Genomic DNA, 72,089 nt, shown 5'->3' on the forward strand with positions numbered 1-72,089 from the left:
TCTGCTATCCCCGTTTAAATAAAAACATTCATTTCAGTAGGCCTTTAAACACCAGCATGGCGCCTTTGGTGTTGCTGGCATGTGATGACAGCTCATTTATGACTGTGGTAACTTCACTCAGTCCTTAAGCAGCCAAGATCACCTCTTCTATTTTATCATGAACACACTGAAGACTTGCAGATATCATATCTTTGTGACTACAGCAAAGGGTTAGAAAAAACGAAAACAAATTTGTTATTAAATTTTCACCACTGCTATTCAGATGTTTTTTGTAAGACAGGTGTTATCTAAAACACAACAAAATATATTGATAGGCAGCAACTAAAGTGTTCACCTCAGTTACTTTCCCTTTGTTCCATGCTGGAACTCATGGAAGATCTGCTCTGGGACCTGATTTGAGTCATGCCAAAGTTCAATCCTTTCGCCAATACATGGAAAACAGAGACAATACATAAGATTTCTGCTGGACAAATTATTTACCTATCTATTGTGTGATTCATTATCAGTTGAGTTCCCAGTCTATGAGCATGAACTGACGAAGCCTACTCAGATGAGAGGCGAAACCTCTTCCAAGACAAACCAGACAGTCCAGTTGCGATGGATTGAATGCCCTGAGATGACAATGACGTGGATGAATGAGAACATTCATAGACATGCATTGTCTCTGTTTTCCATGTAACATGAACAACAATCCAGCAGCATGCCAGTTCCAGACCATTTCCGCAATCTGATGGTTCGCTTTGGTGTCTGAGACTGACAGTGTGGTAGACCAAGATAACACAGGTTCCCTCTCTGCTGAAAACTGCAGATAAACACCCATCTCCATTTCCCAACTTTTCGGCCATTGTGTGTAATGACAGTTATCTTCCCCACTCGGGTTGCTGGTCTGGTGGAAAATGCGCTGGTCTACATAGCAGGAGTTGTAGTCTGGCAGATACTACAGAAGCTATCCTGTGATGGGTGCTGTATAGCGTCATCATTTGACGACAGCTACCACTTTCTAGCCTTGAAAAACAACGGCAGCTTAGTGATTCCATCACAAGGCACAGGGAAGGTTTATTCCATAATCATGTTAGTTTTTAAAGGCCTACTGAAACCCACTACTACCGACCACGCAGTCTGATAGTTTATATATCAACGATGAAATCTTAACATTGCAACACATGCCAATACGGTCGGGTTAACTTATAAAGTGCAATTTTAAATTTCCCGCGACACTTCCGGTTGAAAACGTGTAGATATGATGACGTATGCGCGTGACGTAAACAGTTGAATCAGACATCTTGGAATAGGTCCTTCACCAGCTTAAGTCGTCTGTTTTCATCGCTAAATTCCACAGTATTCTGGACATCTGTGTTGGTGAATCTTTTGCAATTTGTTTAATGAACAATGGAGACTGCAAAGAAGAAAGTTGTAGGTGGGATCGGTGTATTAGCGGCGGACTACAGCAACACAACCAGGAGGACTTTGAGGATAGCAGACGCGCTAGCCGAACGACCTCACCTTGACTTCCTCCGTCTCCGGGCCGCCGACCGCATCGGTGATCGGGTGAATTCCTTCGTCGTACCGTTGATCGCTGGAACGCAGATGAGAGCTGGCGTAGGTGCAGAGCTAATGTTTTTAGCATAGCTCTGTCGAGGTTCCGTAGCTAAGTTAGCTTCAATGGCGTCGTTAGCAACAACATTGCTAAGCTTCGCCAAGCTGGAAAGCATTAACCGTGTAGTTACATGTCCAGAGTTTGGTAGTATTGTTGATCTTCTGTCTATCCTTCCAGTCAGGGACTTATTTGTTTTGTTTCTATATGCAGTAAAGCCCGATGCTATCACGTTAGCTCAGTAGCTAAAGTGCGTCACCGATGTATTGTCGTGGAGATAAAAGTCACTGTGAATGCCCATTTCGCGTTTTCGACTCTCATTTTCAAGAGGATATAGTATCCGAGGTGGTTTAAAATACAAATCCGTGATCCACAATAGAAAAAGGAGAGAGTGTGGAATCCAATGAGCCAGCTTGTACCTAAGTTACGGTCAGAGCGAAAAAAGATACATTCTGCACTGCACGCTAGTCCTTCACTTTCACGTTCCTCATCCACGAATCTTTCATCCTCGCTCAAATTAATGGGGTAATCGTCGCTTTCTCTGTCCGAATCGCTCTCGCTGCTGGTGTAAACAATAGGAAAATGTCAGCAGTCCTTCCTCCGGTGTCGTCACGCTACTTCCGGTAGGGGCAGGGCTTTTTTTTATCAGAGACCAAAAGTTGCAAACTTTATCGTCGTTGTTCTATACTAAATCCTTTCAGCAAAAATATGGCAATATCGTGAAATGATCAAGTATGACACATAGAATGGATCTGCTATCCCTGTTTAAGTAAAAAAAATTCATTTCAGTAGGCCTTTAAATCTTTGTATATTAAAGTAGTTATTTTTTTATTTTCTCTGTTTTGTAAAATGTATTTTGAGCATGTTATAAATATAATTTATTATTATAAGATGGTGATGTATTTATATATTATCCATCTATTCATTTTCTATCGCTGGTTTCTCTCGGGGTAACAGGGGTGCTTGGGCCGAAGGCAGGGTACACCCTGGACAAGCCGCCACGTCATCGCAGGGCCAATATTCACGCTCACATTCACACACTCGGGCCAATTTAGTGTTGCCAATCAATTTATCCCCAAAGTGCATGTCTTTGGAGGTGGGAGGAAACCAGGGGGAACCCACGCAGTCACGGGGAGAACATGCAAATTACACACTGAAAGACCCCCGAGCCCGGGGATGGAGCCCAGGACCTTCTTATTGTGAGGCACACGCACTAACCCCTGTGCCACCTGCATATATATCATTGCATGTGTATATACATATGTGTGTGTGTGAGTATATATGTTTTTTGTATATGTGCTGGTATGATGAAAGTCCTTGACAAAATATATATATATATATATATATATATATATATATATATATATATATATATATATATATATATATATATATATATTAAAGTTAAAGTACCCATGATTGTCACACATATATATATGTTCATTTATGTATATATATATATATATATATATATATATATATATATATATATATATATATATATATATATATATATATATATATATATGTATATATATATATATATATATATATATATATATATATATATATATATATATATATATATATATATATATATATATATATATATATATATATATATATATATATATATCCATTTTTATGTTCTCCCCATAACTGTGTGGGGTTACTCTGGGTACTCAGGCTTCCTTCCACCGCCAAAGACATACAGTATATACTGTATGTATATGTATGTATATATATATATATATATATATATATATATATATATATATATATATATATATATATATATATATATATATATATATATATATATTCAGTGGCGTGCGGTCAGGGGAGGCAGGTGAGGCAGTGCCTCACGTGCCATCATGGAAAGAAAAAAAATGTAAAAAGAAAAAAAAATAATTAAATTGTTATATGTATCCAGTGATTATACTATAAAGTTATTTTCCATTTAACTTCACCAGTTTTAGATTATTTTTATTCAAAATCGCTGAATTTTCATATTTGCCGTTCAAATACTGAGAAGAGACTTGCGGTGAGTCAGCAGCCAGTTGAGCCTCACCATGGATTGCGCAATGACTCGGCTAACTGCTGGCCTGCTGTGCAGTGAGACCGTATTGCTATATGAATTATATTATAAATGTCCATACTTTAGTTAACTGATGTATATAATGTACAGTGTATTTTGTCAACAACTGTATGTGTGTAACGTATTTCTTGTGTTGAGCAATCATAAAACGGCTGCAAAGACGCACTGGGAGAGGCACGCAGTTCTCCCGCCTCATGGTGGTAGAGGGCGCTAGTGATCCCAGGGATCATTCTTGCGACTACTCGGCTGCAGAATAAGTGACAACAAGCTAGCAGTACTCTGACTCGCCACACTGGGAGAAGTGCGAGCAGACACATGTCTCTCCAGCGGAAGCCAGCCTTTTTTTCCCTTTTTATCAAAACTGTATTTATAACAAACATGGCATTTTTATTAGAGTAAACCAGCGTTTGTGGGTGTGTTTTGTCAGATGCAAAAATATTGTTTAATTGCTTGCAATAACATTAAATCAAATGAATGTGTCTGCCAATATGGAGGATTATATACTGTATCCAAGATGAAATACTTCTCTAAACTGGACTTTAAGACAAAATGAATGTGATCATACAAAGTAGGTCTTCATGGAGGATAGCTATTGCTACTTCAGATACAAGTACAGAAAGGTACTCGCAATACTTGATTTATTTTGTTAAAACCAAATGGGACCAAAAAGTATTTAATAACAACTTTATCAAATACTTTTTGGACCCATTTATCATATCACAATATCATTATAATAATATTTTTATAAAAGCAAATAAATCCCTTCTTTTTCTTGTTAGTCTAATGTGCAACCTAATGATTAGAGCTACACATATGAATTTAAGTAAAAAAAAGAAGAAAAAAAACCCTCCAAAAGTATCTTTGCCTCACCTGGTGTATAGTTCACCGCACGTCACTGAATATATGTGTGTGTATGTATATATATATATATATATATATATATATATATATATATATATATATATATATATATATATATATATATATATATATATATATATATATATATGAGTTGGGAAATTGTGTTAGATGTACATATAAACGGAATACAATGATTTGCAAATCCTTTTCAACCCATATTCAGTTGAATGCACTACAAAGACAAGATATTTGATGTTCAAACTCAAACTTTTTTTTTATTTTTTTAAATAATAATTAAATTAGAATTTCATGGCTGCAACACGTGCCAAAGTAGTTGGGAAAGGGCATGTTCACCACTGTGTCACATGGCCTTTCCTTTTGACAACACTCAGTAAACGTTTGGGAACTGAGGAGACACGCTTTTTAAGCTTCTCAGGTGGAATTATTTCCCATTCTTGCTTGATTTACAGCTTAAGTTGTTCAACAGTCCGGGGGTCGATATATCGGTATTTTAGGCTTCATAATGCGCCACACATTTTCAATGGGAGACAGGTCTGGACTACAGGCAGGCCAGTCTAGTACCCGCACTCTTTTACTATGAAGCCACGTTGATGTAACACGTGGCTTGGCATTGTCTTGCTGAAATAAACAGGGGCGTCCATGGTAACGTTGCTTCGATGGCAACATATGTTGCTCCAAAACCTGTATGTACCTTTCAGCATTAATGGCGCCTTCACAGATGTTTAAGTTACCCATGTCTTGGGCACTAATACACCCCCATACCATCACAGATGCTGGCTTTTCAACTTTGCGCCTATAACAATCCGGATGGTTCTTTTCCTCTTTGGTCAGGAGGACACCACGTCCACAGTTTCCAAAAATAATTTGAAATGTGGACTCGTCAGACCACAGAACACTTTTCCACTTTGAGCTCAGGCCCAGCGAAGCCGACGGCGTTTCTGGGTGTTGTTGATAAACGGTTTTCGCCTTGCATGGGAGAGTTTTAACTTGCACTTACAGATGTAGCAACCAACTGTAGTTACTGACAGTGGGTTTCTGAAGTGTTCCTGAGCCCATGTGGTGATATCCTTTACACACTGATGTCGCTTGTTGATGCAGTACAGCCTAAGGGATCGAAGGTCACGGGCTTAGCTGCTTACATGCAGTGATTTCTCCAGATTCTCTGAACCCTTTGATGATATTACGGACCGTAGATGGTGAAATCCCTAAATTCCTTGCAATAGCTGCTTGAGAAAGGTTTTTCTCAAACTGTTCAACAATTTGCTCACGCATTTGTTGACAAAGTGGTGACCCTCGCCCCATCCTTGTTTGTGAATGACTGAGCATTTCATGGAATCTACTTTTATACCCAATCATGGCACCTGTTCCCAATTTGCCTGTTCACCTGTGGGATGTTCCAAATAATTGTTTGATAAGCATTCCTCAACTTTATCAGTATTTATTGCCACCTTTCCCAACTTCTTTGTCACGTGTTGCTGACATCACATTCTAAAGTTAATGATTATTTGCAAAAAAAAAAAAGTTTATCAGTTTGAACATCAAATATGTTGTCTTTGTAGCATATTCAACTGAATATGGGTTGAAAATGATTTGCAAATCATTGTATTCCGTTTATATTTACATATAACACAATTTCCCAACTCATATGGAAATGAGGTTTGTATATATATATATATATATATATATATATATATATATATATATATATATATATATTGTTGCGTCTGACCAGATGTTCCTCCAAGGGGAATTTAAAAACGCTGGTCAGTCCCAAGTTCTTTAGATCAGTGGTCCCCAACCACCGGGCCGCGGACCGGTACCGATTGGTACTGGGCCGCACAAGAAATTAAAAAAAAAAAAAAACTTTTTTTTTTTTTTTAAATCAACATAAAAAATACAATATATACATTATATATCAATATAGATCAATACAGTCTGCAGGGATACAGTCCGTAAGCACACATGATTGTATTTCTTTATGTAAAAAATAAAAAAATAAAAAATAACCCCCCCCCCCCACACACACACACACACACACACACACACACACCGGTCCGTGGGACAAATTTTCAAGCGTTGACCGGTCCGCAGCTACAAAAAGGTTGGGGACCACTGCTTTAAATGACATATATAAACTGAACTCAAAAGTACCACCAGGGACAGGATAGGTATTTTGTAATTTATTTTCAAATATTTGAGAATAGAGACCAGCCTCGAACAACACATACAAATGCGTAGCCAAAGTTGATCTGAAAACATCCCGGAAAACACTCTCCTCTTCAATATCACTTGTCTCACCTCAAACACATGCTCATTGTGTCTCTTATCTTGAGTCGGCCTGGGAAGCAAAGCAAGGAGGATTCCTCCTCTCTGCCTTCTACTTCAAGGCCGGCCCCAGTGCGAGCACTTTGTCATTAGATGATTTGAAAGCAAAAGAGTACAATATGGAACATTAGCTATTTGTAATATGACTATGAAAGTAAAGAAGTAACACAAAAATATGGATATATGAGAATATATATATCTCCTTCAATATATATATATATATATATATATATATATATATATATATATATATATATATATATATATATATATATATATATATATATATATATATTAGGGGCGTGGGAAAAAATCGATTCGAATTTGAATCGCGATTCTCACGTTGTTCGATTCAGAATCGATTCTCATTTTTAAAAAATCGATTTTTATTTTTTTAATTTATAATATTTTTTTAATTTTAATTTTAATTTTGTTTTAAATTAATCAATCCAACAAAACAATACACAGCAATACCATAACAATGCAATCCAATACAAAAACCAAACCAGACCCAGCAACACAGAACTGCAATAAACAGAGCAATTGAGAGGAGACACAAACACGACACAGAACAAACCAAAAGTAGTGAAACAAAATTAATATTATCAACAACAGTATTAATATTAGTTACAATTTCAACATAGCAGTGATTAAAAATCCCTCTGACATTATCATTAGACATTTATAAAAAATAAAAATTAATGAACAATAGTGTCATAGTGGCTTACACTTGCATCGCATCTCATAAGCTTGACAAGACACTGTCCAATATTTTCACAAAGATAAAATAAGTCATATTTTTGGTTCATTTAATAGTCAAAACAAATTTACATTATTGCAATCAGTTGATAAAACATTGTCGTTTACAATTATAAAAGCTTTTTACAAAAATCTACTACTCTTCTTGCATGTCAGCAGACTGGGGTAGATCCTGCTGAAATCCTATGTATTGAATGAATAGAGAATCGTTTTGAATCGGGAAAAAAAATCGTTTTTGAATCGAGAATCGTGTTGAATTGAAAAGAAAAAATAGATTTTGAATGGAATCGTGACCCCAAGAATCGATATTGAATCGAATCGTGGGACACCCAAAGATTCACAGCCCTAATATATATATATATATATATATATATATATATATATATATATATATATATATATATATATATATATATATATATATATATATATATATATATATATATATATATATATATATATATATATATATATATATATATATATATATAATTTATTTTTATTTATTATTTTTTTAAGGACTTTTGTCATACCAGCACACATGAGATGGCACAAAATTAGTACCCAATGTACCAGATTTAGCCAAGTGAGTACCACTACAACATAATTTATAAAATATGAGTATGAGTAAATTATAAAAATCATAGGTTATATGGTATAAAGGTATATATTATAATTGAAAAGAGTATATATGTCGTTTAAGTATTTGCAAAATACCTGTCTCCAATTTTTGTATGATTGTTACCCCCACTGAGAATATTAAAATATGACAAATCATTTGCACTGTATCATAGCTCCAAGTTTGCATTAAGAAAAGGGTAACAATCAGTTAAGTATTGAGGAAGTTATGATGGATTAAATGTGCTGACACTTTATTGATCCTGTCATGAGATGTAGATGTAGATGGAGATGTGTTGTGCCGAAATTTAAGTACCTGCCAAAAGTTCATTTCATTCGCGGGAGCGCGCACAGCTCGCTAAACCTGCATTGCTTGGCTTCGTCTGTCCACAGCTGATTACTACGTGTAAGACAAACACTTTATCTTCGTGGTTATGGTAACGCTACGTGTTTTACATTATTTAAGCCTTTACGGTCTCCAAAAAATGACAGTTTGCATTTTCTGCGGTATTAATGAGATTTAAAGGACTGTTGTTAGTCCGATGTTGATGTAATAAATCCTCTTTATTGTTTGGAAGATACATGCAATTGTAACTGTTATTTCTTCGTGCACATAATAAATATCTATAAAGTGTTTGGATGTATTCATTTATTTAAAATTGTCATTAAATGTAATATTGCCTACCAAAAAGTGATTCAACGTAATATTTTGATATTGACACATATCATCTCTGCATAATGTATAATAATACCATTATGAGCATTACATATATCAAATCAAAGTACCAACTGTACTGTTTACTTGTTACAGTACCCTTTACAAAGCTAAAATCTACTAAAACGACTACTTTGCTGCTGCCAAAAATGGATTTCAAGTAATATTTTGATACTGACACATTTCATCTCTGCATATTTTACTAGAATACCCTTATGGGCATTACATATATCAAAATCAAGTATCTATTGTACTTTTTGAAATACCCTTTTTAGAGCTAAAATCTACCCAAACGACCACTTTGTAAAGGGCATTTCAAAAAGTAAACAGTACAGTATAGGTACTTGATTTTGATGTATGTGATGCTCATGAGAGTATTCTAGTAAAATATGCAGAGATGAGATGTGTCAATATCAAAATATTATCTGGAATCAATTTTTGGCTGCAGCAAAGTGGTCGTTTGAGTACATTTGAGCTCTAAAAAGGGTATTTCAACAAGTGGACAGCACAGTAGGTACTCGATTTTGATATATGTTATGCTCATAAGGGTATTCTAGTACATTATGCAGAGATAAGATGTGTCGATATCAAACTATTATCTGGAATACATTTTTGGCAGCAGCGTATAGTTAAAATAGAACACTGTAAAAAGTGGCAGGATAATTGGAATAAGGAAACAAAAGGTAGGGAGTATTACAAAATCCAGAGGAGAGTAGGTGTAATGAGAGGAGGGCAATATAAATAGGAAGGAAGAAGACATAATTACTAGAATGAGGTTAGGACAAACATATGGTAAATGGGTTTTATAGCCCTTTTCTACCTTCAAGACTAGATTTCCTTTTTCAAGGTACTCAAAGTGCTTTGATGCATTTCCACATTCACCCATTCACACACACGTTCACACACTAATGGCGGGAGCTGCCATGCAAGGCCCTAACCACGACCCATTAGGAGCAAGGGTGAAGTGTCTTGCTCAAAGACACAACGGACGTGACTATTGGCGGAAGGTTGCTGGCACTGCCGCTCTACCGACCGAGGCACGCCGTTCCCCTATCTAAATAGTTCATTGAAATTGATAGGGAAACATAATACAGGGCTGTGTGACCATTGTAATCAGATAGAAACTGTTGGGCATTGTAATATTCCCATGTATGGAATAAACTGCAGGACGATTTCTTCAGGCTTTGAGTTGTGTTTTTATTCCAACAGGTCATCTACATCCAACTTCTCTACCGTTAGCTGTGTTGTCTACTGACTTCCTCATTCCAAGCCAGGACCCCTACCGGGCCACCTTGAGTATGTAGTTGCCTAAACAGATGCCTGATTAAAATGCCACTCATCCAACATAGGGTATTCATTGGCTATGAATATTACATCCCCCTTTTTATGGAAACAAACAAAACAAAATAGTAAAGTGCTGCCTGTACCATGTATGCATAAAATAGCATCATATCAGGTAAGTAAACTGGGAACAAATATTAAATGAATAAACATGGCACAATAGACAGATTCTGTGTGAGGTACCTGGTTAGTGCAAAACAGTATTATAAAAGGACTGGAACGTAGTGAGGAACTTACACAAGTATCGGTCTAACGTGTCTCAATACCAGAATGCATCATTCAACATTTTAGCGCGGTAGTGAACCCATATGCAGTATGCATTGCACTGTAATAGAAGATATTGTATGAACATATCAAGCACATTTGTGAAAAGTCTTGACTGTAAATTCCCAACAAATAATCAGAATCACCGATAAATATGACGGTTTCAGCTTACACATATAAGGTTACATTCGTTTTTTTTTTTGTTTGTTTTTTTCAGGGCAGCGTTCGGCGTACACCCTTTACAATTCACAGGTCCAAAATGGCTCGAGGCTTTACCTCTCTGCCTGACCTGGTGCGGTATGAAGCCTCTGCTTCTGAATCAGATGACAGTTCTGGTGCATGCGAAGCAGGCAAGTCAATTTCTTCGCTTGTGTGTGTGACAGGTGCGTGGTTTTCTTCCGGTGTGTTGTTGTCAAGTGAGTATGAGGTCGATTCAGGTGGGTGAGAGTGGTGTACCTTGGTGCTTCGGAGGTGTCTCTGGTTACGGCGATACACCTGTCCCTCTGGAGTGCGGATGATGTATGATCGTTCGGTGTTAGCAGGCTGCACGACCACTGCTGGCTTCCAGTGCCCCTGTTCCTGGAGTCTGATGGGCTCTCCACTATGTAGTGGTGGTAGTGTCCGGCTTGACCTGTCGAAGTATCTCTTTTGATGTTGTTGTCTCTTTACTCGTGTCGCATGTGCCTCTTGGTGACTGACGATCTCTGGTTGCAACTGCTGGTCGGTGATTGGCAGGATGGAGCGTAGCCTGCGGCTCATCAGCAACTGTGCTGGTGATTTGAAATTGTCGACTGGTGTGTTTCGATATTCTAAAAGACTGATATATGGGTCTCTTCCATCAGTTTTGGCCTTGTCCATGAGAGCTTTGGCGGTCTGTACTGATTTCTCTGAGAGGCCATTACTCTGTGGGAAAAATGGGCTCGATGTGACGTGCCTGAACTCCCATGACTTTGTGAAGGACTCAAACTCCTTGGACGTATACTGGGGGCCGTTATCTGAGACCAAGGTCTCTGGGATGCCGTGTCTGGCGAAACTTGCCTTGAGCTTGTGAATGACTGCGGTTGACGTGGTGCTGGTGAGTTTGTCTAGTTCAAAGAAACGACTGTAATAGTCGACAGTTACCAGGTAGTCGTGGTTGTTCCACATGAAGAGATCCGTTCCAACTACTTGCCAGGGCCGGTCCAGGATCCGGTGTGGTATCATGGGTTCCTTGGCATTTGCTGGGCGTCGTTCTTGGCAGACAGAGCATTGCTCCACAATGACCTCTATGTCTTTGCTCATCCCTGGCCAGAACATGATGTCCCTGGCTCTATGTTTGCATTTCTCCATTCCCATATGTCCAGCATGGATTTTTGACAGCATCTCCTCTCTGAGGCTGGCTGGAATGACGATCTTCTCTCCCTTGAAAATAATTCCATTCGTTTTTGACAGCTCGTCCCGGTGGTTCCAGAACGCAGACACACTCTGTGGACATTGTTTTCTTTTCTACGGCCATCCGTCCAGTATCACCTGGCTCAGCTGCCTGAACTGTGTGTCATTCTCTGTAGCTGCTGCAATCTCTTTCAGTTTAGGGTCACTCACCGGCAAGCTGTGGTACACGATGTGCACCTGCCAGTCCATTCCTTCACTAAAGTTGTCGTTGCCGTGGGAGATTAGGGATTTTCTGGAGAGTGTGTCAGCGACCGGGATGTCCTTCCCAGGACGGTGTTCGATTGTGAAGCTATACTTTTGGAGCTGGAGTATCATACATTGTAGCCTTGGAGGGGCTGCAGCAAGGGGTTTCTTCAAAATCGACTCGAGTGGCTTGTGATCCGATTCCACCAGGACGTGGCGTCCGTAGGCGTATTGGTGGAAACGTTTGAAGCCGAAGAGTATTGCGTACATTTCTTTCTCTATTTGCGCATAGTTGATCTCACTGTCTGTAAGGGATTTGGACGCATAGCTGATGGGTCTGCCCTCTTGGAGCAGCACGGCTCCGAGCCCGTACTTCGAAGCATCCACCTGTAGACTGAGAGGTTTCTCCGGCTCGAAATAGGCCACGACTGGGCCCGGTTCTATTGGATGTAATATTCCCATGTATGGAATAAACTGCAGGACGATTTCTTCAGGCTTTGAGTTGTGTTTTTATTCCAACAGGTCATCTACATCCAACTTCTCTACCGTTAGCTGTGTTGTCTACTGACTTCCTCATTCCAAGCCAGGACCCCTACCGGGCCACCTTGAGTATGTAGTTGCCTAAACAGATGCCTGATTAAAATGCCACTCATCCAACATAGGGTATTCATTGGCTATGAATATTACAGGCATGCTTTAATACAGTGTAAGAAATACAATAGAGAAAGTGGAATACTGGAAAATAAGTTATCGAAAGAGAAGGTTATATGGTTAGTAGTGGAAGATATTTTAGGATTGCACTCATAACTTGCATGGTATAAAGCCTTAAATACATTTTAAAAAGACTGGGTTAAATAAACTAATATAGAGTAGTGTTCCATCTCGGTCCACACTCCATATCAGAAGGTGGCGGTAATGCACACCACAAGGTTGCTGCCAACCGCCATTAAACCAGAAAAGAAGGAGGCGCCGCGGTTCTATCAGGAGTATATTTTGGTTTCTGGTGAAAAGGGCTTGGAGCACGAAGCTATTATACGTATTGATGTATATGCCGCATCTTTGCCAACCTGAGCAATTTTGTTCGACGGCTTGGTGAAGAAATATTGGATCCCTTGTTTGCCTAGCAACTGACTGCTGGGTTGGTCGTGAGGAGGCGCAGGACCGGCTGCTGAGATTCGGCGCGTTTCTGGCTCGTCCTTTTGCTTTGATATAGGATAATACATCAGGTCAGTAGTTAGCATTTGCCTTGAATATGTCCTTAAATATTTACCACAATTCCCAGTTTTTTCCAGGTTGACTGGAGAACGTCCCGTATATCAACAGATCTCGCCCACTGGGATTTTACGATGGAAGGTATATCATTAATTTGCTTCTCTTTTGATATGCATAGGGTCATACTGATAATTACAGTAATACCCTTGTCAAAAATAACCATATATAATGGTTTATACATGTGACTTAACTAATTCCTATTATTTAAAAAAAAAAATCATCTTAATTAATGTGAGCCTTTACATTTGCTCTTTTAAATAAGTATGTTTTAATTCACACTGAGAAGTATGGCAAAATGCAGTGTGCTTCCAGCGCATGTATATTCAATCGTGAGTGCACAGTGATGGGCACTACTCACCCACTTTCCACCCCCAATAGTCGCCATCTTGACTACTAGGGAATGGGGAGGGGCTGACTTGAAATAATTGAGAATGAAGCCCCATAGCAGTAGAAAGTAGTAAACGGAAGAAAACACGAGTAATTATTGCGACCGTCATTTCCTGCAGGTTCGCAACGACCATAATTGTTTTGTGACAACACAATACTGGTAAATGTTGCATTCTTAGTGACTAAGCACATTAGGGCTGGGGAGTGGCAATGATTTAATGATGCGATATTATCCTGTGATACAATATTGCAATATTCTGTATAGTTTACTAAAAAATGCAGCGCAAAATATAAGTTGTGTATCAAGTATGTGCACTCAGAGTTGCCAAGCCTCACGCTGTGAGGGCCACGCATTTAACCATTGTCATGCCACACTAGGGTTGTACGGTATCGGTACTAGTATAATACCGCGATACTAATGAATCATATTCGATACTATACCGCCTCAAAAAAATACCGGTCTCCACCCCAGGAGCGTATCTAGTCGATACTACTATGATTACATCGATATTTTTTAGCATCACAATCTTTTTTCGTTTTTTATTTTTATTTATATTTGGTTCATAAACTCAGGAAATATGTCCCTGGACAAATGAGGACTTTGAATATGACCAATGTATGATCCTGTAACGACTTGGCACCGGATTGATACCCAAATTTGTGGTATCATCCAAAACTAATGTAAAACATCTAAACAACAGAAGAATAAGTGATTATTACATTTCAACAGAAGTGTAGCTAGAACATGTTGAAAGAGAAAGTAAGCAGATATTAACAGTAAATGAACAAGTAGATTAATAATTCATTTTCTACACTTGTCCTTAATAATTTTGACAAAATAATAGAATGGAAAATGACTCAATATTTTACTGCATATGTCAGCAGACTAATTAGGAGCATTTGTTTGCTTACTTACTATTAAAAGACAAATTGTCTTGTATGTTCACTATTTTATTTAGGGACAAATTTGCAACAACAAACATATGTTTAATGTACCGTAAGATTTGTTGTTAAAATAAAACCAATAATGCAATTTTTTGTGGTCCCCTTTATTTAGAAAAGTATTGAAATACATTTTGGTACCTGTACCGGTACGAAAATAGTGTTATCTGGACAACACTACGCCACACTCATGCTTATTTCCCCATTCACTTCTCTGTTTATTTTTTAATGAAAACATTTTTTTTTCTGCAGAACATATCGTAGTTCAAGTAAATTATTGACACTCGAGGGAGTACTGGAAAGTGCTGGGGTGATTCCCTTGTCCTATTGGGGGACTTCAACGCTCATGTTGGCAACGACAGTGAAACCTGGAGAGGCTTGATAGGGAAGAATGGCCGCCCGGATCTGAACCCGAGTGGTGTTTTGTTATTGGACTTTTGTGCTCGTCACAGATTGTCCATAACAAACACCATGTTCAAGCAAAAGGGTGTCCATATGTGCACTTGGCACCAGGACACCCTAGGCCGCAGTTCCATGATCGACTTTGTAGTTGTGTCATCGGATTTGTGGCCTCATGTTTTGGACACTCGGGTGAAGAGAGGGGCGGAGCTTTCTACCTATCACCACCTGGTGGTGAGTTGGCTACGATGGTGGGGGAGGATGCCGGACAGACCTGGCAGGCCCAAACGCATTGTGAGGGTCTGCTGGGAACGTCTAGCAGAGTCTCCTGTCAGAGAGAATTTCAATTCCCACCTCCGGAAGAACTTTGAACATGTCACAAAGGAGGTGCTGGACATTGAGTCAGAGTGGACCATGTTCCACACCTCTTTGTCGAGGCGGCTGATTAGAGCTGTGGCCGCAAGGTAGTTTGTGCCTGTCGTGGCAGTAATCCTAGAACCCGTTGGTGGACACCAGCGGTGAGGGATGCCGTAAAGCTGAAGAGTCCTATCAGGTTCTTTTGGCTCATAGGACTCCGGAGGCAGCGGACAGGTACCGACAGGCCAAGCGGTGTGCAGATTCAGCGGTCGTGGAGGTAAAAACTCGGACATGGGAGGGGTTTGGGGAAGCCATGGAAATCGACTCCCACGCGGCTTCAAAGCGATACTGGACCACCATCCGCCGCCTCAGGAAGGGGAAGCAGTGCACTGTCAACACCATGTATGGTGAGGATGGTGTTCTGCTGACCTCGACTGCGGATGTTGTGGATCGGGGGAGGAAATACTTCGAAGACCTCCTCAATCCAACCAACACGTATTCCTATGAGAAAGCAGTGCCTGGGGAATCTGTGGTGGGCTCTCCTATTACTGGGGCTGAGGTTGCTGAGGTAGTTAAAAAGCTCCTCGGTGGCAAGGCCCCAGGGGTGGATGAGATCCGCCCGGAGTTTGTTAAGGCTCTGGATGCTGTGGGGCTTTCTTGGTTGACAAGACTCTGCAGCATCGCGTGGATATCGGGGGCGGTACCTCTGGATTGGCAGACCGGGGTGGTGGTTCCTCTCTTTAAGAAGGGGAACCGGAGGGTGTGTTCCAACTGTCGTGGGATCACACTCCTCAGCCTTCCCGGTAAGGTCTATTCAGGTGTACTGGAGAGGAGGCTACGCCGGATAGTCGAACCTCGGATTCAGGAGGAACAGTGTGGTTTCCGTCCTGGTCGTGGAAATGTGGACCAGCTCTATACTCTCGGCAGGGTCCTTGAGGGTGCATGGGAGTTTGCCCAACCAGTCTACATGTGCTTTGTGGACTTGGAGAAGGCATTCAACCGTGTCCCTCGGGAAGTCCTGTGGGGAGTGCTCAGAGAGTATGGGGTATCAGTAGGGATGATGCTCGAAACCGGTTTTCCCGGTTGTTCGATAAGAAAAGAACCGAGTCCTGGGACTCGAATCCCTTTTTGAGAACCGGTACCCGTTATCGAGACCACTATAGTAAAGAAAAAGAATTGGTTCTTTATTCGAATCACTTGGAACGAATCCTGTCCCGACAAGGAATGCCCCGTGTGACATCACAAGAAATGACGTCACGTAGCTCAGTCATTTGTCACGGTGGGGTGCAGCGTGCTGCGGTTCGTTCCCGGGACGCAAAACTGACGGCTCCGGACGAAAGCGTGCAGGTAGGAGATGATTTATTTCTCATAAATCATACACATTACAACAGACAGGAACAAAACTAAAGGAAAGCGTGCACGAGAATCTAAAGCAAAAACTTACTCAGCACAGGAATACTAGAAGCTAAGGTAACTTAGCACAGGAATCATGAGCTCGAAAACCAGAATGCCAACGTAACCGTTGCAAATGCAAACAATGAAGCCACGACGAGTGACCGGAAAAGGCAGGCTTAAATAGTCTGATGAGCAACAGGTGCGCGTACAAGGCAGGTGAAAATCATAAGTAACCATGGTGACTAAAACAAACCCCAGAAGTGCACAAAACAACTAAGGAAGTCCAAAACTAACAGAACATAACTAAACAAAACATGATCCGACCACATCATAATACATCACAGTTTCATATCATTTCACTTTACAGGAGTAGGGAGAAGTAAAGCTTATTTAATCCTACCCCTTTCCCATTTCATACAAATATATACATCATTTACTGACCTTTTTATAATAAAATATCTGTGCTTTAAATTTTGCCTAGTGAAAAAAAATAAAACATTTATAAGGATTTTTACAAAATTACATTCAATAATCATGAATAATACGGAGCCCCTAAAGGGACATGGGGATTTTTTTTTTAGACATGTATCTCGTGCGCACGAGAAACTTTTTATAAAAAAAAAAATAATAATATTTATTTATTTTATTTTATTTTTTTAATAAAAAGTTTCTCGTGGCCACGAGAAAGCATTGGATGCGTGCGCATGGGTTGAGGTGTGTGTTAAAATGGCAGTTTAGGAGTTAATTTGGCTGTATTTCCAACTAAGACTTTCCCCCATGTGTGTTGTGGCAAAATGTGAATGCCTGATTAGGTGTGAGACAAACACTTTATCTTCCTGGTTATTGTAACGCTAGTATTTAAGACTTTATCATGCCCGGGAAAGGACAGTTTTCCTCTTCTGTGGCTGTGGGGGGTGGGCGTGGCTTGCGGACCTGCTGCGAAGCGGAGTGTGCCAGTTATTAGATGTTGATGTGATAAAACTTCTTTCTTGTTTGGAAGATACACACACAATTGTAACTGTTATTTCTTCCTGCACATAATAAATATGTACAACGTGTTTGGATGTATTCAATTATGTAAAATTGTCATTAAATGTAATATTGCCTGACAAAAAGTGATTCAACGTAATATTTTGATATTTACACATCGCATATTTACACACGCGCATCTGACTAGAATACCCTTATGTGCATTACATATATCAACATCAAGTACCTACTGTACTGTTTACTTGTTGAAATACCCTTTTTAGAGCAAATATCTACCCAAATGGCCACTTTGTTGCTGCCAAAATTGTATTTCTAGTAATATTTTGACACATCTTATCTCTGCATATCCTAATAGAATACTCTTATTAGCATTACATATACTGTATATAAATCAAGTACCTACTGTACCGTTTACTGGTAGAAATACCCTTTTTGAAGCAAATATCTACCCATATAATTTATATATATATATATAGGGTGAGAAGCTCTGTCATCCGGGAGGAGCTCAAAGTAAAGCCACTGCTCCTCCACATGGAGAGGAGCCAGATGAGGTGGTTCGGGCATCTGGTCAGGATGCCACCCGAACGCCTCCCTAGGGAGGTGTTTAGGGCACGTCCGACCGGTAGGAGGCCACGGGGAAGACCCAGGACACGTTGGGAAGACTATGTCTCCCGGCTGGCCTGGGAACGCCTCGGGATCCCCCGGGAAGAGCTAGACGAAGTGGCTGGGGAGAGGGAAGTCTGGGCTTCCCTGCTTAGGCTGCTGCCCCCGCGACCCGACCTCGGATAAGCGGAAGAAGATGGATGGATGGATGGATATATATATATATATATATATATATATATATATATATATATATATATATATATATATATATATATATATATATATATATATTACTGTAACTTGTTCCTAAAAATAGTAGTTATTTTGTATGTCAAATTTAGTGTTTGTGTGTATATATGTATACTGTATATATGTATGTGTGTTTCTTCCTATACAGTATACATGTATATATGTGTGTGTGCGTGTATATACTGTAGGGGCGGCATGGCGTAGTGGGTAGAGTGCCCGTGTCAGAAACCTGAGGGTTGCAGGTTCGCTCCCCCCCTCTTACCATGCCGTTGTGTCCTTGGGCAGGACACTTCACCCTTGCCCCCGGTGCCGCTCACACCGGAATGAATGTTGAATAAATGATAGGTGGTGGTCGGAGGGGCCGGGCCGTAGGCGCAAATTGGCAGACACGCTTCCGTCAGTCTACCCCAGGGCAGCTGTGGCTACGAAAGTAGCTTACCACCACCAGGTGTGAATGAATGATGGGTTTTTAACATGTAAAGCGACTTTGGGTACTTAGAAAAGCGCTATATAAATCCCAGGTATTATTATATATATATATATATACATATATATATATATATATTATATTATATTATATTATGGGCAGCACGGTGGCAGAGGGGTTAGTGCGTCTGCCTCACAATACGAAGGTCCTGAGTAGTCGTGAGTTCAATCCCGGGCTCGGGATCTTTCTGTGTGGAGTTTGCATGTTCTCCCCGTGACTGCGTGGGTTCCCTCCGGGTACTCCGGCTTCCTCCCACCTCCAAAGACATGCACCTGGGGATAGGTTGATTGGCAACACTAAATTGGCCCTAGTGTGTGAATGTGAGTGTGAATGTTGTCTGTCCATCTGTGTTGGCCCTGCGATGAGGTGGCGACTTATCCAGGGTGTACCCCGCCTTCCGCCCGATTGTAGCTGAGATAGGCTCCAGCGCCCCCGCGACCCCGAAGGGAATAAGCGGTAGGAAATGGATGGATGGATGGATATATTATATATATATTTTATATTATATATACACATATAAATTATATGGGTAGATATTTGCTCTAAAAAGGGTATTTCAACAAGTAAACAGTACAGTAGGTACTTGATGTTGATATATGTAATGCACATAAGGGTATTCTAGTCAGATGCGCGTGTGTAAATATGCGATGTGTAAATATCAAAATATTACGTTGAATCACTTTTTGTCAGGCAATATTACATTTAATGACAATTTTACATAATTGAATACATCCAAACACGTTGTACATATTTATTATGTGCAGGAAGAAATAACAGTTACAATTGTGTGTTTATCTTCCAAACAAGAAAGAAGTTTTATCACATCAACATCAGACTAACTGGCACACTCCGCTTCGCAGCAGGTCCACAAGCCACGCCTACCCCCCACAGCCACAGAAGAGGAAAACTGTCCATCTAAAACAGCTGAACTTTAATATATGCTTGCCATCTTGACTTCTGATAAAGTCATGATAAAGTCTTAAATACCGTATTTTCCGCACCATAAGGCGCCCCGTGTTATTAGCCGCACGTTTAATGAACGGAATATTTCAAAACTTTGTTTACCTATTAGCCGCCCCGTGCTATTAGCCGCACCTACGCTACGCTAAAGGGAATGTCAACAAAACAGTCAGATAGGTCAGTCAAACTTTAATAATATATTACAAACCAGCGTTCTAACAACTCTGTTCACTCCCAAAATGTAATGTACAAATGTGCAATCACAAAAATAGTAACACTCAAAATAGTGCAGAGCAATAGCAACATCAATAACTCAACGTTGCTCATACGTTAATGTCACACGACACACAAAACAAACATTTAAAGCTCACTTTCTGAAGTTATTACTCATCCACAAATCCCTCGAATTATTCTTCTTCGGTGTGCTTCACTTGTTTTTTGACACCATCGATGATGTGGACGCGCATGCAGTCGTAGATCAACAGGAACGGCGCTGCGTGAAAAAAGTCACCCGGTGTCTTCGCGTAAACGTCTATCAACCACTCGCTCATCTTTTCTTCATCCATCCATCCCTTCGAGGTAGCTTTTATGATGACGCCGGCTGGAAAGTTCTCTTTTGGCAAGGTCTTCCTTTTGAATATCACCGTGGGTGGAAGTTTCTGGCAGTTAGCATGGCAAGCTAGAACCACAGTAGGACGACTTCTCATTCCCTGTGGTGCGAATATTCACCGTACGTGTTCCCGTTGTATCCACAGTGCGGTTCACATGAATATCAAAAGTCAGTGGAACCTTGTACGCGTGTCTCTTAGTAGGAGACATTTTGTTGTCTTTACAGAAATACACAAATGAAATGAAACGTAATATCCGCGCGCTTCTTCTTCTACGGGGGCGGGTGCTCACCTTGGCGGTTGCTTACAGTAGAAGAAGAAGCGCTTCCTCTTCTATGGGGGCGGGTGCTCACCTTGGCGGTTGCTTACCGTAGAAGAAGAAGCGCTTCCTCTTTTACGGGGAAAAAAGATGGCGGCTGTTTACCGTAGTTGCGAGACCTAAACTTTTATGAAAATAAATATGAATATTAATCCATATATAAGGCGCACCGGGTTATTAGCCGCACTGTCTGCTTTTGAGAAAAATTGTGGTTTTTAGGTGCGGCTTATGGTGCGGAAAATACGGTAATGTCAAACACGTAACGTTACAATAACCAGGAAGATAAAGTGTTTGTCTCACACCTACTAATCAGGCATTCACATTTTGCCACAACACACATGGGGGAAAGTCCTAGTTCAGGGGTCGGCAACCTTTACCACTCAAAGAGCCATTTTGGAAAGTTTCACAAATTAAAGAAAACAATGGGAGCCACAAAAAAATTTTGAAAATTTAAAATGAAAACACCACATACAAAGCTTAATTGCTTTGCGCTATGTTAACCAGGGGTCTCTGACACACGCACCGGCACGCATCTTAATAAGGAAATTTAATGTTAGTGCGGCCCGTGACTTTTAATTGAATGGCGCTTGATAGCGTCTTTCTTGCCAACCCTCTCAATTTTCCGAGAGACTCCCAAATTTCAGGACGTTGCTGGCACTGCTTTTAGCGCCTTCTACAGCCTGCCCAAACAGCGTACCTGCTTGGCCACATGTTGAATGTAGCTTTTGCTTGATCACGTAAGTGCCAGCAAGGCATACTTGTTCAACAGCCACACAGCTCACACTGACGGTAGTCGTACAAAAATGATAAATAATGATAAATGGGTTATACTTGTATAGCGCTTTTCTACCTTCAAGGTACTCAAAGCGCTTTGACAGTATTTCCACATTTACCCATTCACACACACATTCACACACTGATGGCGGGAGCTGCCATGCAAGGCGCTAACCAGCAGCCATCAGAGGCAAAGGGTGAAGTGTCTTGCCCAAGGACACAACGGACGTGACTAGGAAGGTAGAAGGTGGGAATTGAACCCCAGTAACCAGCAACACTCCGATTGCTGGCACAGCCACTCTACCAACTTCGCCACACCGTCCCTAACAACTTTAACACTGTTACGTTACAAATATGCGCCACACTTTGAACCCACACCAAAAAAGAATGACAAACACATTTCTGGAGAACATCTGCACTGTAACACAACATAAACACAACACAACAAATACCCAGAATCCCATGCAGCACTAACTCTTCCGCTCAACCGACACACGGAGAGGGGGTGGGTGGGTTGATGTGTGGGGGGGTTTGGTGGTAGCGGGGTTGTATAATGTAGACCGGAAGAGTTAGGGCTGCATGGGATTCTGGGTATTTGTTGTGTTGTGTTACGGTGCGGATGTTCTCCAGAAATGTTTTTGTCATTCTTTTTTGGTATGGGTTCACAGTGTGGCGCATATTTGTAACGTAACAGTGTTAAAGTTAACTTTTTAACTTTAACTTATACGGCCACCGTCAGTGTAAGCTGTGTGGCTGTTGAACAAGTACGCCTTGCTGTCGCCTACGTGTGCAAGTAAAAGCAACATATAACATGTGGCCGGGCTGGCACGCTGTTTGTAAATGCTATAGAGGACAATTAATGCCGTGCCATTAGGGCACGCCCTTGATTAAGTAATTCGAGTGAAAATAGGATAATATTTACCCTGGGAGATTTCTAGGAGAGGCAGTCTGCTGGGAAAATCGGGGGGGTCGTTGAAAAACCTGGAGGGTCGGCAAGTATGCAGCTGAGCCGCAACAGAGTGGTCAAAGAGCCGCATGCGGCTCCGGAGCCGCGGGTTGCCGACCCCTGTCCTAGTTGGAAATACAGCCAAATTAACTCCTAAACTGCCATTTTAACACACACCTCAAACCATGCGCACGCATCCAATGCTTTCTCGTGGCCACGAGAAAGTTTCTCGTGCGCACGAGAAACTTTTTATTTAAAAAAAATAATAATAATAATATTTTTTTAATTTAAATTTTTTTTTTTTATAAAAAGTTTCTCGTGCGCACGAGAAACTTTCTCGTGGCCACGAGATACTTTCTCGTGCACACGAGATACATGTCTAAAAAAAAATTTAAAAATCCCCCATGTCCCTTTAGGGGCTCCGTATGAATACATTATTTGGGATAAACCCACTTTAGCACAGGTGTAAGATAGTGACATGTTATTTACAACATGTCGAATGGCCCTCAACATCGTCGGGAAACAATGGTCAATAAAGCACTTCGAGGTATTTTAATTTGGACAGTAAAAAACAACATTTAATGCAACTGCAGTTTTACTTAACTCAATATTATTTATTACAAGAAACTACTCAAAGCATTTTTAACACAACCCTATTTAAATACATCTAAAACAGCTGAACTTTAATATATGCTTGCCATCTTGACTTCTGATTCCAAAGCAAGTATTTTTGTCACACTGTTGTCAAACTTTGATCATATTCAAACAAATGGGCAAAATATGATTCCACATGGTTTGAAAGTGGTCCTCTGAGAGCATTTGTAATTGCAGTGTAGTTCATATAAAAAGGTTTTGATGCCCCATCTATCTGCCTTTTAACAATATCACTACCTAGCAATGAAGTTAGCGCCCACATACCTGAAGTATTTTTCACCACAGAAGATTGTGGATTGTTCCCATTGGAATCTTGCTGCTCTTGTACATCATTCGGCATATCTTTGTCTGTGACCAGGCGTCAAGGGTGAATGGAGAATCCCAACTCCTGTGAGAGCTTGTGTCAATATCTCATGTTTCTATTCCAAATTGAATGGATGTAGTTGATGGAGAACCGCCCCAGATCTGCTGGCATAGTTGGAAGTACAGCAAAACAACTCTACCGTAACCACTTCTTTCACCCTGCTTCCTCGACTGCTTGTGTGTACATTCCACAAATCACTTTCAGTTTAGTGTTGATAGTAGGGCTGCAACTAACGATTAATTTGATAATCGATTAATCTGTCGATTATTACTTCGATTAATCGATTAATAATCGGATAAAATAGACAAACTACATTTCTATCCTATCCAGTATTTTATTGGAAAAAAACAACATACTGGCACCATACTTATTTTGATTATTGTTTCTCAGCTGTTTGTACATGTTGCAGTTTATAAATAAAGGTTTATTAAAAATAAAAAAATGTTATTAAAAAAAAACAAAAAAAACTGCGCATGCGCATAGCATAGATCCACCGAATCGATGACTAAATTAATCGGCAACTATTTTAATAATCGATTTTAATCGATTAGTTGTTGCAGCCCTAGTTGATAGTTGTTTTTGTGATGTCCTCATTCCGTTGAGGAAATTCCTCAGATGTCCCTCCAGGTTCATACCGTTCCAAAATAGAGTAAGAATGTCACCATACTTGACTGGCAAGTTTCCCAGTCAACACTTTGTTGAGTTTTGTTAACTTTAAACTCCAAAATGATGCTTAAAAGTAGCTCTACTTCTCGGCCAGTCCACATATATAATTATTTTTTGCAGTGACCTGCTACTTTTGCTATATGCCGCCTCCGGAAATTACGTTTTGGATGTTTCTGATTGGCTAAAATGGTCTTAAGTCCTAGGCTACAGCGCCCCCAGTATTTTGGCGTGCGTACGACACTCAGCTAAGGATAATATTTGAATATTGTTTTTAATATTGTTGTGCAGCACTTTGGAAACATTTTGTTGTTTAAATGTGCTATATAAATGAAGTGGATTGGATTGTCACACCCAGGGGCGCCGCTAGGGATTTTGGGCCCCATGAAAAGAATCTTTACAGGGCCCCCTGTATTATAATTTCATCATCATTAGGGGCCTCTCTGGGCCCCCCTCCATCATGGGCCCCTAGAATCCGTCTCCTTTACCCCCCCTTTTCGGCGCACCTGGTCACACCTGCCATCTTGTCCCATTTCAGTCCTAACATGTCCAAACACGCATTTACCTATGTGAACAAGTCATTACCTGTGGTTGTCTCTTTAATTGACTGCATGGCTGCCAGCTACTCCGTGATTTGAAAGTCTGCAGTTATCCCACGTAAGAAGAAGAGCAGCTGGGCGGTGTCACGTACATCAGTGGTCCCCAACCACCGGGCCGCGGCACGGTACCGGTCCGCGGACCGATTGGTACCGGGCCGCGCAAGAAATGTAAAAAAATAAAAAATAAATAAAAAATATATATATATATTTTTTTTTAAAATTAAATCAACATAAAAAACACAATATGTACATTATATATCAATATAGATCAATACAGTCTGCAGGGATACAGTCCGTAAGCACACATGATTGTATTTCTTTATGGGGGAAAAAAATAAAATAAAATAAAAAATTCCACCCCCTCCCCCCCGGTCAAATTTTCAAGCGTTGACCGGTCCCCAGCTACAAAAAGGTTGGGGACCACTGACGTACATCACATCTCTCATCCAAAGTTAGCGAAAAACAGTCCATGTCTCCGGGCATACAGCGCAACAAAGTCCAATAAGCACTCCTTAATAAACTCTCCGTCAGAAAACGCCTTACTTTTTCTGGCGCTTTTGTGAGAAATGACGAAACTTGTCCTGACGGCTGCATCTCTGGGGGTGTGAAATATGGCAAAAAGTCCTTGTTGGGTTTGCAGTTTTACCATCAACGCATCGGCCTCCCTTGCGCGCACTTCATCAGACACATTCCGGTATTTTCCCTCGTGTTTCATCGTGTAGTGGCGATTAAAATGATATTCTTTAAACACAGCAAGCTGTGTACCACAAATTAAGCACACGGCTTTACCTTTTAATTTATGTAAAGAAATACTTGCCAGTCCATGTCTTGTTGAAAACACGGCATTCGTCATCAACTTTTCTTTTTTTAGCGTCTCATCACTTGTCTCTATGCACCTTCACTCACAGGTTACACACGGACATACGGACATAAATAACACTTTTCAAAATAAAAGCAGCACAGTTGTATTGCGCGCACGACATAGATGTTTTTTAAACTTTATTTTGTAATTTGTGATTGCGCCGTTCAATTCACTCACAATCGCACACGCGCATACGTCCACACGGAAGTAATACAAATAACGCTTTTCAAAACAAAAGCAGCACCGTTGTATTGCACACTCGACATAGATACTTTTTGAAATTTATTTTGTAATTTATGATTGGCCTCACGCGGGCCGGACAGGGATGCGCAAAGGGCCGGATGCGGCCCGCGGGCCGTAAAATGCCCAGGTCTGGTGTACACAGAAGGGGGGAAGCGATCGACTGGCGAATGGTATCGGACAATTTTCATGAAAATGTACGTGATCGGCCATTGCGATTTACAGTACGTCTTTTAATGTCGATCACAAACACCGATCCCGTCTGACTGACTAGGGAAGAAACGATTATAGATTTTGACTGTATGACTGTATGATTGTATTCTGAGTAATAATCACTGTTTCAGGAATATCATGATAATGTATGGATAAATGTTTTTTTTTATAAAATCACAGAGGTTCCGTCTTGACTTTGATGTGTTATGTATTATTGTTGGAAATAACAATCAGTCCGCTGATTTGTTCTGCTGCCAGTTTTAAGCTAATGTAGCATACTACTTTGTCTCTCAATAGGTATACGTGCAGGTTGTGCCAAAAATAACATACCAGTATAATGTCCTTTATAGCAAAATAAGAGGACTAAAACACGATATAGTGGAGCCTTTGCTATTTAAAAAAACGTCAAGTTTTTAATGACATTTAATAGTGAAACCGGTTCGCTATTGCATCCCTGTGACTGACACTATTTTTTGGTACCACTGCTGATAAGTGGCCAACAGCTAATCATGGCTAAAATAAACTGCATTTTCAAATTTTCTTAAGTATCATTATTGCTTGAGGACGGGGCTAAACAACCCCGGATGGGACCACGTTAGAGCAGTAAGTAAGCAGTTATTAACATGAAATTAGGAAGTAGATTACCGTATTTTTCGGACTATAAATCGCAGTTTTTTTCATAGTTTGGCCGGGGGTGCGACTTGTACTCAGGAGCAACTTACAGTATGTGTGAAATTATTAACACATTACTGTAAAGTATCAAATAATATTATTTAGCTCATTCACGTAAGAGACTAGACGTATAAGATCTAATCGGATTTAGCGATTAGGAGTGACAGATTGTTTGGTAAATGTATAGCATGTTCTATATGTTATAGTTATTTGAATGACTCTTACCATAATATGTTACATTAACATACCAGGCACGTTCTCAGTTAGTTATTTATGCGTCATATAACGTACACTTATTCAGCCTGTTGTTCACCATTCTTTATTTATTTTAAATTGCCTTTCAAATGTCTATTCTTGGTGTTGGGTTTTATCAAATAAATTTCCCCAAAAAATGCGAGTTATACTCCAGTGCGACTTATATATGTTTTTTTCCTTCTTTATTATGCATTTTCGGCCGGTGCGACTTATAGTCCGAAAAATACGGTAATATGAGTCTAGAGAGAGGATAAAAAATTTTTTTAAATTCAGTCAGTATTCGACATGTAAGTCAATGGTGCATCAATACATATATTGGTAATGTCAATTCCAGAGATAGTTTCAGGATATAATTGACAGAAGAGTAATAGATAGTTGTATTTTCTCAACATTTTGTTGTTGTTTTTGTTGCTGTTTACAAACTCAGGTAATGATTCCTTGAACACATGTTTGTATGTCATAAAAGAGAATAAGAAACTAGTTAAAATATTGTGTCAATATTGTTACACTCTCAATAGCACTAACCATGGAAAAGTTTACAGTTAATACATGTGATCGGGATTAGTATTGGTATCGGTCGATCTCACTCATGGATGATTGGAATCGACAGCATAAAACCCTAATACACAGTTTAGAGCGTTTTCACATCCATCCATTTTCTACCGCGTGTCACCTTTCGGAGTCGTACGGGGTGCTGGAGCATATTCCTAGGTGCATGTCTTTGGAGGTGGGAGGAAGCCGGGGGGCCCGGAAGGAACCCATGCAGTCACGGGGAGAACATAACGTCCCCAATCTAAGAGTTTGCTAAAACAGTATACCATGAGCATGCCTGTGAATATTCTCATTTATCCAGGTCAAACCCCGCCTTCCACCCGATTGTAGCTGAGATAGGCTCCAGCGCCCCCCACGACCCCGAAGGGAATAAGCGGTAGGAAATGGATGGATGAAATTGTATTCTTGGGGCATTGAATTGATTGCAACTGGGCCGTTCAGATTGTGTCCCAAGTTTTAGAGGATAAGTACTTTATGTACCATTTTATCTGACGCGGGCTGTCCTATCTAACTGTGAATCTTTGGGCACCCTATGATTCGATTAAATTCTTGGGGGTAATGATTCGATTCAGAATTTATTTTCGATTCAAAACGATTCTTGGTTCAAAATCAATCCTTTTTTTGATAACATTGGCTGCCAGTTAACTAAAATCCTCCATAAAATAGATAAACAGCTCTGATAAATTTCTATATCACTTAAAAGAAAACTGGTTTTGATTAATTAAATTCTACCCAAACATTTAATAAAGTAAAATACAAATAAGGCAACAAGAGAAGTATTCCACTCTTTTCTTTTCTAAAGTAAATCTATACAGCAGACATGGCATCTACAACAACACTATTTGTCTGTACATCAACAATATGATTTACCTGAGTGACTGGACAGGACAGATTTATATAAAAAAAAAATTATTATTATTATTTTTTTTAATTGATAAATCGTTACAAATAAGAATCGCGATTCAATCCAAAATCGATTTTTTTTTAACCCCTCTATATCTAACGCTTGATTTCAGCGAAATGCTAAACGACTAAACGAATAGTCAGTCAAGTTACACTGTTAGGTGTAACTTGACTGCCGGAAAAGACAACCGTTTTGCCTTAAAGAAGGACTACTTTATTTTTGTATTTGTAGCAAGCCACAACACCTCTGGTTAGCTATGCGCACACACTTCTCATTCATCTCCTGCTGAAAACTCCCCTGCTTCTCCTGTCCTGTGTCAATTATCTCAGGCCCACAAAAAAGATGTCCAGTCTATGCCTGTAACATGATTCTTTGATTTTGGACATCCTGAAACAGCATCTCCTCATCCATTGATTGATTGATTGAGACTTTTATTAGTAGGTTGCACAGTGAAGTACATATTCCGTACAATTGACCACTAAATGGTAACACCCGAATAAGTTTTTCAACTTGTTAAACAAGGTGAAATTACATCTGAAAACTCTTGAACATTTGACTTCAGGTCCGTCCCTGCCCCTGAGTAGGTTTAAAAATGGAAAAATATGATCCGCCTTGAACACTTGAGTATTTTACTTTGTAAGTACTTGTGTTCCCGCACAAGCTGATTTTCGGCTGTATTGATCTGCCATGCTCTGGCATCCGGCAAAAATAGAAGCTCCGCGTATATTTGGCGAAGGGTTTCGGACTGACCCTGATACGTTGACTAGAATGGAAATGTATCGACTCCACCATGGACGTTGGATATCTCATGGAAATATGGGGCTGAGGGTAAGGGTAGATTGTGCCCATCATCGACGATCAGTCGACTATATGGCATTTTAAAAAAAATAAATTAACAGATGATTTCTAGTAGTGAATACTGACTGGTCACTACTTGTCAGTAACGTCACATGGATGTGCTCCACCACATATACGTGAATATAACAAAGTTGATTAATGGTACTTGAGTACAGTCTTTCATGAAAGTGAACAAAACCGAGATCTCATTTGCGACTTGATGCTATGTGTCACCTGTTCACGTCTGGTTTAATTAAAACAAACACTTGCACAACTGGTCTGCTGGAGCAGGTAATTGCAGTTCACTAGGATGACGACTGATAATGTTCATTTCTTCCCGTTAAGATGAAGAATAATCATAATCCTCAGGAAGGGTTAAAAAAAACAAAAGCTGCCGCAACAAGCATCTTTTTGTCTTTCTCGCCATCTCCGGGTCTAGTTGAATGTATGAATGGATATACCTGTGTGTTTATGTACACTACCGTTCAAAAGTTTGGGGTCACCCAAACAATTTTGTGGAATAGCCTTCATTTCTAAGAACAAGAATAGACTGTCGAGTTTCAGATGAAAGTTATCTTTTTCTGGCCATTTTGAGCGTTTAATTGACCCCACAAATGTGATGCTCCAGAAACTCAATCTGCTCAAAGGAAGGTCAGTTTTGTAGCTTCTGTAACGAGCTAAACTGTTTTCAGATGTGTGAACATGATTGCACAAGGGTTTTCTAATCATCAATTAGCCTTCTGAGCCAATGAGCAAACACATTGTACCATTAGAACACTGGAGTGATAGTTTCTGGAAATGGGCCTCTATACACCTATGTAGATATTGTACCAAAAAACAGACATTTGCAGCTAGAATAGTCATTTACCACATTAGCAATGTATAGAGTGTATTTCTTTAAAGTTAAGACTAGTTTAAAGTTATCTTCATTGAAAAGTACAGTTTCCTTAAAAAATAAGGAAATTTCAATGTGACCCCAAACTTTTGAACGGTAGTGTATATGTATGTATGTGTATATATATTTATATATATAATTTATTAGTAACTTTTACCAACTCAGAGGCGAAGCAACAGCAGGACACTGGCCGGCTGAGTATGTCAATATAGCAGAATAAGCCAGTTCGCTCTCTGTGATCAATGCGCTGCTAAAAATAGACAGTCTGCATTAGCGCTTATAATAACAATAGCACTAATACTTGGTTAATATTCAGGTCACAAGATGTAAACGGAGTATTGTTGGCGGTTTTTGGATCGGTATTTAAAGGGCTGTATGGGCAGAATAGCGATGCCACCGTTGACTGCATTGTTAGCCGACTTTTGTTAATGGTAATTTACAATTTAGAAGGTATTAAAAAAAAGAAGAAAGCCATGTGTTCTTGTCTTATATAGGGATTGTGAATGATAACAGCAGATTTATTTCCCATTTTTGCTTATTTCCAGTGTGACTGATCTGCTGACTATGGGCAGAGTGCAGAGGAGTTTCCCCCCCATGACGTCCTCAGATCCTGAATGTACGGAAATTGCCGAAGTCATTGTGAGTGGCATATTCAAAATGGCAATTTGAAATTGTGCCATTTTGTGGATGTTTAGACGCCATTTTCACATAATTTGCAAAATATAATTGGATATGGTTTAACGCAGTGGTCCCCAACCTTTTTGTAGCTGCGGACCTGTCAACGCTTGAAAATTTGTCCCACGGAGGAAGGGGGGTGGGTATTTTTTTAAATTGTTATTTTATTCTATTTTTTTATAAAGAAATACGGACTGTATCCCTGCAGACTGCATTGATCTATATTGATATATAATGTATATATTGTTTTTTATGTTGATTTAATAAAAAATAAAAAAAATTTAATTTATTTATTTATTTTATTTCTTGTGCGACCCGGTACCAATCGGGTCGTAGGGGACCACTGGTTTAACGGATAAAATTAAACACAATTCAGCAAATAAATAGTATTTATTTTCCTATTATACTGGTACTTTTAAGGATAGTATGTCTTTGGTGATGTAGTGACCCCACTTTCTCTGAGCACACACCATTTTGTGCTCTTTCGTTTGCACTGACCTTGTTTACCAAAGTCCAGGAGATGACACACAAAGTCAGATGCTATTTTTTACTTTGATTGCCGATCTAATGCCAACAACGGGCCCAATTCCAACAAGTATTTCCCCTGTGCACACACGCCTCCGTGTTTCACTCCAAGACACACAACACTTCCTCATTCCCCGCCCTCACGGTGTGTTCACAGACCATGGGGAAAATGAGCATCATACCACACTAACATAAACATTAACACCAGTAGGTAGTTACAGTATGAATCAATTTAGATAATTTATTATTTACGCACAATTGATTAGTGATGCACTGAAAATTTGGCCGGCAAAAAAAAAAGACGTACTTTGATCACCGGAACAGCGTGCTGCTGAAACCAGATGTTGTGATGTCACAAGCCTGGGTTGTCTGGAGCGGAAGCAGCATGTCTGTTATGTGAATGTACTTAAATGTATCCGTGATATACCCGCAGACAGCGATCTAAAATTAAAGAGAACACTGGCGGCTTTTAGGGAGAGAAAGGCTTGCAGCACCATAATGCTGCAAGTGAGACGTAATCTCTGCAGCTCGCTTTTCGTCGCGGACATGGAGCGACAGAAGACCAGAAATATATGCTAACTTTGTTGATCGTCTTTTTTAATAAAGAAAGAGTGACTAAAAACATTGGTAATATCTCTAAGAAAATCTCAACAAAGTACATCTTACAATACGCAGCAGCAATTGAAAAATAGAGCAAAACAATATTATGAAAGAAAGAAAAAATATTTTGATACTATAATAACAGATTTGTTTTAAATGTATGTATACATTTTTTGCCTTTTTTATAGAAAACATCATGGCAAATAATGTTATAACTTCATATTGACCACGCCCTGAGCCACGCTCCTAATCACGCCCTCACCATCACAGGTATTTTGGCAATCTGGGGGAAACCCTGGCGGTAATAGGCTCACCTTGTTCCAAAGGTTTAAAATCAAAATATTCCCAGACTGGTGAGGTGGCATTAGGTTTTCTATAATTTTTTGTCCGTATTTCTACTATCGCTAGCTGTGTTCGTCACAGGCTAAGTTGTTGCACTGTTTGATGTCCCACCGCCTATCCGCACAGAGACACATGAACGACACATGAATGACAAGATGCTTCACCCACTTGCTTACGTTCCACTCTGGTACAAACAAATGAAACTGCTGAAACCATTGAAAAGAGTGAATGCTCTTTTCAATGCACACAAATACTTCGAGCATTAAGTGGAGCACATGTGAGCAACATCAGATGGGCACACTCTGGTCATACCAGCTTCACACCTGTCCTAAACCTGACACATAAGAAGTTAAATGTATTCGTATTTAGGGATCATACTCGAAACCGGTTTTCCCGGTTGTTTGATAAGAAAAGAACCGAGTCCTCTGACTCGAATCCCTTTTTGAGAACCGGTACCCGTTATCGAGACCACTATAGTAAAGGAAAAGAGTTGATTCTTTATTCGAATCCCGTCCCGACCAGAAATGCTTCATATGACATCACAAGAAATTACGTCACGTAGCTCAGTCATTAGGCGCAGATAGGGAAAGCAGGAAAACAATGGACGGGAAAAAGCGCTCCAAGGTGTAATAAAGTTCAAAACAAAAGCTATAATCCATCGAATAACTTTACTGAGAGATTTTAGCAGGGTAAAACACATGACGAACACTTTTACGACCAACCGGAAACATAGCAACCAGGCTAGCAACGCACCTCCTTTACGGCAGCTGTCGCAACGTTCTTAAAACAACCGCAGCACATACATATATATACAACATATATCTCCCTTTTGTAACTTTTGTTTTTCTTTCCTTGTAAACAAAACAAAATCACACTGTAGATGTGTTGTCTGTCTAATTATAAATAATGCAGACGAGGCGTGTTGGCTGAGTTCTTGACGTTTACTTTCACAGCGTGGCAACATGCAACACTTTTCGGGGCTACCGCGCATGCTCGTAACTCCCGTTGCACGCTGGGTAGTGTAGTTGTTATATTCTCTGGCTCAGTGGTTCTCAACCTTTTTTCAGTGATGTACCCCCTCTAAACATTTTTTTAATTCAAGTACCCCCTAATCAGAGCAAAGCATTTTTGGTTGAAGAAAAGAGATACAGAAGTAAAATACAGCACTATGTCATCAGTTTCTGATTTATTAAATTGTATAACAGTGCAAAATATTGCTCATTTGTTGTGGTCTTTCTTGAACTATTTAGAAAAAAAGATATACAAATAACTAAAAACTTGTTGAAAAATAAACAAGTGATTTAATTATAAATAAAGATTTCTACACATAGAAGTAATCATCAACTTAAAGTGCCCTCTTTGGGGATTGTAATAGAGATCCATCTGGATTCATGAACTTAATTCTAAACATTTCTCACAAAAAAAGAAATATTTAACATCAATATTTATGGAACATGTCCACAAAAAATCTAGCTGTCAACACTGAATATTGCATTGTTGCATTTCTTTTCACTGTTCTTTTTGACAGACATTTTAGTGAGGGTCAAAACATAATGGCATTGGGGAAACTCTGGGTTTATGGTAATGAATGGAATAGCCTACTTGATTTGATGTTCAGTTTATGAACTTACATTCATATTTTGTTGAAGTATTATTCAATAAATATATTTATAAAGGATTTTTGAATTGTTGCTATTTTTAGAATATTTTAAAAAAAATATCACGTACCCCTTGGCATACCTTCAAGTACCCCCAGGGGTACGCGTACCCCCATTTGAGAACCACTGCTCTAGCTCATAACATTTTTCCCCCATAAAGAAATAATGTTAACTCAATAAAGTGTATTTCTTTTTTTAGCTTTAACTTTTAATTTTTTAGCATTGTGACCACATTTGCAAAGAACTTTTCTCTTCATAGAATTTTCTTTCAATAAAGAAATAAAGTGCAAAAATGTCAAAGCATTATAACAAACAGTTATGTCAAATAGCAGCAGAAGTGCACTTTTTGGAGAGCTGTATTATTTTCAGTTTTGTGCCCAAGGGACTGATTTTATTTAACACTATATTATTATTTATACACCTATAGTGATCACAGAGACAGGTTGTTTTTGTGTTACTGTATATATTTGTTTCTCTGAAAAATCCCACTTAATATACTTTGGGTAACAACAGTCAATATTTATTTATTTTATTTTATTAGGTGGGTAACAGTCAATATTTATTTATTTATTAGATTTTATTTTTTTATTATATAATAAAAGTGAGCTTTTGTTAAACCAAATATTGTGTGTTTTTTTCCATATACAACAACCTATCTGGACTCGATAAGAGAATCGATAAGGAATCGGTTCGATAAGAGGATTCGATAATAGGCTCGAACTCGATAATTCCTTATCAAACATCATCCCTATTCGTATTATAATCTAATGACAGCAGTCATTTCCATGAGACTATTTTCTAATATAAGTGATTTGGTCCACTTACAATGAAAGTAACAAAACAAATCTTGTTTTTCATTAGTTGTTTTTCATGAGCTTTCGAAAGAAGATCACCTTTAGTTCCCCTTAAAATATTCACATTGTACAATAAGATGTAATCATGAGATGGGCTGAGGCTGCTATTGGTATGACAGATGAGAGTTGGTTTTGTTGGGTTAGTATGGTATACAGTGACCAGTTTTTGTAGGTAAAACATTTTTTACCAATGTTTTTGGTGTGGTTACGGCCGACAAACAATTTTGCTTAAAGACCTACTGAAATTAATTTGTTTTATTTAAACGGGGATAGCAGATCCATTCTATGTGTCATACTAGATCATTTCGTGATATTGCCATATTTTTGCTGAAAGGATTTAGTAGAGAACATCGACGATAAAGTTCGGAACTTTTGGTCGCTGATAAAAAAAAGCCTTGCCTGTACCGGAAGTAGCGTGACGTCGCAGGTTGAAGGGCTCCTCACATTTCCCCATTGTTTACACCAGCAGCGAGAGCGATTCGGACAGAGAAAGCAACGATTACCCCATTAATTTGAGCGAGGATGAAAGATTTGTGGATGAGGAATGTGAGAGTGAAGGACTAGAGTGCAGTGCAGGACGTATCTTTTTTTGCTCTGACCGTAACTTAGGTGAAAGGGCTCATTGGATTCCACACTATCTCCTTTTTCTATTGTGGATCACGGATTTGTATTTTAAACCTCCTCGGATACTATATCCTTTTGAAAATGAGAGTCGAGAACGCGAAATGGACATTCACAGTGACTTTTATCTCCTGGACAATACATCGGTGAAGCACTTTAGCTACGGAGCTAACGTGATAGCATTGTGCTTGAATGCAGATAGAAACAAAAGAAATAAGCCCCTGACTGGAAGGATAGACAGAAAATCAACAATACTACTATCAGGAGACACCGAACCAAACACTGGATCTGTAACCACACGGTTAATGCTGTTCCGCCTGTCGAAGCCTAGCAATGCTGTTGCTAACGACGCCATTGAAGCTCTTAGCTACGGGACCTCGTCAGAGCTATGATAAAAACATTAGCGCTCCACCTACGCCAGCCCTCATCTGCTCATCAACACCCGTGCTCACCTGCGTTCCAGTGATCGACGGCGCGACGAAGGACTTCACCCGATCATCGATGCGGTCGGCGGCTAGCGTCGGATAGCGCGTCTGCTATCCGAGTGAAAGTCCTCCTGGTTGTGTTGCTGCAGCCAGCCGCTAATACACCGATCCCACCTACAGCTTTCTTCTTTGCAGTCTCCATTGTTCATTAAACAAATTGCAAAAGATTCACCAACACAGATGTCCAGAATACTGTGGACTTTTGCGATGAAAACAGAGCTGTTTGTATTGGGATACCATGTGTCCGAATACTTCCGTTTCAACCATCGACGTCACACGCAAACGTCATCATACATAGACGTTTTCAACCGGAAGTTTCGCGGGAAATTTAAAATTGCACTTTATAAGTTAACCCGGCCGTATTGGCATGTGTTGCAATATTAAGATTTCATCATTGATATATAAACTATCAGACTGCGTGGTCGGTAGTAGTGGGTTTCAGTAGGCCTTTAATAAAGTGATCGATGAAATTCCTGTTCTCTTTCATGTCACTCATATTTGTCCTGAAGTTCGAATGAAGCCGACATTTTCTATTTCCTTAGCTACCTTAAATAATCTCTTCTGTTTTTTTCTTCCATCAATGCACTTCAAAATGTTTCATTCTTTTAATTTGTAAAGCAAATATACAGTCTCCTCTTTATTACACCTGTTGCCTATGTTTTAGATAAATAGGATCCGCTTACAGGTTATATCCCACGCGTTGAGACTGGTGCATGTGCAATACGAAGGTTCCCCTCCGGCATCACACACCCACTCGATAAAACTGTTTTTAATTGCACAGTTTAGGTGTGTTGATCCGACTTTTCAAAACCCAAACACGATCCGATTAAGGTGTTTCCGTGGGTTGTAAAATGATTATTTTGAGCCGAATTTAAGAAATCAGACTAATTTAGTGCAAGGAAATGTACTCAATGGCTCGTTTGCTGCATATTTTGTAGATTAGCCTACTGTTGTTTGTGTGTGACAGACTATTTTAATCCACACAAAGGAGTTCATCTTTTTCCTCTTTTTAAAGGGCTGGCACTAAACAAACTTCTTGTTTGGTGTTGATGTTTTAACTTCCATTGTGGTTTCGCTCTTTGCATTGTATGCTCCTCCGGCCTCTTACCAGTTCTTTCAAGTGACATAAAATGCTCCCCGAAATACTCAATCAATCAATCAATCAATGTTTATTTATATAGCCCTAAATCACAAGTGTCTCAAAGGGCTGCACAAGCCACAGCGACATCCTCGGTTCAGAGCCCACATAAGGGCAAGGAATAACTCACAACCCAGTGGGACGTCAATGTGAATGACTATGAGAAACCTTGGAGAGGACAGCAGATGTGGGTGACCACCTCCCCTCTAGGGGAGACCGGATGCAATGGACGTCGAGTGGGTCTAGCATAACATTGTGAAAGTCCAGTCCATAGTGGATCTAACATAATTGTGAGAGTCCAGTCCATAGTGGGGCCAGCAGGAGACCATCCAGAGCGGAGACGGGTCAGCAGCGCAGAGATGTCCCCAACCGATGCACAGGCGAGCGGTCCACCCTGGGTCCCGACTCTGGACAGCCAGCACTTCATCCATGGCCACTGGCCAAGAACCGGACCCAGGGGAACTCCACACGTTACCTTAACATAGTCCGATGTCACATTGTTATGGGAGACGCACTGCATCCTGTCAGTAAGATAAGAGTTGAACCAAGACAAGGCTAAGTCTGACATACCAATACGTATTTTGATACGCTCTAATAAAATATTATGATCGACGGTATCAAAAGCAGCGCTAAGATCAAGAAGCAGCAACGGATGACGCATCAGAATCCATCGTTAGCAATAGATCATTAGTCATTTTTGCGAGGGCTGTCTCGGTAGAGTGATTTGCCCTGAAACCGGATTGAAAGGGTTCACAGAGATTGTTATACACTAAGTGTTCATTTAGCTGCTGTGCAACAATTTTTTCGAGGATTTCCTAAATAAACGGAAGGTGGGACACCAGCCGGTAGTTTACCATGAGGTCAGGATCGAGGTTAGGTCTTTTGAGCAGAGGATGAATAACCGCTTTTTTGAATGCTAGGGGAACAGTGCCAGAGGAAAGTGATAAGTTTATCATATTTAGCACTGATCAACCTAATAATACAAAAAGCTCCTTGATAAGTTTCCCAGGAAGTGGGTCAAGTAAACATGTTGTTTGTTTTATCCCATTTACATGCCGTAACAATTCCTCTAATGTTATTTCATCAAAAAGAGAGAGACTATTTTGGAGGGCAGTATCCGTCATATACACAGTTGTATCTGTGTTAATAGAACTCAGTTGTAGCTGGGATGCGTTGTCTTTTATCTCCTTTCTAATGAGTTAAAATTTCTTATTAAAGAAATTCATAAAGTCATCTGCCGAGTGGATGGAGCTACTGGGAGGAGTACCTTGTTGGTTTAGCGATGCTACTGTACTAAACAAATATTTAGGATTGTTTATGTTGAGGCGGATGAGATTTGAGTAATATTTAGCTTTAGCTAAGGTAAGCATGCGTTTATAAGTTATTAAACTATCACTCCATGCTTGATAGAAAACCTCAAGTTTAGTCGCGTGCCATTTGCGTTCCAGCTTTCTACATGATCATTTATGAGCTGTAGTTTATTCTGTAAACCATGGGGTACGCCTTTTAGGGGCCCTTTTTAGCTTTAGCTGTGCTATACTATCAATGGTTTCGCGCAGGGCATCGTTAAAGTTGTTAGTGAGGTTATCAATAGAGCCCACATAATTTGGGAATGGTGCCATTACCGAAGGCAATAGGCCAGCAAGAGTCATCGTTGTGGAAGCATTAATGTTGCGGCTGCTATAGCAGTTATTATTATTATTAGCTTGTTGACAATGAGTCAGAACTTCAAATTTTATAAGGTAATGATCGGACATTACTTAAGTATAAGGGAGTATCATAACTTTGGAGGTGGTGACACCCCTGACAAGCACTAGATCTATCGTATTACCGTTGCGACGCGTGGGTTCATTTATTATTGGTGTAAGACCACAGCTATCAATTATAGTCTGGAGCGCCACGCATGGAGGGTCCGATGGGGTATTCATATGGAAATTAAAGTCCCCCATTATGATTATATTGTCAGCGTACGTCACTAGATCAGCAACGAACTCTGAGAATTCACTGATAAAGTCCAAATAGGACCCTGGGGGGCGGTAGATAACAGCCAGGTAGAGAGGCAGCGGTTTGACAGACCTCATAGTAAGCACCTCAAACGATTTATATTTATTATTTAGGTTAGGGGTAAGGCCCCTTTTTTAAGGGGACGGGCAATATGCACATTCGTATAGTTAGGAGGACATTCCTCATTCAGCGCAAAAAAATCGTCTGGTTTGAGCCAGGTTTCGCTGAGACCAATGACGTTAAGATTGTTGTCTCTAATGACCTCATTAACTAATAATTTTTGGGAGACAATGATCTTATGTTTAAAAATCCCATATTATAGGTAGTGGGCTGTTTTGAGGAGTTTTTGTTGAAATTATCCATAGTAGCAATATTAATAATTTCGCGTTTATCATGTGTAGTGCGCTTTAAATAATTCCGACCATATCTAGGAATTGATATGACGGGAATTTTCAGATTGTTTGCTTGGTGCTGCGATACACTGAATGCATCATAATTTGCCACCTCAGTGTCCACCTCTGACACAGTCACTACAGAAAAAACATTATGTGAGTTGTCCCTGATACCGAAGTACATGTCAAACTACTACTACCGAGTTGTCCCTGATACCGAAGTACATGTCAAACTACTTCCTTAACGTAAATGACCGCCATAACCACAACACCAGGGGGAGCTCCACTAACCACGTTAAACCCAAATTCCGAACTAACAAAGGTCTTAACTCATTCTCTTTCTATGCCACATCAATGTGGAATGCGCTCCCAACAGGTATAAAAGAAAGGGCATCTCTATCCTCCTTCAAAACCGCAATAAAAGTTCACCTCCAGGCAGCTACAACCCTAAACTAACACCCTCCCCGGATTGCTAACAATCAAATGTAAACAATCAAATGCAGATACTTTTTCTTATGCCTTTTGATCTCTCTCTCTCTCTCTCTCTCTCTCTCTCTCTCTCTATGTCCGCTACTTGATGTCCATATCCTACCCCCCCCCCACCCCACACCCCTGATTGTAAATAATGTAAATAATTCATTGTGATTATCTTGTGTGATGACTGTATTATGATGATAGTATATATGATAGTATATATCTGTATCATGAATCAATTTAAGTGGACCCCGACTTAAACAAGTTGAAAAACTTATTCGGGTGTTACCATTTAGTGGTCAATTGTACGGAATATGTACTTCACTGTGCAACCTACTAATAAAAGTCTCAATCAATCAATCAATCAAGTGTATTATTCCAAGAGAATTGCTATGTGTGCAGGGATTATCCAGCCGGGCGCTGGCTAGTTCTAGTTTAACTGACTCCTCACCCGGACTGGCAGACTCTGTAAATGCCTGTGACCGTGCTTGCTCTAGTGTAGTTAGTCAAGTGTGACTCAAACAGAAATCTATGTTTCTATACAGGATGATGGCGCCTTCCTGGTTAGGGTGAAGGCCGTCTCTCATCAGCAAGCCTGGTTTGCCCCAGAAAGAGGGCCAATTATCAATAAACATTAGTCCCTGTTGTCTACAGAAATAGCATTGTTTCTGAGTTACATTAGCCTCAGCCCAGACGTAACATTATGATATAAACAAGTGTTATATTGTACGGTAGACCTTTTTATGTGGTATTACAATATATATATATCATAATATCACACAGAACTACGTGCATAGATGCTAAGGTTTGTGTGTAGAATGCCAAAAGTGTGCAAAGCAGTAATCAGAGCAACGGGTGGCTATTTTGAAGAAACTAGAATATAAAACATGTTTTCAGTTATTTCACCTTTTTGTGTTAAGTACATAACTCCACGTGTTCCTTCAAAGTTTTGATGCCTTCAGTGACAATCTACAATGTAAATGGTCATGAAAATAAAGAAAACGCATTAATTGAGAAGGTGTGTCCAAAATTTTGGCCTGTACTGTATAAATATGCTGAAAAAGTGTGGGCACCCTTTGTCTTGAACATATTTTTCTTTATTTATTACTGAGGTATTTCTTGCCACTTTATGCTGTATATTTTTACATGATGTATGCAGTTCATTTTATCATCCATTATTACACCAAAAATATGGTTTATTTTACTCTTTCAATGTCTACTTTGTGTTTGTTTGACTTTCTCTTCTGCTGTTACCAAATTGCATTATTTTAGTTTAACTGAGATTCGAAGATAGTCTGTTTTTGTCAAACCATGTCTTTAATTTATGAATTTCTTCTATTATTATTTGTATTAGGTTTTGTTTGTTCTGTCTTGAACAAAACGCAGACGTTGTGTTGTGTGTTTACCTTGCACAAGACACTGTAGTTTGTGTCTCTCTAGTGTTAACGGCGAACCTTCACTCCCAATACTTGTCTTCTTTCCGGTAAAGCGATGTAAAAGTTTACCACAATTCACACGAGTGAAACAGCGCCATTCTGCAAAACAGTGCCAGAATTTTTGTGTTAAATGTACATTGGTTTTTACAACATTATATTGTTAATGGAAAAACAGTACAAGTAATTGTTTTATTCTGGCGACTAGCTGCCAGTTTTTCTACCGTATAACAAATGTACCGTCTTTCCATTTACAGCAATACACCGTTAAAAACAACAACCGTAGATTTTATAGTCAAAAACTGGAAGCTCAGTCAACAAAATTTCAACGCAAACACCCATAGTAGTTTTGTTTTTTTAATTTACAGTAATATGCTGTAAAGAACAAGGTAAAATGTATTGTAATTTTTATTAATTTGATGGGTATTTTGCTGTAAAGTTAAGTATTTTTATTTATTTTTATTTAGACAAAAACATGTTTGGAAAATATGATAATATACCCTAATATTTGTTGCAATAATGGAAAATATTAAAGTTTAAAAGGCATGCAATTTCAAGCAGTACATGTATTTTTCCGTCAAAATGAAAAAATGTAATTACATTTAGTGAGAAAATATTAAGTACTTTATTGACACATCATTTCCAGGTGTTTGCGGGCCAGATAAAATGATGTCGTGGCCCAGTTTGACACCTGTGATCTAGGAGAAGTTCATTGTACATACTGCATCATATGATATGATGTATTTCATTGTATATAACTAAACAGTAGGGGAAACACTGAATATATATTGTATATAATCTGTGTGTATACATAGTTGACTGTATGTACACAATTACACCAACGGTGTCATATGCATTTGTTTTTAAGAACTGTTTTATGTGTTCACCACAGGTTGGCAACAATGAAGACTAGGTCATGGTGCCATAAGCTTGGAATACTTGCCATTCCAGCGTTATGTGCTCACTGCTGATGATGCCCACTCCCTCTGGGGACGGGTACACACCTCTGCTGCTCCCAATCTGCTGGCAGGGAACATCGACACTGGTCTCAACTGTCTCATTATGGGTCACCTGAAGTTTTCCACAACGTCCAGAGAGAACATCCTCATGGCAAACAATTCTCTGGGCTTCCAGGTTCCTCCAACTCAGGCGAAGCCAACAGTGGTGTCCCCAGAGAGCCTTAACGGCATTAGTCTATCCCTACGGGTGTTCTTCTGCTTTGTTATGGTTGCCATTTTGTTGTTCGCCCTGTTGGGGAACATGGTTGTTTGCCTGATGGTCTACCAGAGATCTGCTATGCGCTCGGCTATTAACCTCCTTTTAGCGAGCTTGGCGTTTGCAGACATGATGCTTGCCATTCTTAACATGCCATTCACACTGGTTGCTGTCATGACTACCAACTGGATTTTTGGAGAGGTTTTTTGTCACGTTTCAGCTATGTTGTTTTGGTTCTTTGTGATGGAAGGAGTGGCTATTCTGCTTATAATAATCATAGATCGCTTTCTTATTATTGTCCAAAAGCAAGATAAGATAAGTCCACAGAGAGCGAAAATACTAATTTTGGTCACATGGGGACTTGCTTTCATTTTCTCCTTTCCTCTCGCAGTTGGTTCCCCTCGCCTACAAATCCCTCCCAGAGCCCCTCAGTGTGTTTTTGGCTACAGCACTGAACCCGGTTACCACACCTATGTGTTGATATTAATGCTTGTATTTTTCTTTATACCTTTCATGGTCATGTTGTACACCTTCTTGGGGATTTTGAACTCCATCCGGCACAATACGGCTCGCATCCACAGTCATCCGGACGGCATGTGCCTGAGCCAGGCCAGCAAACTCGGCCTGTTGAGCCTCCAGAAGCCATTCCAAATGAACATAGACATGAGTTTTAAGACCCGTGCCTTTGCTACAATCCTCATTCTTTTTTCTGTGTTTACAGTGTGCTGGGCACCCTTCACTGCCTACAGTTTGGTGTCTACTTTCGACAATGGGTTCTACCACAAAGACAGCTTTTTTCAAGTCAGCACGTGGGTGCTGTGGTTGTGCTATCTAAAGTCGGCCCTCAACCCTCTCATTTACTACTGGCGCATCAAAAAGTTTCGCGACGCCTGTCGTGATCTTATACCAAAGTACTTTAAGTTTCTTCCTCAACTGCGAGGCAACACAAAGAGGCGCATCCAACCGAGCGCAGTGTACATTTGCGAAGGCCACCGATCTGTTGTTTAAATGAAATTGAATTCCTTTGCGCTTGACAAAAAACCTCTCCATCAAACAGTAAACTTTGATCTGGATTAGGGCTGCACAAAAAATTATTCACTGTACAATGTCATTTCTAAGCCTTTTTTTTGTACTGCATCACAAAAAACACTGCCATTTAATATAAGGACTTGGACCGCACTATCGTTTGCATGACGGTCAACATTTCCTCCTTGTTCTTTCTGTCCCAGTGTGCCTGGTGGCCAGGGCGAGTTGGTTCTGCTGCCTAGCATCCATTAAATCATCAGCTTGCGGAAGAGTGATCACATTATTTTGTGTGTGGAGGTGTTTCAAAAAGTTTTACAGTTATGACAAATGTCATCACGATTTTCAGACTCAGTCGAAAATAAACTTTATAAACCGTATATTGATTTAGTGGTCACAACAGTAGGTAACCTGCACCCTCTCGGATCAATACAAGAGCTATATCTAAATTTTTAAAAAGCTGCATTTAGCAGCATTAATTGCAGTGCATGTCACACTTTGGTGTTACTGTGTGCATCCCACAATTAGATTAAAATAATACTTGATATTACTTTCTCTTGGGTATCCTCAAGCCAAGTAGTTATGTCAAAATGACGCTGTCTCTCAGCAGCAGTTTAGGGGCTAATCCAGCTTCGTATTGGCCCATGTTGACAAAACAGTATTGTGTAAAATGTCGCGGACAAAAACACAGAAATAGTTTTCTTTTGTAGACATCGCTGCACTCTGGAGGATATGTGACAAGAAGGCATGACATCGGAGACTTCAGGCAGCGGCCAACAGTCTCGGTACAAATGGTCCACTGTTACAAAATAAAATAAAAATAAAAAAAACACTGCAAAACACAGCGTGACAAAGAGGAAACATTTTGGAGTGGTTGTCATGTGACTAGCCCAGGACATATAGCTTCCAAAAAAAGGGTTGTGTGTCAGGTCAGCTAGCAAGCTAATTTTACAAAATCATCACTCAACAACTATTGTTTATTAAATGTATAGTATATTAAATATTAAAACTGTTCGTACCATATTTTAATTTATAAATTCATATAAAGCAAGCTCGGAAAATGACGCAGATAAAATTCAATCAATCAATCAATGTTTACTTATATAGCCCTAAATCACGAGTGTCTCAAAGGGCTGCACAAGCCACAACGACATCCTCGGCTCAGATCCCACATCAGGGCAAGGAAAAACTCAACCCAATGGGACAATGAGAAACCTTGGAGACGACCGCAGATGTGGGGGACCCCCCCCCTGGGGGATCAAGGCCCAGGGGCCAGATCTGGCCCACAACATTTTATCTGGCCCGCAAACATGAAATATGTGTCAATAAAGTACCTAATGTTTTCTCACTAAATGTAATAGATTTTTTTCATTTTGACAGAAAAAGTATATGTTCTGCTTGAAATTGCATGCCTTTTAAACTTGAATAGTATCCATTATTGCAACAAATATTACAATATATTATCATACTTTCCAAAAAAAAATTGTCTAAATTAAAAAAAAAACTTAAATATCTGCTTGACTTATGATTTCATAGCAAACTACCCATCAAAATAATTAAAAAAATTACAATACATTTTACGGTGTTCTTTACAGCATATTACTGTAAATTGAAAAAAAAATTGCCCTACAATTCTGTTGACTGAGCTGCCATATTTTTACTGTAAAATCTTGTTTTTAACGTGTATTACTGTAAATGGAAAAACTATAAAAAAATTTTGATGGTAGAAAAAATGGCAGCTAAGTTTCCAGAATTAAAAAGGAACTTATACTGTTTTTCCATTAACAATATAATGTTGTAAAAACCAATGTACATTTATAGTAAAATTCTGGCAACTAAGCTGCCAACTTTTTCCGTAAAAAACTAAACAGTGGTACTGTTTTTATATTTGTTGTAAGAAATAAAAAAAACACTAACATTAAAATGTTGTAAATGTAGAGTTTTTACTGTAAATTCAACAGTCTACTTGAAACAATATATATAATTAATGAAATCCAGAGGCAAATTCATACATAATTCACTTTTACAAGCGGCCCTCTGATGGCAGCTATAACTGCCCTCAATGAAAACGAGTTGGACATCACTGCACTAAATGGAGGAAAACCATGTCAACAAATTGTCGTTGATTGAAAAAGCCTTTAGTAGTCATTCTCTTTATGCCTCTGGACAAAATAAGTAACCGCTAATAATGACTAGTTTCGGGGGTTAGCCAGTCCGAGGGGCGTTGACGAGTTGTATATTGTGTACCGAATACACTTTCCCTTACTACACTCAGTCTGAAACAATCATAACTATGTTGGGTTTTTTCCTTTAAAAGAAGCATTTATTTACTATATAGTTTAGTAGTAACTGAGAAGTTATTCAGTCATTATCAAATTAACTAATTATATTGAAAATGCTGCTGCATTTTTTTGGAACACATAATATTGAAAATGCTGCTGCATTTTTTTGAAACACATAACATAACATAACATGAGGGGGGGAAAAAACTTCCCACAGAATTTCAATCTCAATCAATCATGATTCACATTTTCCAGGATCATGTGGCGTTCATCCACCACAACGGTGCTGATAAAATGTTTATATTGCGACAGAGTACAGTAACTATCAATTAATTCAAATCAAGGATTTCAAATTGTTTAATCTTGGTACGTGGCTGTTTATTTAAAAAAAAAAAATGTTTCAGAGGAAGAAACATTTCAAATGTTGCGTCGTAGTAGTAAGAGTGTGGGTACTCTAACACTGTGGTTGTACCCTCAGTGTTGCCTGGTTTGGAAGCTTCTTTTCTGGGCCAGCATCAAAATCAGTTATATTTAACAGTGTTGCCTGGTTTGGAAGCTTCTTTTCTGGGCCAGCATCAAAATCAGTTATATATAACAAAATCAGTTATATACAACTGATTTTGATGCTGGCCCAGAAAAGAAGCTTCCAAACCAGGCAACACTGAGGGTACAACCACAGTATGTATACATATGTATACATACACTTGTAAAGAACATAATATGGCTGTCTTGAGTTTCCAATAATTTCTACATCTCTTATTTTTTTGTGATAGAGTGATTGGAGCACATACTTGTTTGTCACAAAAAACATTCATGAAGTTTGGTTCTTTTATGAATTTATTATGGGTCTACTGAAAATGTGACCAAATCTGCTGGGTCAAAAGTATACATACAGCAATGTTTATATTTGGTTACATGTCCCTTGATGAGTTTCACTGCAATAAGGCGCTTTTGGCAGCCATCCACAAGCTACTGGTTGAATTTCTTACCACTCATGACAAAATTGGTGCAGTTCAGCTAAATTTGTTGGTTTTCTCACATGGACTTGTTTCTTCAGCATTGTCCACATGTTCTCAATGTGGTTTAAGTCAGGACTTTGGGAAGGCCATTCTAAAACATCTTTGTAGCCTGATTTAGCCATTCCTTTACCACTTTGACGTGTGTTTGTTGTCATTGTACTGTTGGAACACCCAACTGTGCCCAAGACCCAACCTCCGGGCTGATGATTTTAGGTTGTCCTGAAGAATTTGAAGGTAATCCTCCTTTTTCATTGTCCCATTTACTCTCTGTAAAGCACCAGTTCCATTGGCAGCAAAACATGAAGCTAATTTGATTTGATTGTAACTTTTCTACATCACCAAAATTGATAATGTATGTTGCTGTATGTATACTTTTGACCGAGCAGATTTGGTCACATTTTCAGTAGACCCATAATAAATTCATACAAACTTCATGAATGTTTTTGGTGACCAACAGGTGAGTGCTCCAATCACTCTATTAAAAAAAAAAATAAGAGTTGTAGAAATTATTGGAAACTCAAGACAGCCATGACATTATGTCCTTCAAAAATGTATGTAAACTTTTGACCACAACTGTATATATAAATGTGTGTGTGTGTGTGTATATATATATATATATATATATATATATATATATATATATGTATATATATATATATATATATATATATATATATATATATATATATATATATATATATATATATATATATATATATATATATTATACATGTGTGTATACATGTGTATATATATATATAAAAAAAGTTAAAAAGTACCAATGATTGTCACACACACTAGATGTGGGGAAATTATTTTCTGCATTTGACCCATCACCCTTGATCACTCATATATATATATATATATATATATATATATATATATATATATATATATATATATATATATATATATATATATATATATATATATATATATATATATATATATATATATATATATATATATATATATATATACATACGCTAATATACATACACGTGTGTGTATATATATATACATACATATATACATATATATATACATGTATACATATATATATATATATATATATATATATATATATATATATATATATATATATATATATATATATATATATATATATATATATATATATATATATATATATATATTATACATGTGTGTATACATGTGTATATATATATATAAAAAAAGTTAAAAAGTACCAATGATTGTCACACACACACTAGATGTGGGGAAATTATTTTCTGCATTTGACCCATCACCCTTGATCACTCATATATATATATATATATATATATATATATATATATATATATATATATATATATATATATATATATATATATATATACATACGCTAATATACATACACGTGTGTGTATATATATATATATATATATATATATATATATATATATATATATATATATATATATATATGTGTGTGTGTATATATATATATATATATATATATACATGTGTATATATACATGTGTATATATATATATATATATATATATATATATATGTGTGTGTATATATATATATACATGTGTATGTATATATATATACATGTGTTTGTATATATATATACATGGGTGTGTATATATATATATACATTTGTATATATATATATATACACACGTGTGTGTATATATACATGTGTATACATATATATATATATACATGTGTATATATATATATATATATATATATACATGAGTGTATATTTTTATACATGTGTTTATATATATACACACGTGTATACATATATATACAACACGTGTATGTATATATATATACATGGGTATATATATACATGTGTGTGTGTATATATATATATACACGTGTATATACAGTATATACATGGGTGTATTTATATATACCAGTGGCGTGCGGTGAGGTTAATGTCAGGTGAGGCACTGACTTCATCACAGTCAGATTTACAAACATATGAACCCTAAAGAGTATCTTATTCACCATTTGATTGGCAGCAGTTAACGGGTTATGTTTAAAAGCTCATACCAGCATTCTTCCCTGCTTGGCACTCAGCATCAAGGGTTGGAATTGGGGGTTAAATCACCAAAAATTATTCCCGGGCGCGGCGCGGCGCTGCTGCTGCCCACTGCTCCCCTCACCTCCCAGGGGGTGAACAAGGGGATGGGTCAAATGCAGAGGACAAATTTCACCACACCTAGTGTGTGTGTGACAATCATTGGTATATTTAACTTTAACTTTACACTTACAAACTGTAGCACACAAAAAAGCACATTTAATTAAAAAAAACGTTATTATGGTCTTACCTTTACTTATAAGTGCGGGAGCAGTGGTGTTCGTGTTGGAAGAGTTGTGAATGAATGAAATATGAAATCCGCGCTGCATTCTGCAGGTGTACCTAATGTTGTGTCCCTGTTCACGGCTCCGCGCGAGCATTGTTGTTTTTGCACTTTTTGGCTTCTTGTTAAGTGACTTTTTTTGGGTGGATTCGGTCTTGCACGTGGAGGGTTTGGGTGTGGGCTTTGGTTGGTGTGGCGCTCCCGTTGGGCGGTGCATTCTGCGGCGGAGGTGCTTGGCACCAGGAGGCGGGGTTATGAGACGAGCCTCCAGTTTTATGATCGCTCAGCACAAGAAATACGTTACACACATACAGTTGTTGACAAAATACACTGTACATTATATACCTCAGCTAACTAAACTATGGAAATGTATAATATAATTCATATAGCAATACGGTCTCACTGCACAGCAGGCCAGCAGTTAGCCGAGTCATTGTGCACAATCCATGTTGAGGCACAAATCAGTGACATGCCTCAACTGGCTGCTGATCACCGCACCGTCTCTTCTCAGTATTTGAACGGCAAATGTGGAAATAAAAATAAAAATAATCTAAAACTGGTGAAGTTAAATGGAAAATAACTTTAGTATAATCACTGGATACATATAACAATTTAACTTTTTTTTTTTTTTTTTACTTTTTTTTTTCTTTCCATGATGGCAGGTGAGGCCGTGCCTCCCCTGCCTCTAGTGACTGCACGCCACTGATATATACATGTGTATACATACACGTGTGTGTATATATATATATATACACAAATGTATATACAAATGTACCGGTGTGTGTGTATATATATATATATATATATATATATATATATATATATATATATATATATATATATATATATATATATATATATATATATATACAGCGATTCAGAATCGATTCTCTTTTTTTTTTTTTATTAATTTTTTTTATTTTATTTATTTATTTTAATTTTATTTTTTTAAATTAATCAATCCAACAAAACAATACACAGCAATACCATAACAATGCAATCCAATTCCAAAACCAACCCCGACCCAGCAACACTCAGAACTGCAATAAACAGAGCAATTGAGAGGAGACACAAACACGACACAGAACAAACCAAAAGTAGTGAAACAAAAATGAATATTATCAACAACAGTATTAATATTAGTTACAATTTCAACATAGCAGTGATTAAAAATCCCTCATTTACATTATCATTAGACATTTATAAAAAAGAAAAAAAAAGAACAATAGTGTCACAGTGGCTTACACTTGCATCGCATCTCATAAGCTTGACAACACACTGTGTCCAATATTTTCACAAAGATAAAATAAGTCGTATTTTTGGTTCATTTAATAGTTAAAACAAATTTACATTATTGCAATCAGTTGATAAAACATTGTCCTTTACAATTATAAAAGCTTTTTACAAAAATCTATTACTCTGCTTGCATGTCAGCAGACTAGGGTAGATCCTGCTGAAATCCTATGTATTGAATGAATAGAGAATCGTTTTTGAATCGAGAATCGTGCTGAATTGAAAAAAAAAAATCGATTTTGAATCGAATTGTGACCCCAAAAATCGATATTGAATCGAATCGTGGGACACCCAAAGATTCACAGCTCTAATATATATATATATATATATATATATATATATATATATATATATATATATATATATATATATATATATATATATATATATATATATATATATATATATATATACACACATGTGTATGTATATATACACACACATATATGTATATACAGTATACACACCCGTGTATGTACAAACCCCGTTTCCATATGAGTTGGGAAATTGTGTTAGATGTAAATATAAACGGAATACAATGATTTGCAAATCATTTTCAACCCATATTCAGTTGAATATGCTACAAAGACAACATATTTGATGTTCAAACTGATAAACATTTTTTTTTGTGCAAATAATCATTAACTTTAGAATTTAATGCCAGCAACATGTGACAAAGAAGTTGGGAAAGGTGGCAATAAATACTGATAAAGTTGAGGAATGCTCATCAAACACTTATTTGGAACATCCCGCAGGTGAACAGGTAAATTGGGAACAGGTGGGTGCCATAATTGGGTATAAAAGTAGATTCCATGAAATGCTCAGTCATTCACAAACAAGGATGGGGCGAGGGTCACCACTTTGTCAACAAATGCGTGAGCAAATTGTTAAACAGTTTAAGAAAAACCTGTCTCAACCAGCTATTGCAAGGAATTTAGGGATTTCACCATCTATGGTCCGTAATATCATCAAAGGGTTCAGAGAATCTGGAGAAATCACTGGCCTGCCTGTAGTCCAGACCTGTCTCCCATTGAAAATGTGTGGCGCATTATGAAGGTTAAAATACCACAACGGAGACCCCCAGACTGTTGAACAACTTAAGCTGTACATCAAGCAAGAATGGGAAAGAATTCCACCTGAGAAGCTTAAAAAATGTATCTCCTCAGTTCCCAAACGTTTACTGAGTGTTGTTAAAAGAAAAGGCCATGTAACACAGTGGTGAACATGCCCTTTCCCAACTACTTTGGCACGTGTTGCGGCCATGAAATTCTAAGGTAATTATTATTTGCAAAAAAAAAAACAAAGTTTATGAGTTTGAACATCAAATATCTTGTCTTTGTAGTGCATTCATATGAATATGGGTTGAAAAGGATTTGCAAATCATTGTATTCCGTTTATATTTACATCTAACACAATTTCCCAACTCATATGGCAACGGGGTTTGTATATATACACACGTGTATGTATATATACACACGTGTATGTATCTATACACGTGTGTATATATATATATACACACTACAAAGACAAGATATTTGATGTTCAAACTCATAAACGTTTTTTTTGTTTGCAAATAATAATTAACTTAGAATTTCATGGCTGCAACACGTGCCAAAGTAGTTGGGAAAGGGCATGTTCACCACTGTGTTACATGGCCTTTCCTTTTAACAACACTCAGTAAACGTTTGGGAATTGAGGAGACACAATTTTTAATTTTCTCAGGTGGAATTCTTTCCCATTCTTCTTTGATGTACAGCTTAACAGTCCGGGGGTCTCCGTTGTGGTATTTCAGGCTTCATAATGCGCCACACATTTTCAATGGGAGACAGATCTGGACTACAGGCAGGCCAGTCTAGTACCCACACTCTTTTACTATGAAGCCACGATGATGTAACACGTGGCTTGGCATTGTCTTGCGGAAATAATCAGTGATGTCCATGGTAACGTTGCTTGGATGGCAACACATGTTGCTCCAAAACCTGTATGTACCTTTCAGCATTAATGGTGCCTTCACAGATGTGTAAGTTACCCATGTCTTGGGCACTAATACACCCCCATACCATCACAGATGCTGGCTTTTCAACTTTGCGCCTATAACAATCCGGATGGTTCTTTTCCTCTTTGGTCCGGAGGACACCACGTCCACAGTTTCCAAAAACAATTTGAAATGTGGACTCGTCAGACCACAGAACACTTTTCCACTTTGTATCAGTCCATCTTAGATGAGCTCAGGCCCAGCGAAGCCGACTGTGTTTTTGGGTGTTGTTGATAAACGGTTTTCGCCTTGCATAGGAGAGTTTTAACTTGCACTTACAGATGTAGCGACCAACTGTAGTTACTGACAGTGGGTTTCTGAAGTGTTCCTGAGCCCATGTGGTGATATCCTTGACACACTGATGTCGCGTGTTGATGCAGTACAGCCTGAGGGATCGAAGGTCACGGGCTTAGCTGCTCACGTGCAGTGATTTCTCCAGATTCTCTGAACCCTTTGATGATATTACGGACCGTAAATGGTGAAATCCCTAAATTCCTTGCAATAGCTGGTTGAGAAAGGTTTTTCTCAAACTGTTCAACAATTTGCTCACGCATTTGTTGACAAAGTGGTGACCCTCGCCCCATCCTTGTTTGTGAATGACTGAGCATTTCATGGAATCTACTTTTATACCCAATCATGGCATCCACCTGTTCCCAATTTGCCTGTTCACCTGTGGGATGTTCCAAATATGTTTGATGAGCATTCCTCAACTTTATCAGTATTTATTGCCACCTTTCCCAACTTCTTTGTCACGTGTTGCTGGCATCAAATTCTAAAATTTTTAATTAATATAATTTATTTGCAAAAAAAAAAAAGTTTATCAGTTTGAACATCAAATATGTTGTCTTTGTAGCATATTCAACTGAATATGGGTTGAAAATTATTTGCAAATCATTGTATTCCGTTTATATTTACATCTAACACAATTTCCCAACTCATATGGAAACGGGGTTTGTACATGGCCAGATGTAGAAGGATATTATCTATAGCCAATCATTTGATTAAAGACATTTTTTCCCCAAATAATGGAACATTCTAGCTGGAAATTGTTGTCCCCGTGCACTTGATTTCACATATTTTGCGCAAGGCTTCATTATTATTTTCCAGCAATACTGCATTGACATTGACAGCACTGCTATTTATATGACATTTTCTGGTGAGATTAAGTTATCGGGATTAAAACATTTTTGGAGTCAATTACAATAGTGGACTGGTTGACTTTGAAATCGAGGTGAAATAAAAAGTCATAAATCAGTTGTATATATTCTGTACAATGCTAAACCCTAATACCAATGCATTGTGTCTTAGAAATATTTGTAACGACTTGCAACAATATACATGTTTTGACATGTTCTTTATAATTGTGTAGGAAATCTAAATAGTTCTATACATTTTGAAATCTTTGTTCAGCCTTTGTTACGGTACAGGGGGGAAGAAGGAGACAGCACAGATGCAGGGACGTCGTTTTAGCTCTATTTATTAATGCACAGGAAATGAGGCGTGTAATTAATCCAAAATATGTATGGTGTGTGACTACGTGAAGCGAGTATATGTTGAGTGTTACCGGGAGTGTTGAGCAAGGTGCTGAAGTCCAAGAGGGCAAGGCAAGCTCGGAGATCCAGGGACATGCAGGAGGTCAGGGGCAAGAGCTCAGCGTCAAAGTCCGTGTCCAGGCGGCAGGTCGAGATCCAAGAAGGCAGCCATGGAACCAGAGGGAATACGGGGTATTACGGGAATACGATCCACGACCTCCCTGCTCGGACCCAGACCACGCTGCCTCGCTCCTGCCCTCGACCTCTTGCCTGTCCACGAACTGCCTCTTCGCCTTTCCCCCTCTGGATTCGACGAAGGCAGTCAGGAATCCGGATGGATGTCGAGTGACAAGGCATGATCACGGAAGACAGGGAGTCATGGAAGGTTAGCGACGTTCTGGCAAAGGTTCCTCGGGTCCACTGGTCTTTAAGCCGCTCCCTCTCATCAAATCCAGGTGTGCTGATAACAGATTGTCTGCAGGCTCATCGCTGCGTGGGCGTGCTGCGCTCAGCGCGAGCAGGGGCATGTCTGAGTGTGCTGTCAGTGGAGGTGCCGGCAGCTCCAGCTGCCGAGGAAATGTGGGTTCGACTCCGCGCCGTGACATCTACGGTCCATATAAACCTTATGATGATATCATCATAAGGTTCAGAGAATCTGGAGAAATCACTGCACGTAAGCGGCAAGGCCAAAAACCAACATTGAATGCCCGTGACCTTCGATCCCTCAGGCAGTACTGCATCAAAAACTGACCTACTAAAGGATATCACCACATGGACTCAGGAACACTTCAGAAAACCACTGTCAGTAACTACAGTTCGTCGCTACATCTGTAAGTGCAAGTTAAAACTCTACTATGTAAAGTGAAAGCCATTTATCAACAACACCCAGAAACGCCGCAGGCTTCGCTGGGCCCGAGCTCATATAAGATGGACTGATGCAACGTGGAAAAGTGTTCTGTGGTCTGACAAAATGTTATTGATCCCCATAGGGGAAATTCAGGTGTCCAGTAACATAAAAACATATCCACTTATACCAACAACAATAATAAGTACTAACTTCTCAAAGATACTGACAACAGTAATAAAATGCACATGTATATTTCAGACAGATCTGTTGTACAAACGTTTGTACAATCTTATGGTTGAAGGACCAAAAGATCTCTTAAACAGTTTCGTTCTGCAGTGTAATGAGAGGAGCCTGGCTACGGTTACTCCTCTGGGCGGCCATAGTGTCATGCAAAGGATGTCTGGGGTTACTCAGGATGTCCCGCATAAGAGCCCTCGTCTTTCTCTGAAGCACAGCTCCCACAGACTCCACATTTTCTCCATCACAGAGACACAGTTCCTGATCAGCCTGTCCAACCGGTTACTATCTCTCGAGGTCATGCTAAGAAAGAAAATGGCACTTGCTACAACAGACTGATAAATATGTATAACATCAGACTGATCACATCAAAAGACCTCAGGTTTCTCCAGAAGAAGAGCATTAGCCTGTGTTGACCAGTCCAGTTTGTGATCCAGGTGAACTCCCAGGTACTTGTATGACTGGACCACTTCAATGACCAGGCCATTTATTTTGACCGGCTGATGGGAGGAACTCATTCAAAAATCAATGATCGTCTCCTTGGTCTTGGACGTGTTAAGGATTAGACCATTTCTCACACGCCAGTCTGAGAAAGCAGCCACAAGAACCAACCCTTACACATGCCACAACAGCGGTATCATCAGAATACTTCTGTATGTGGCATGTAGCAGAGTTGTGTGCAAAATCTGCTGTATACATTGAGAGGAGGTACCTGGGGGTGCTCCCGTATTGCTTAGCACAATTTTTGAAATGCTTCTCCCTAGCCTGACATACTGTGACCGTCCCATTAGGTAGTCATAGATCCAGTTGGTGAAAATAGGATCAACTCTGATCCTCACCAGTTTCTCCCTTCAGAGAGGCTGGATGGTGTTAAATGCACTGGTGAAGTCAAATAACCCCAGCCTCACATAGCCTCCAGGAATGGCACGGACAGATGGAGTATGTAGAAGACTGCGTCGTCCACTCCCATGTCCTCCTGGTAGGCAAACTGTAGGGGATCATAGCCTGTGTGGTTTGAGCAGACGGAGTACTAGCCTCTCCAAGGTCTTCATAATGACAGATGTTAGTGCAACTGGTCTGTAGTCCTTGCATCCTACCGGCCTCACTACAAGGCAGGAAGTTTTCCAGTAGGCAGTTTTAAACTTTTTTTGAAGATGGTAGTAGAGGTACCGCTAACTCTGATGCACATTCCTTAAGCAGCCTTGGTGTTATTCCATCAGGACCAGCAGACTTCCTCCCCTGGAGCTTTCTTAGCTCCCAAGAGACCTCCTCCACATTGAAGGTGGTCACAGCTGCATCAGAGGTGGAGCAGCCCTGTACCCTGTTCCAAAGGCTGCCTATCTAGAAAAAAAATGTCAAATTGGTGGAATTGATCCATATTAGTATGTCCAATGGACAAAAGATTGGAATTCATTAATTCAATTTATAAGTAAATTTCCCTGAAAAAACATGCCCATTATTACTTTCAAAATACTTTAATCACAGGCTTTTTCGCTGAAAGAAATATTAATTCCTTTTTGTGCTTTCCTTGGTCTAAAAGTAAACCGTTGGCATGATGTTTTCCTAAAACGTGTGGTGGCATTAAAAGTGATGTTTGGTTGTCTATTTGTTAGGTCAGTATTCTGAGTTCCTTAGCTTTGCTTCACACTGGAAATGAGAAGATTCTCACCGAATTGTTTTTTCCAAAAGCGATCATGTTGATGATGCAGAACTTGCTCGTCATGTTTTGAACTTGTTGAAAAAAAGAACAAAACTTTAGGTCTTGCATTATGCTGTGTAAATAAGATATTCAGTTACCCATGAAAACCACAAGGCCATGCATTTACTACATCACCCTTTCAAGTCCTATCAATTGAAAATGTGTTTTTTTTCTCTAGAAGTTAGCTATCATAAATACATGTGTTTAACAGCATTGAACATACTTTACATTTGATGTTTAATGTTTGCTAAGGCAGAATTGCAACATGTCTTTGGATGTGTTGACTGCTCCAACATATGGTAAATTCTTAACTTAGTAAATTGTCTTTTAAGCGTTTTTTATGAAATATGTTTGTACTTTTGTGTCCATGGGTAATAAATATGAAACTAAGTATACTTAAAAGAAGTAGTGTCCACAGTAGGGCCAGGCCAGCCTGTTTTTTAACTGTCCTTAACATATTCAATGAATAAAATGATTAATTATGACATGCATTAGATATTACAGTAATTGGCTTTGTTACCTATAACACAAAGGTAATGTGCTGATTTTTTGTTTAGATATGACTACTTGATGAGATAATGATATCGATTGGATTGGTTTTAGCATCTTTAAAGCACAAAAATGTATCTTCACATTTAAAGTAATAATACTGGAGTGTCTCAAGTTTGATGGTCTTTTAACTTTTATTGCCAACTTTACACTAACAGCAGACTCATTTCCAACAACCTATTTTCTCCCTAGCACTCACAGGTCTCTGTTCTCACCGCACCGACACAACACTTCCTCATTCTCGATCAATCAGCTTTAAGGCACAGTACATTCACAAACATTGAATCTCAGAACATTAACATACATTTATAGCACGAGCAGGGCGTTACAATACAAATTTCTCTCACAAACTAAAAATGAAGAAATGGAAGGGTACAGAGCACAAAGAAAATGTACTCATGTAAATCTGCAGCACTAAACTGTACGCTTTCCTTAAAAACAAAATGTAAGATTGGCAGATTTATTTAAAAAAAAATGTGTTGTGAATGTAAAATAATCAAGTAAAAGCTGCATACATTTTAGCTACAGTAAAGTGGATGGTGATGAACAAAACACCACCTGACAATCTCAGCTCTGATTAACCTGATGAGCTTAAAGTCTTACTCACAGACTCTAACTTGTTTGTGTGTGAAATAAATGTCCATGTGTTTGTGTACCTAATGCTTTCTGCCATCTGTGCATGCTTGAAGAGGACAGAAGAAACACTGAATCATTTTATCTTCAGTTTTTGGAAAGTGTTGCACAAGATTTTTGGCCAAGGCGAAGATTAATTTCGATTTTGGAGGTCTTGTCTGGTTCGCTGAGCAATACTACCCACTGGATCATCACTTTTGGCCTGGCTTATTAGTATTTTTTTTGTGAATCACCGACATCAGTATGGGCTGTTCCCCGTCTAGAGGAAAGTTGTTTTCAAAGGAACAACAATCTGGACTTCAAAATGAGACCGAAGACTCCCAAACTTCTGATGACTCGGTGAGTTTAAAAGAAGGCAATTGCTATTTAAAAACCAATGGCAAAGAAAACCACCCATCAAATGATGACTTTATGAGAGAAGATACTTGTTCTCAGGTGACCTTGAACATAAAAGAAATACAACCGTCAGAGGATAAAGACTTAATAGGAGGGCATGTGTTACCTCAAGCCATTGAAGATTTAGCAGAAACTGGAAAGAAAGAAGACACGGCGATTGAAAAGCAGCAGAAAAACTTAATCAGCCAAGCAAAGTTTGAATTTCCACCACACATGGTGAGAGCTCACCAAGCAGCCTATGCATTCCTAACCCCAAATATTACCAAATATGAGCTGCTGCTGGGTCTTCTTGACCATGCTGCCCAGACACAACTGTCCCTGCAGCCCATGATGTATGCTTTGGCTCTGCGTTTTGAGGAGATCAACCAGGCCCTGGAGGAGATGGCTGAAGAGGGGGAGTTGATGTTGAAAGAGCACGGTGACTATTTAACCTTTCCTTCGGGATTGATAAATCCATCTGGCATGCCTGCTAAATGTATCACAGCCCAGCCCTCTGATCCTCCTTTGGATCTGTTACAGCAAATTCTCCTACATTCAACAAAGAAAATGAAGCTTGTGGGAAGCTCAGTACAAACACTGGGTGACACCACGCTTGAAGAGGTCGTGGAGTGTTTTTCATCCCTATCGAAATTGTTGGTGGGGAAGCTGCAAGTCAAGCAGGAGATAGAGAAAAGATTGAGGCAGGTATTGGTACGAGTGGAATGTGCCGCCATGAGAAAATTATCTCCTGAGGATACGGCTTTAAACAGTGAAGACAGTGGTTTTGCGGGAGAGAATGAAAGTTTGACAGGCTCTGAGAGGCGCCACCGTGGAAGTGCAGGTTCTGGAAGTTCTGGATCTGGAATAAACACTTGCAGTGTCTTTAATACTCCGGTAGGCCCGGATGAGGATGATGCTGATGAATATGACCATAAACTTGGTAGAAAAAGGTCAAATTCGTCTCCTCCTGATCCCACTCAAACTCTTCTGTTCATGTGTGCAGAAAATGTGAAGGCTGTTGTGACCAAGCCAGAGTCCATTCTGCCCATTGGAAGGGTAAACATTGCGACTGAACCAGGAAGGAAAAATCATTGGGATCCACTGACATCACAGATAACAGCAGTGGAAACTAAAAAAGAGTTGGGAACACATAATTATTTTGGATATGGAATGAGACGTCACTCATCAAGTGGACTAGAAATGTTACAAGAACGATCTTTTAAATCCGCTGAATCAACTGTCTCCTTACCAAGAATAGAAAAAATAAATCCCCAACCTCTCATGCTCCACTCAGTTAGAAAGCTGATTAATACATCTAGTCAAGTGGTAGACAGACAACCAGTCCGGAGCCTTGCTCATGTGCCAACTCTTGGAAGAATACAAAAAAAAGGGGGGATCCCTCCAAACACAGACAATCATGGCAAAGATGATCTTGATTTAGAAACCCTTCCTCCACCACCTCTGGAAGTACTAATGGATATTTCTTTTAAAAGTAACCAAAATGGGCCACAAGAAATTTCAGGCTTGCATTTTCCTTCTATGAACCAAAAGGCAGGGGTTTCCCACCGCTTTAGAGCATGTGTTCAGAATGTAGATGTATTGCCAAACCAATCGATCTTGAGACCAAAATTAAGATCGCAGGATATAGTACAACAAGTAACTAACCTTGGTCCAGAAATGAACAACAGAGCAGAACAGACACGGTGTCGCAAAGACACTCATTTGGACCATGCAGAACATTTCCCTGACAAGGCACATATTGAGGTTAATTGTGTCAAAGGAGCTTTACACCAGTCTAGAATAGGTAAGAGGTTTGAAAGCAATGGCCTTTATGAGAGTGCGATATCTACCTCCAGTCTTCCATGGACAGCACCACCTGTTTCGAGAGTACGCCTACCACCGCAATGCCATTCAGTGCACCGAGTTACAAGCCATCCTATCGAAAAACCTGTAAATCTACCATTTCATCCAAAAACATTCACAACTGCCAAGGCCAAACCTGAGGACAGTCAGTCGATCTCATTTCACAATGCCCGTCTAGTCTTCTGTCAAAGCGATTCAGAACAACCTAAATCCTGGACGTCATCTGGAGGTAGAGTAATCAATGATAAATGTCACATGAAATCTGAACAGCCAAGTAAAGCCATTACTCGGGCTAAGAAGAGTGAATGTGACACACAACCAAAGTAAGTAAACTGATATTATAATGCAGCTGAAAGTGCTTCAGAAAACCCCCCAAAAAACAATGGTTTAATGAATTAATGGTTAATTTGCTTGAATAAGTTTTTTTTTTAACTATTATGGGCCTGCTTATAGGAGCAATGCACAGCATCTAATGTTGCTCAGCAACAGCTTAAGTAACAAGCTATGTATTCAGAATGTACAGTAGAATACCTCTAATTTAAGTTTAGGGGTGTAACAGTACATGTATTCATGATCAGATATTTTGGTACGAAACTTTTGGTTGAGCCAACCCTGAGCACAGTCAGTCAGTCTAATTTCGTAATGCAACCTTGGCTTATGTGTGCCCCAGCTCACAAGTGTTTTGTAATACAAGATATCGCTCAGCTCGTTGATTTGAGCAAAAATTCAGGTTAGAATCCGAATTTGGCGATTCCCTAAACCATGGCTCTCAGGAAAGTGAGTGAGAAGGACAGTGCTGCGAATAAGAAGAGGATGATATTAAAAAAACAAAAAACATCTGAAAATATGACCGAGGTGTGCGTGTAGCTCGTTTGGCAAAGCAGTATGAGCATAGCACTGCTACAAAAAATATAAATCATACTAAATGAGCTTATAACACTAGCCTAAGATGGTAAAATAATATATAAACATCTATCCATGAAAATACGTTGAAGTATGGAGTGTTTGACGAAGATGCAGCTCGAAGAAGATGCAGTAAAAGTCAAAAACAAGGGGTATCCAAAATGTAGCCTCCGGGCCACAGTTCATTTTTATTGAGCCTCTGCATCTTGTGAACCTACAATTAATATATTGTCTTTGAGATACATTATTAGATACTGCATTCATTTGCTTTGTCACCTATAACACAAGGCTTATTTTGTTCATATAACTTAGTATAAAATGAATTATTTTCAAAATCTTTTTATACAGTATACAAAATGTATCGAAGTGGCCCCCTACACTGCGGCCCGCGGGTCATTGAAAATGACCTAGTTTTGTATCTTTAATTTTAAAAATAGTTAAAGCTGTTTACACAAAAACTAAAAGGGATACAAAATATGGATGCATTTGCATTAACAATATTTTTACTTTCTCCTCTTCCTCCATTATATGGTGTTATTTTATGCAAACTACAATGTGAATGACCTGACGTATTAGAAGCATGTCTCATGTCACCACTTTAATTCAACTAATCTAAATTGGATTACATCTCTTTAACCCCGTTCTACCTTGACCAAGTTGACCCCAGCCCTATATCCTCTGCTTATCAATGTAATCTATTCAGACGTAATGTATTTTCCCTCTTTCCCTGAAGGGATCATCAGACCCTCTCGGATCCAATCGCTCAGTGATGACAATTTAGAACGTGTTTGTGTGGCATCAAAAAACAAAACACAAGATGTGATTGAGACAAAGACACAATTTCAAAATGATCTTCAGTAGGGATGGGCACTAAAACCTATATTTCCATAATGGCACCAGTGCCAATAATTAACCAGTTGTAACCAGACCGAAAAGATAATTTAATACCTGTGCTTCATTTTGGTGATAAATAAATGCAATCTCAGCAACATGCAAGAAGTGCTTGGCGGTGATTGTACAAATATCACCTTGTCAGTCATGTAGCGTCCCGACAGACGCACACGGAGTTTGACGTTTTAAGCTTTATTGAACAGGCCGAAACAGTAGCCTTTATTACACCGCTGTAGCCACTGGTGATACTGAAATGGCAATATTTATTCTTTAATATCGATTCTCAAATCAACATATCAATACTTTTGATACTTTAGTTATTTGACAGTAACACAGTGGGGGAAAAGTAAGTAAACTTGTGAATTAGTCAATATTGAATGCTTTTGTTGAGTGTTGCTTACATCTTCAGTATTTTCATGTTAACATGTTAATGTAGCTGAATTGTGAATTCATGTTATTCTAATAGTAGTTGTTATTATTTTTTTATGCTTTTATTATTTTACTTTTTTTATGGTTTGAAACACCATTTTCGTGTACTTTGTCTGATTTTGTCCTATTTTTTGTGTTGTATTAGCTTGGTTATGTTATTCATATATGCCACTACCTCAATATCTTTCAGGGTTTAAAATAAATAAATAGCCCTGTATTGTAGTTATTATGCTCTGAGATATGTTATGTGAAATAGGCAACTTTTTAAATTTTAGCCGACATATTAGGTATATTCGCGCAAAGTTTTGGATCGGTATCGCCGATATCAGTCTGAATTTTACTCGGTATCGGATCAAAGAGACCATTTGTGGTATCGCACATCACTACTAGCCACAATAGCACAGGACTGCCTCATTATACACCAATGACAGTTATTGCATTCACAAACCCCCCGGTATTTTGAAGTATCGACAGGCAAGTCGCTTTTTTGCACTCGCTCTGTGTTCTGCATTGCTGTGAATTTTTTTTTTTTTTCCTGGATTTTATTTCTTATCTTTGAATGTATTATATAATAATCAACTAATGTATATAATTGAATTATTTAAATGACAAGTCTTTTTAACTTCAATGTCATAAAAGATTTGTTTTTACGAAAATGTGCATGTCTTGTATTTTATTTTTTATTTTTTTGTCCTGACCAGTTACTCAGGCAGATCATATTGTTGATGTAGATGCCCATATTTGTTGTACAGATTTACTTTACAAAAAAGAAGTGTGGGATCTATTGTTGCCTTATTTGTATCTTACTTTATTAAATTGATTTATATTATCGTTTGGCGCAGCCGGACCGGCGCAGGAGGGGATAGAAAGAGAAAAATAGGAAGACAGACGGGGAAATTGCGGGGACTAGAGGCGGATAAGACAACAAACACAACAATGACAACAGAACAGCATCAGCAAATACGATATGTACAAATATGGTACAAAAAGTGACAGCAAAGAAGCAGTTACTGAAGTAAATATTAATAACACAGAAATGACAATGAACATTATTACACTACAAATGGAGCAATACAAATACCAATAGAAATAGCACTATTAAAATGAATAATAACAATAATGACCTCTATTGGCAACAATACAATTGTTTCAAATGCAACAATACATACCGCATATGTAATGATTACTTGAAATACAAAAGAGAGCTGATAAATGGAGGGGAAGACAAAGAAGCAAAATGTATTAACCTTGTAGATTGTTATAGTAAAAATAGGTTAAGCTTTGTCAGTGTGCCATGTGTTACTCAGTTTCCCCTAGAGCAGGAGTGTCCAAACTTTTTCCACTGAGGGCCGCACACGGAAAAATTAAAGCATGCGGGGGCCATTTTGATATTTTTTATTTTCAAACCATAACAAAATATATAGATTTTTTTTTTTTACCTTTAGGGCTCCTGGGGCCCATAAAGGGTCTCAGTCGCGAATGTAACAGTTGGTTGGGGGGCGCATAATAAATTAAAATAACATAACATAACATAACATAACATTAAAATGTTAAAAACAAGTCAAATTATTATTTTTTTTATTTTTTATTTAACGCTTACAATAAATCTGTATATCAACTTCAGGTTGATATAAAGTAAAAAAAAAAAAAAAAAAAGCCTTACGCCTTTTCTGTCAAAGACAACTTTGTTTTTTTATAGTAAAATTGAAATATGCAGTATTTGGACAATTGTGAACTAATTGGAGCCCTGAAAAGATCAATAATGCATGACACCATTGATTTTATTGTCATTATTATTTTTGATTAATCACAGTAAAAAGATAAATAAAATCCCCACTAAATATTTTGGGATGCAAAAGGTCCCCCACTCATAAAGTGATACATATTTATTATTATTTGTCTTACTTTCAAGACTTAAGTTACGAGATCGACTTCAGATATTTCTGTCGATTTTACGTTTGAACTATTATTTTGTTTGTTTTATGCTCTTTTGTCAAAGAAAACGTTGATGTTTTTATATGGCAACCGCACAAAATATGCAATATTTTTTCCACATAAAACATTTTAATGTGAAATATTTAAAGTAATTGGAGCCTTGAATAGGTCAATAATTCATTATAACATTGATTTTTTGCCTTTTTTTTTTTCTTTGAGCATTGTCAAAAAAAGGAAAATAAAGATAGACAGCCTGCATGGCAGCTTTGTGTCAACATTGCAACTTTTTCTAGTTAGATTTCACCTCATTCCACTTTTTTAATGTTTTTTGATTTTTGTAATAGCATTTCCAGAATGTGTGGCGGGCCGGTAAACAATTAGCTGCGTGCCGCAAATGGCCCCCGGGCTGCACTTTGGACACCCCTGCCCTAGAGGAACAACGTTATTATATGTTTGGTGAAACGTGATTATATGCATGAGTGTATGTATGCATATGTGTTTGTGTATGTACAGTATGTGTATATGTAGGTTTGTACAGTCAATGTGCATTTGGATGTACTGTATGTACCGTGAGTGTGTATGTATGTACTGTATTTGTATGTGGGTAAGTACCTATGTGTGCGCGTGTGTATGTATTAATGAATGAATGTATGTGTGTGTATGTACAATATGTGTGCGGGAGCCAAAGTATGGCCCCAGCCACCCAGAGAGCCCAACCCAAAACAGCAGGTGCAGTGCGCAGCCCGGCCGCAGTAACCTGAGACGCCGACCCCCCGCTGGACAAGAAGGGGGGTCTTCTTTAACTTTAAGAAGCTCATGGGTGGATGGATGAATAAATAAATGAATGCAACTGATATCTATGATTGATTTGGTTTTAAGAAGTTTCAAATTGAACATTCACAGATAACGTTAAGTACCCGAAGTACCAGAGGTGGAGTTATGATGGGGGTGCATTTTCCACAGCTGCCTGAAAATGCACCCCCTATCTATCTCTGGCTAGGAAGGTCATAGAGACTTGGCACTCACCCTGGTGACTCATCATAGCCCCCTCAGTGTACAGTGAAAACCATGTGAAAATTGGACCACCAGAAGTGGAGTTAGGGTGGGGGTGCATTTTCCACAGTTGCCTGAGAATGCACCCCCTATGTTTTTCTTGGTATGTACAGTGTCCCCAGTCTTCAGGTCAAAGGAGAAGAAATATAATTTCTTATCAAACAAGGTATAATGCAATTTCTTTTAATGCAAACAAATAACAAAATCCACACATAGTTAAATAATTTATATATACAATATTCAAAGTCAAACGTCAAATAAAGTAAACCCAAAGACAATCAAAATAGAACACTTTTTTGTAATAAAATTTAACTTCTCAGAAGCAACTATACATCTACAAACATAAATATTATTAGATATTGGGCAGAAGGTTGTAACATAAATATAGTTTAATACTTCCAACCCCCCCATCCCTCATCATGAACATGCAGGGCACAGGTAATCCCCATCCACATCTGGCCTCAGGACACACTCGTGGTGAAACCACCTGTCACAGATGTCACAGCAGATCTAAGGTGAGAGAGGATGGAGGTGAGGAGGCAGATAAGTTGGGCCATTAAATGTACTGTATATAAATTCCGGATTTAAATAATTCATCATCATCACTGTTACAGCTCTATATACTACAATAATTATGTTATCTACGCCCTGCTATTTCACAGCCTGACTGTATTGCACAGTGAAAACATACCCATTGAGGGTTCTCGCTCTCCTCCATCCCACAGCTGTGACGGGCATTGCTGAGATCATCTGTTCCAAAAAAGAGTATGTATCAATATTCACTCTCAAATTTCTTCAAATATCTTGCTGAAATTAAAATAAACTCCAGTAATATGTAATTGTATTAGGCTGTCCTGATTATTTGATTTAATCTGTGCCATCAATATTGTTTATGGTTTAAAAATGTTAGTGGCAAACCTAATTTGAAATACGTCATCATTTACCGAGAAATATTTACATGTTAGAATCTGTTTTTAAATGTGTTAAAGTAAAGCAAGATGTTGAGCAGTCAACCAATTTTCAAATGCTTAAAATCAAGACTGTCTTGTATTACCTAGAGCAGAAAATGCACCCCCACCCTAACTCCACTTCTGGTAGTCCGATCATCACATGGTTTTCACTGTGCACTGAAAGGGCTATGATGAGTCACCAGGGTGAGTGCCAAGTCTCTATGACCTTCCTAGCCAGAGATAGTAGGGGGTGCATTTTCAGGCAGCAGGCCTGAACGTCCTGCCTGAAAATGCACCCCCCACCCTAACTCCACTTCTGGTGGTCCAATTTTCACATGGTTTTCACTGTGCACTGAGGGGGCTATGATGGGTCACCAGGATGAGTGCCAAGTCTCTATGGCCTTCCTAAAAAGAGATAGATAGGGGGTGCATTTTATGGCAGCTGTGGAAAATGCACCCCCATCATAACTCCACCTCTGGTACTTCGGGTACTTAACGTTATTTGTGAATGTTCAATTTGAAACTTCTTAAAACCAAATCAATCGTAGATATCAGTTGCATTCATTTATTTATTCATCCATCCACCCATGAGCTTCTTAAAGTTAAAGAAAATTTCATATTTTTTAAAATACGAGTATTGGATCACGACAACACGTCGAATGAAGCAGCAAACATTCGTTCTCCTTGATGTCTCTAAAAAAGTACATAGTGAGGTTTACTTTGGTGTATATATTCTTTACAGTAAGCTGTCAAGGTAGACAATTAATACTACATTTTCGGGACAGCAAATATTCCAATATTAATTGGTTATTGTTTTCGCCTTATCTGATCTAATGACGGCGAAATCATTAAAGGCTCACAATTTTTAATCCATCCACAAGTAAAGAATACGTGGATTATTTCACTTTATGTACTTTTTTATGCCGAAAGAGGCGATTTCAGCCACTTGAATGACGGCGAAATCATTAAAGGCTCACAATTTTTAATCCATCCAAAAGTAAAGAAAACTTGGATTATTTCACTTTATGTACTTTTTTATGCCGAAAGAGGCGATTTAAAAGAGGCGATATCAGCCACTTCGGTGATTACAGCCGAGTTTAGATATACTTTTCGAGACGAGTGACGTAAGCGAGTGACGTAAGCGCGCTCCCGCGTCAGGGGGTGCATTCTATGGCAGGGGTGCGTTTTCAGGCACAACACCGGTCCAAGGCATAAGCGTACTAAGCGCTTGCTTAGGGCCACGCGGCCACCAGGGGGCCCCCAAAAGCAATTAACAAAAAATTCTTATTTTTTATTTTTTGCATGTACGAGTCTGACTGATGATTTCTGAATGATCAAAGATCAGTGAGTTGTACCCAAATCTTTGGGTAGCTCTGCGGATAGCCTGCACTCTTCCTGTGACTGTTGCATCTGCAGAGCGGAGCTTTTCCAAGCTCAAATTAATAAAAAACTACTTGAGATCTTCCATGACTCAAGAAAGACTGAGTGGACTGGCAGTGATTAGCATTAATAACAAAGTCGGCCATCAGATTTCTTACAGTGATGTCATAAATGACTTTGCCTCCAGAAAAGCCAGGAAGCACAGGTTTTAAGGAGTGGTGTGGGTGGTGAAGAACAGAGGAACAAAACTGTGATTTGATGGTCAAATGTGTGAATTAAGGACCTTAATTTAAGGTAGTTTATTTTGATTTTTTCCCCAAAAAATTTTTGCACATCGTTATGTACATTTACATAGTTTTAATATGTAGTAACTTTATATTTGTTTATAAACCGTTATGTTACCTTGTTTCTGGTCACTCTGTTCATTAATATTATTTATGTATTTGCTTGATATTTAATTTAATTATGTTGTTTTTTGTACAATTGAATTTGTTCCTTTTTATATATATTTAAGTGATTTTATTGTTGCACTTTGTTTTTCTTGCACTACGAATTATTTTTGCACATTGCTGTTTCAGGTTTTTGTTATCAAAAATAATGAAGTGAATCAGAATCAGCTTTATTGTCCAGTTATGTTTAACACACATGGAATTTAACTTCAGTAGACTGCGCTCTCTTTGTACAAAGTAAACATTAAATATGAACAATTAACTAAAAATATAAACTAGTAATTAAAGACTAATATGTACAAGACTGATGAGACAAGATGACACTTTTACTGTAAATACAAAGCTTTATCACTTGGACTGTTCAACCCCAGGCCACTCTTGTAGCTAAATGTTTTCTACATTTTAAGATTAGGAACCATATGTGACACTTTGGACATCATTCGTTCATTCATTGGTATTATTTATGTTCTTAACTGGGCCACCCCCATATCTTTATAAATGACATGTCATTTGTAAAGACATGCCAGGCTGACAATAGGATAATGTAAACAACACTGCCAGAGCCGCAATGAGTTTATAGTAGGTGTGTGAATGATCAACAATCAATATTATTGGCAGAAATAGAGGGCCCCAAAATCAAATTTTGCTTAGGGCCCCATGGAGGCTTGGGCCGGCACTGCATTAGGTAGTTATACATGTAAGTAGTTATACATATGCTGTTTTATATCAAGTTTGTTCTCTTTAAATCTTATTGTATGGAGGTTTGCAACAGTTTAAATAGATCACAATTTAGATGTTACTTTTTGTTAGCCTCTCAACAGAATATTAGACTTAGACATAGACAAACTTTAATGATTCACAAGGAAAATTGTTCCACACAGTAGCTCAGTTGAAAAGGATGGAATGGATAATGCACACAAGGGCACAAACAGAGGGCGAAAAAAAAAAGGTATAAAGTAGACTAAAAATGTACCATAATATAGGCTGACCATATTGTGAAATCCCAAAAAGAGGACACGTATATGCGTGCCAAGGCGGGCAGCACGCCAAGGCCGGGACTAGGTGAAAATTTGCCAATGATACTCGAACTTGCTTTATAAATAATTTTTTTTTTTAAATAAAGCATTTTTTCTCCTCTGTTGACAGCAGTGTTGGCGCTAGGAATTTTCAAAATGGGGTCCCAGGGACCCCATCAAGTCATAAAAATGGGGTCCCACAGTAAATTTTTGGGGTTCCACTTTTTTGTAAACGCTTTGAAAACAAATGACAAATGTATGCATTATCCTGTTGTATCTCACATTCTATATTGTGTTTTGGAAAAAGGTTGTCATAAACGTTACTTAATTCATTAAAAAAGATAATACAAAAGAAAACAAATGTGTATACATATGTAAATGTATTCAGTTATAAACATTCATTCACTTTCTTCTTTCCTTCATGGATCTAAACTTTACCACTGCTGCTATTTTTTTCTATGTTTTTATTTAATAAGTTGTAAGTGTATTTATTTCAGTATAAAAGTGTAAAAAGTGTGTTGCTTGGGTCATGAAATGATGATAATGGTGTGCCAAGGCATACATACATTTTATATTTAACGCTTAAATCTCTGGAGTCTACATTAACTTCGGATCTATTCCTCATTTCAAAATGTTTTAGTTTTTTTTATGTTGTTTTTTTTGTTTGTTTGTTTTCCGCCCTTTTTTGTCAAACAAAACTATGTTTTTTATGGCAAACACACAAAATATGCAAAATCTTCCACCAAAAATATTTTTCAAAGTGGAATATTTGATGTGGAGTAATCGGAACCTTTGATAGGTCAATAATTCATAATAACATTGATTTTGATTCAATATTATGTTTTGAGCAATGACCGTTTGAAAGAAGAAAAAAAACGCTTTGTTTTATTAGTCAACATTGCAACTTTTTCTAAATTACATTTCACCTTTAAGTTTTTTTATTTCACTTTTGTTATGTTTTTGTTAATTTTAATAGTATTTTTAGAATGTGCCGTGGGCCTTTAAAACATTAGCTGTGGGCCACAAATGGTAAAAAAAAAATTAAAAAAAATGTGTAATCTGCGTCCTTTCTGATTTCAATGCGTTAAAAAGACACAAAAAGTGCGTTAACGCCAACACTGCTTGACAGTATAACAAAATAAGTCACACTTATATTCTGTAACATTCACAGTTTTGGAAAAAAAAGTGCAGAGGTAGAAATATTCAAAATAACCTCTTGTATATAATGTAAACATAAATAATGCCTCAAAACAAGTTAATTAAATTTAAACAAAAAACAGCAGACGAGCTCTCGCCCTGCACAGCTGTTTTGTGCTTTGTAGTGTCGATATGGGCTTGTAGATCGTTGGCCCCTTTATTTGCCACAGATACATACGTTCCTGCTTTGCACACAGTGCATTCTGCTTTCCATGTGTCACGGCCATGACGAAAACACGAATACTTTTCCCGCAAATCATCCGTGAAGTTGCATTTACGTTTCGGCATTTCTTGTTTTCATGTCTCAGTCTCCACTCACTAGGTCTCTCGCTCTGTGTCTCTGCCCCTCCCTCACGAATGCTGCTACGTGCGCACACCTTCAGTTTTTTTTTAACCCCTTCTTAACTTAACCCTGGACGTACATTGAAAATACACGCAACCCTAATTCAAAATGCCGGACAATTGAGGCATTTAAGAAACCCCGCCCGGACACCCCGGACACCCCCGCAAAAGAGGACATGTCCGGGGAAAAGAGGACGTATGGTCAGCCTACATAATAGCAATATAAATATAACATATATGTAATATTTACATATTATATATACAGTTAAGTAAATAACAAATCCCAATTACGATGAACAATATTACGCTATATGTAACAGCTGCAGCAAAAAAAAAAAGGGCAGCATGAAAAAAAAAGAGTAAATCCAGCAGAAAATATACATTATACAGAAAGAGAGGTAGCTAACATAGAAGCGGTCAGGTAATAGACAAATATCATCTATTGCTGTATGGCGAGTGATTATACAGCTGGAATGGAGTGCGGAATCTATTGTATGTTAGCATCAATCAATCAATCAATGTTTATTTATATAGCCCTAAATCACAAGTGTCTCAAAGGGCTGTACAAGCCACAACGACATCCTCGGTACAGAGCCCACATACGGGCAAGGAAAAACTCACCCCAGTGGGACGTCGGTGAATGACTATGAGCATCAAACTAGCGAGATAAGTACTTACTTTTTTACTGTATGGTTTCAGTTGATTTTTTGTTTTTACTATATTGCTGATTTTTAACGTGATTTTTACATGTTTTGGCATGTGCCTTCTTTCATGTGCTTAGTTTC

At 38.5% G+C, this 72,089-nt stretch overlaps 2 protein-coding genes across 6 annotated transcripts; both read left to right on the plus strand.

The window, feature by feature from the left end:
• Positions 1-13,119: 13,119 nt before the first annotated feature.
• Positions 13,120-45,603, plus strand: gpr63 (G protein-coupled receptor 63). Of its 5 annotated transcripts, none has more exons than XM_062044410.1 (5): positions 13,120-13,436; positions 13,493-13,563; positions 28,277-28,351; positions 31,157-31,250; positions 42,705-45,603. In XM_062044410.1, exon 5 carries the CDS (start codon positions 42,875-42,877, stop codon positions 44,033-44,035), a length of 1,161 nt encoding a protein of 386 aa, XP_061900394.1. In that variant the 5' UTR covers positions 13,120-13,436; positions 13,493-13,563; positions 28,277-28,351; positions 31,157-31,250; positions 42,705-42,874; the 3' UTR covers positions 44,036-45,603. The 5 variants fall into 5 exon arrangements, with proteins under 5 accessions (XP_061900394.1, XP_061900392.1, XP_061900393.1 ...); XM_062044408.1 differs by having other exon boundaries at positions 13,503-13,563; XM_062044409.1 differs by lacking the exon at positions 28,277-28,351.
• A 12,565-nt stretch (positions 45,604-58,168) lies between these two features.
• Positions 58,169-65,689, plus strand: LOC133648380 (uncharacterized). The gene is made up of 2 exons (XM_062044413.1): positions 58,169-58,860; positions 58,957-65,689. The coding sequence occupies exons 1-2, from the start codon at positions 58,765-58,767 to the stop codon at positions 61,084-61,086; spliced, it is 2,226 nt and encodes a 741-aa protein (XP_061900397.1). The 5' UTR covers positions 58,169-58,764; the 3' UTR covers positions 61,087-65,689.
• Positions 65,690-72,089: the final 6,400 nt, after the last annotated feature.

Source organism: Entelurus aequoreus, linkage group LG04 (genome assembly GCF_033978785.1).
Source record: "Entelurus aequoreus isolate RoL-2023_Sb linkage group LG04, RoL_Eaeq_v1.1, whole genome shotgun sequence".
Taxonomy (NCBI): Eukaryota; Metazoa; Chordata; class Actinopteri; order Syngnathiformes; family Syngnathidae; genus Entelurus; species Entelurus aequoreus.

Bases quoted from the DNA above. Each gene is read 5' to 3' on its own strand.
- gpr63 (XM_062044410.1), top strand. From the start codon at position 42,875: ATGGGTCACCTGAAGTTTTCCACAACGTCCAGAGAGAACATCCTCATG.
- LOC133648380 (XM_062044413.1), top strand. From the start codon at position 58,765: ATGGGCTGTTCCCCGTCTAGAGGAAAGTTGTTTTCAAAGGAACAACAA. The intron at 58,861-58,956 runs GTGAGTTTAAAA...ACTTGTTCTCAG, and splicing joins CCCAAACTTCTGATGACTCG to GTGACCTTGAACATAAAAGA.